Source organism: Aulostomus chinensis, chromosome 17 (genome assembly GCF_037954235.1).
Source record: "Aulostomus chinensis isolate RoL2024-O1b breed Wild chromosome 17, RoL_Achi_v1.0, whole genome shotgun sequence".
In the NCBI taxonomy this organism is placed as follows: domain Eukaryota; kingdom Metazoa; phylum Chordata; class Actinopteri; order Syngnathiformes; family Aulostomidae; genus Aulostomus; species Aulostomus chinensis.
Window position 1 is genome coordinate 13,969,105 of NC_141336.1, and position 72,089 is coordinate 14,041,193.

Sequence of the window (72,089 nt, forward strand, 5' to 3'; positions counted from 1 at the left end):
GAAAAATTCAACAGAGACCCGGTCTCTCAGAATGACACCAAGTCATTCTATCTGAAGATTCTCATTGAAATAAAATATGTTTTTATACCAATATTTGCAGATTTAGACTCAGCGAGGAATGACACGATACTCACCTTGGTCTCAATGCAGGAGACTTCTGCTCTGTTTTAATTAGCTGAACACACTATTCTCTCACTGGGTTACTTTATTTGTTTTTGTTTCTGTGTGGTTACAAAGTAAAGCTTTAGAATGTCATACGGACCGATATCCAGCATGAACGTGTGTGTGTGTTTGTGTGTGTGTGTGTGTGTGTGTGTGTGTGAGTGACTGTATTAGGAAACACTTGAGTGTATTTTTTGTGCAATACAGGTGGAAGCGCTTCGTGATTGAGTTCATTTACCATTTGTGTTATAGATCGTGAGCTTGAATCAGATCAGAGATTTTATATGAAAAATTCACTTAAGTTAAACTATGGTGGATGGCAGACATGTTTCCTGTTTTACACGAGAATGCTGTTGTTTTCTGTGTTTGAAAAGCTTTATTTTAAAAGGACACCTCCATTAGCGACTGTATAAAGACACCAAAATAGGGATATATGGAGAGGTAATGCCACGTTGACTTTAGCCAGTCAGCTGCATCATATAAAACTTTAAAATGTAACTGATTTCCGGCTTCCAAAATGTAACTTGGAGGGCTCTTCAAGATCACCTACCTCAGCTCGAACCGACTTTTTAAAAAGGTGGAAATTTCTAAACTGATCTCCAACAAGTTTTGTGGCCTTGTGTTTTTTGTATTACAGTATGTTACAGACAGACCAAGAAACAGCCACAAACCAGAATCAATAAGGTCAGAGTTACTTCCTGCTTTTTAAGGTCTTTGTGGGACTGTCGACTGCTTATAAGGCCTCATGTTATGGTATTTGCTCTAATTATAAAGAAAGCACTTTAACTTTCCGTTTTTCAATTATTTAGTTTGCTTCACTGAAACAGAGTTCTAAACATTTTTCTGCCTGAATCTCCTGAGTTTTTGGCCTGTTGGGGGCAGCAAAAACACCACACTGACATATTATCACTGTTAAATATAAAACATAAACTTAAGCAAAGAGTAAACTGTTTAAGTAGTTGAATCTTGCTAAAGCTGAGTTGAACTGCAGTTTCATCACTACGAACAGTTTCTCTGACTTTCCAGCTTGTATTTATATATTATTCACATGAAAAATACCATGAATAACTCCTTTAAAATGGTGAAATAAGTATCATATGTGTTCTTTTCTGTATTTTCTAGAACCCAGGTCACCAACGCTCACACAGCTCTGAAACCAAAACAAAAAAAGGCAGATTTCAGCTGAAGAGCTATGGCGTGCACCCACTCAAACAAGGCAATCCGAGTCAGGATCATCTTCCTTTGTTCCTCCGGAGGTTTACTGTCTATAAACACTTGACTTTTATGGTGGAAGGTCCAAATAAAAAGCTTTTTGAAGACTTCACCCGGTCAATTAGTTTAGCAGTGTCAATAGACATGCCGCATAATGACTCACCTGAAATTGCGTGCGAACGAGCACTTACAAGAGACTGAGTGGCACGTCACATAGGAATGACGAAACCCTCAATCTGGTTTTAAGGACTCATTCTGTAAGTGACCCCCTCCACCCGCTACCCACCCCCGCCCCACCTCCTTTCATGCACACTCTTGCATTCATCTATGTCCTTAGCATGGCTGGTGTCACGTTTGGAACTACTCCTCTAAAGCAGGCTGAAGTAAATGGGAGGCTCGCTGGGTGTGCTGAACTTAAATGAACGTCCCCCTTCATTGTTTTGGCCTTTTAATAAACATGCATACTCTCTTTGAGTAGAGTAGTGGGACCATGAACAGGCAGACAATTACCATAACTACCTGATGTTATCTCAACTTCAGGGGGAGATCAGTTAAAATGTTGCAATTGCACTTGTCAAGCGGCTTAAAAGACACACACACACACACACACACACACACACACACACACACACACACACACACAAACACACCTCCTTGTTCCTGAACACACACATGCATGTACCTCCCGCCCTTTTTCTTCTGCCTTCAGCCACTTCAAAATGAAATTCTTCTTCGCCTTCACTCGTCTCCTGCTTTTTTTTTGACACTGATATGCATGCATCAAAGAGACGCCCAGTGGCCACTGGACGACCCGAGGGTCTGCGCATGCTCTGGTCGGGAAAAACGAACAAACCTGACATGTCGTTTGAATAAATAACAGATGTCATTTCTAATTTATCTGAAAAAAAAACTTTCTAGATAAGATTGAACTGAATGTCCTGAGAAAATGTTTAAAATTTTGATTTAAAGCTATAAACATCATTAAAGAAACAATCTCAGGCAATGTACAGGCCCCTCTCTGCAGGACAATGCACAGACGCCAACAACGTCCCCCGACAGTTCAAAGGAGCTGCTCTCTCTAAACATTATCATATAATTTGGGCCAGCCGTCAGCTTGTAAATAAGTGATGTAGAAGCCTTTTGTGTGATGGGGCACAGGTTGGAGACAGGCGTCTTTGCTCTGCCGGCATGAGCCACTGAAGACAAAGGCAGGAGACAGAGCGTCTAACCTTTGATTCTTCTGAGGACTCAGCCGCCTTGTATCAGGGCAGGACACATCGCCCACAATCATGCCCCCAATGTGGGGACGTCAAGAACAATAGAATCACTCTCCCACAGCCAGGCTCAACTATCCGCCCCAGCTGCAATTGGATTAGCGAGTGTCCAACCACATGTTAGCCTAATTGACATAAAAGTGAAATTTGAGAACAATAGGTCCCTAAGCAAAGGCCTGCTATCTTGGAAATGGCACACACAGCAACTGCGATTGAAAAGAGGATGAAAACGGAGAACACGCAGAAGCAAAAGGAGACACACTTTGATGATGTGTGAATCTTTGAGGGCAAAAAAAATAAACCAAAATATTCTTTTATTTGGGGAAAGAGGGCATCAGAAAGATGCCTCTCCTGCTTTCTTTGAAGCGGTGTGGATTTAAACACTTTTTAAGTTCAACAAAAGAAGTATCATTATACTTAAAATCCATTTACACACCCCTGTGTGGTTGGCTTTACAAAAATATAAGAGATTTTTTTGTTTGAAGGGGCTTAATAGAGGTTAAATAACATCAGTGTACATGTCTGATTATTTCACTTGATTCATCATGACTGTGACAAACCCACACATTGCTCAAATTTATTCACCTTGTGATCTGCTTGAATGTCCTTTTTTGGGAAGCAATTCATGTTTTTATTTGTCTTGAAAAAAAAAAGTATATAAAATGAAAGCAATAAATATTACCAGTAAATAAACTTTTTAGTTTTTTACTATTTTCTCAATAAAAAAAAAAACCTTATACAATCTAATGTACAATATGAAAAGTTGTACAGCTTTTTATGTTTAAAATAAGGACTCATTTTATTTTTAATATGTAGATATAAATATATATATTTTGTCAAAATATATGATCATATTGTCAAAGAAAAAAAAAGTGAGACAAACATACACCTCAACATAAAAGTTATAAATAAGGGTCCAAGTGAACATTTTTGGGTGTAAAGACCTTCTGATTTTTTTTTAGAGTCTGAGAGTCTTTTTTTTCAAGTCACCAGTCCGAGTCTATGTTCTGGTTGGTTGGTGTGTGTGTGTGTGTGTGTGTGTGTGTGTGTGTGTGTGTGTGTGTGTGTGTGTGTGTGTGTGTGTGTGTATGTGTGTATGTATTTGTGTGTGCTAGCGGCAGCCGCAGCCCTCCACCACCATTTCCTGGTAGTTTTTTAGGACCACCTTGTCATGTTCGTCTAGGTAGAGCATGGAGATGGCGCTGAGCTCTGTCGGCACACAGCAGGCCTTGGGAATGTTGTTGTTCACAGAGTTCACCAGTGTCTGAACGATGGCGTGATTGGTTGAGTTCAGGTGGTCCGCCAGGGGGAAGGGGCATTCCCCATGGCAGTAATAGGCCTGGTAACCAGGGGGCGCCACTATCCAGTCATTCCACCCTACATCGCTGAAGTCTACATACAGTGCGTGGCGCCGGCAGTTACGGTTTCTCTTGCGGCCCCGCTGCTTGGGGCTACGCTTGGTCCGCCGGGTCAATGGATGACCCTTCCCGTCATGGCCAAAGGTAACCAGGAGGGGGCGTAGCTGCTCCCAGTCCTCACCAGGCTCCTGGTGTAGTGATCGGCTGATGCGGACGTGTTTGCCCTGGTGACGTGGCGTCTGGTTGAGGTGTAGTACCTCTATAGCCAGCCCATAATTAGGGAGGCGCTCACGAGTCCAACGCAGCACAGCAGGGCTGACGTCAAAACTCTCCCAGCGTGACATGTTGTGGTGCACAAGCCGTGTGTCCAGGAGTTGCGTGATTAGTTGCCCGGGCCGCGGGGACTTCAACACCTCATACACGTTTATCCGCTGAAGCCCCTGGTCATCAGCGACGGCCTCGTCGATTTGATGACGGTAGAGCCTCAGCTCGGCAGAAGAGAGCAGCTCGTCCTCTGGAATGCTGCTGAGGTTGAACAGGAAGCGAAGGGGTGTGGTTTCACCATCGTCCAGCTCATGCACCCTCTCCATGTGCTCTGAAAATAAACCAAAGGAGAATCGGGGGATGTAATATCAACCAACTGAATAATAAACTGACAACTTTGCTTTAGAAATACACCAAATAATCTCAAAGGATACAGAGAAGAAACATCAGTTTTATCTTGTTTCTCTCTTAATTCTTACACTCGCAGCAGAAACAATCAAAAACACTTATTCCCTCCACATTAATTGACACAAGGAGATACACACACACACACACACACACTTCAAGAACTCAGAAGCATTCAAGAATGTAAATACACCATTGTCTACACTTCCTTATCTATCTATAAGGATTATCTAGCACTTCTCTCAATGCCTTTCTCTGAGCACTTTGCTGAAACATGCATGACAAGGAGGGTGGTGATTAACGTACCACAGCTACAGTATAAACACAGTGGAGGCTCCCTGTTCCACGCTCAGTCTGCAGATTTCTGGCAAGATCACCATTGTTGGGGAAAGGAATGTTGTGTCTACTATTTTCCTGCTCAATCCACCCCTGTTATTTCACACCCAGGCCCTAATCTTACCCAGGTGGTTCTCATTATTAAAACCTGCTGTGTTTTTGATTAGCTCTACAGTTTGTTCACTTAAGATATTTATCATTTTCATCATGAATAATCATTAAGTTGTCAGACAACATGGTAGAATCTGGTTTACCGGGAGCCCATGGGAGAAGAGAGGGCTTCAAATGTTCAACCAAAGGTGATTTGAAATGTGAAAAGATAGCGCACGCACAGCCTCTTGTGTGATGTCCGCTTTGTAATTTGACGTGGAGCGTCATTTTATGAATGAATACCTGAAACACAGCTGATAAAGTATATATTTCCGGCTGAATTTACGATGAAAAGCAATGTGGTTCAGCTCCTCTCTTCCCCTCACTCCCATATCAGATGCAAATCTGAGTACGTCACCGTGTTTTGGACAGATCAGGCCGACTCCCACTCAAAAGAGCTCAAAGCACATTATTGACATTTTGGTGAAAAAAAAGAGCGAATGCTAACACACAAGCATGCACACACATTGCATCACAGAGGTTCTTCTTCCTGTGGCGGACATCTTTCTTCCCGACGAGTCTTGGTGGTGTGCCATAGTTGTGTGTTGGCGTGTGCTAGCGCTAGCGTGTTTGACAAGCTGCGTTAAGGCTGAATCATCCCTCCTTTCTCACTCCTCCTCCTCTGTAGCCCTATAACTTCCCAGTTTCCCTGTTCACCACATGATGACTTCCTCACTTGATTAGACTGGTGCCTCTTCTCTGTCTGTGTCTTCAAGTTCAACGCTTCTAGACTTTATTTTACATTTAGCAGGTGACTCCGCACGCAGGGTTTCCCTGAGATGAATGGAACACCCTGCCTTTGTCCCTAAAACTAAGCATACCCGAGTCACAATAAACAAAAAGTGTTCCAGTCCTTCTATCACACCGACCTCTGAGACTGTTTTTCCATCTCTCCAGAGAGCTGCAGCGTCTGCTCTCAGCACCCACATTGTTGGCAGCGGGGGCTTTATTTAGAACGCTGCAGAGTAGCATTAAAGATAATTGCACGTTGAGGAAGGTCCTTCTAAAAGAGCCCTCCATATAAACTGGAGACATAAGAGAGGAGCACGCTCCATTTCCAGGCCAACACTGGGCTTTTTTAGGCTGCTGGGTGGGGTGAGCGACATAAGTCAGTAATATGAAGGTATGCCTTTCCTCTAGCTGCTGAACAAACGTGCAGAGTTTTGTCAAGTGAAGATCTTGAGAGCTTGTCTAGCAGAATTTCTTGCCACTCTTACTTACTTACTAAGCAGTGTTTGATGACCACATCTCTTAGATTCTTTGGTTATAGGTGGAGCTGTCTTACAAGCATGAGAGGTGGAATTTTCCCCCCGTAGCAGTCTTTCCCCATGCAGATGAAACATTTTTATACACAACATCCTCTGTGTGTTCTTACCCTCATGGTGGAAGCCCCTCACAGTGTTGGCTCGGCTGGCTGACCTCTCCGGGTACTCAAAAGCAATGTCTGGTGCTCCGACCTCCTCAGCCTCCCCCGACTGTAGCCGATACAGATCCAGCAGGTAGCGAGGCACGGTGGCCGAGCGGCTGGGCCGAGGCCGCCTTTTGAGGCCGAACATGTGCAGCAGGGTGGCCTCGAAGTCCCGCAGCAATTCATGGCTCTGAGCGGCCGAACGACCCTGCAGGCCTGGGACTTTCTTTTTCCCCTCTTCAGGTATCAGACTAGCATGGTTGCTCTCTCCCAGCAGGACTTGGCATATTAAAATGACCATCAGCATTCGATTACCAGGAATCATGATGTCTCTGAGAGCGGGAGAAGACAGCACATGGATGAAAAATTAAAAATAGACTGAATGGAGCAGAGGGGGGAAAAAAATGACACAGGAGAAAATCTCAGATATGTCCCCTGCATCTGCCACAACACAACTGTATGCTTGGGGCCAATGCTAAATTGGTTGAATAGTTGAGTCTGTTTACAGTAAAGAAGTCCCCAATCAGATAGACCACTCACAGTTTATCTTTGGTGACATCCTCCAAAGGTAAACAGCTGTTTCAAGAACTTTTTTTTTAATGGAATCTGAGGACCGGTTTTCACTTCTTTCCTCCCTACCCCTGTGACTCCTCCCTCCTCCACTACGATTAGACAAATAAAAGAGGCAACCCCCGGGTCACAGCAAATTCTTAACTCAATAAAGAGCCACAATTCCTAACAGTGTGCTCCAACGGTCCATGAGATAAACCAGCGTGTCAATTCATGTGCCACACTTTTAATTTTGTATTACCCAGCTTCTCTAATGTGACTTCAAATCTGGATAAGAGCCACATAATTCAGTGATTAAATGGATGGACAGGAAAAACAGGAGGGAAAAAAAAGGGAGATGTGGCTTTGCATCACATGCCACAAATTGAAACGGCATGGTCCACTTAACTTACCGACAGAAAATAAAGCATGGGAAAACAGTCCATGTTTGTAGGGAGCAGGCGATGGACACGTTCTTCCAGGAAATGTTACGTGGTGTTGGGCGGCTGCAAGAGAACGTTGGAGTGACCCTGTTCCTGAAAGACACAAAAAGAAGGAAGTTATAAACTAAAAGCAGGGAATGATGTGGTATTTACTTCCAAAGCCGAATGTGTGTGTGTGTGTGTGTGTGTCTGTGTTTGCGTGTGTGTAAAATTGTGTGTGCTGAAGAGAGAGAGAGAGAGAGAGAGAGAAAGAGAGAGAGACAGCATCTCTGTAAGACTTATTATTTTGGCTCATGAGCTAAGCTAGCTATTTGCTGTAACTGGAATGTAAGAAGCCACAGATGGTGGATCCCTCATGCTTGACAGGAAACACACCTTATTGAGAATAACAGCTACTGCAGAAATTAGCCAGACCCCAATTCAAAAAGCAGCTTCTTATTATTTGCAGCAAGGGCCTAAACCATTTAATAAATCTGACATATTCACACGCACAAAGCTGATAAAGGGTTTTTAAAAGGGGATGGGGGGGTCAAATCATCAGATGAAATGACTCTAACTTAGTCCCCTTCTCTTGGTTCCCAGGGTTTTTGTGATGACAAGACTTCTGATCCGTCATCACTGTAAGAGTTCATGAGTTTCTGCTTTTTCTAGCAAGTATTTATCTCTAGCTCCTTTGCATACGCTCAAGAACATTAAATAAACTGAAATTTGCAAGTTATTGACGTTGCATCCTTCTCTAAAATTCTCCCCCTCAAAAAAGTCTCAATAGTATTGTTGGTAAAACAGAGCAGTGACATGTTGTGATCATATATGTCATTTAACATCCTTAATGTTGTTGAATCACATTTTTCTTCTTTTTCTACAGGATCACAAAACTAGCATCATGAGTTGGATCCGCTGAAGAGCACCTAAGTATTAGTACACAGCAGCAAGGATGCACATGAATAGGAACACTGTGTGTGTGTGTGTGTGTGTGTGTGTGTGTGTGTGTGTGTGTGTGTGTGTGTGGGTGTGTGTGTGTGTGTGTGTGTGCAACATACAGTTTGTGTTTTTTCCGGGTGTGTGATCACGTCTGGATTGTATCTGTACTATTATCTTAGCCCCTGCATGGCTCACTGTACAAGCAATCAAAGATCTTTTCCCTAATGGCATTAGACTTTGACCTCTGATTGACCCCTCTTTCTCGGTCATGACACTAGATCCAGTGGAAGAGAGGGCAATGTGCCGTGTGTGTGTGTGTGTGTGTGTGTGTGTGTGTGTGTGCGCGTGTGTGCATGAGCTAAACGGCGCACCAGAGTATGTACATGTGCACGCTTGTGTGCCATGTTCGTGAGAACTGTGGCAAAGAGAGAGAGAGGAAGGTTCAGAACATGATCAGCTCTATTACCCATGGGGTGGGGGGATAACGTATGTGTGTGTGTGAGTGTGTGTGTGTGTGTGTGTGTGTGTGTGTGTGTGTGTGTGTGCACATCTCTGACAACAAACGTTCATTGTACAGAGAGGGCCTCTCCCATGATTACAGGGATTCATAGCACTCAAAAACACTGACCATACAGAACATCTTGTAACTGTAACCAGCCACTAACAAAGCTGCAGGCTAAAGCAGACCGACTCTCAAAGTGGTGCGATGATGATGAAAGACGATGTAAGACGGACAGGGAGGAACTTTCAGCTCGGGAAGAAGTCACTGTACTCATGTTTGTTGGTTTATTTTCACCAGTGTCGAAACGAAATAAACTTCACACCAAGTGAATCTTTTCAAAGACGTTGCCCCACAGTGGTCTACTCCTCCGTGTGTCGGGATTACAAGATTATTAAATGTTTATGAGACTAGACAACATTTGATTTGGGCAACAGACACATTCTGCAGGAACAAACCAACACCAGGCTGCAATTAGGCCCGAGCAGTCAACTGCTCTTGGCTTTACTTGATCCCCTCTCTCTCTCTCTCTCTCTCTGTCTCTGTCTGTCTGTCTGTCTGTCTGTCTCTCTCTCTCTCTCTCTCTGACCAGAGATAATGTGATCAGACGATGCACATAGCTCTTCAGATGTGTTTCCTGAGGAATTTGACAGTGATTGTGGGAGGGAAGATGGGAAAGAGAGAGGGAGGGAAAAAGAAGGGCACCGGGTTGCTACGGGAACAGACGAATCTCAGGCCTGACTTTATCATATTATATGTCAGTAACTGGTCTTTCACTAGAAAGTCAAGAGCTCATACATTTTTAGTTTTTAAATTTATGATGGTATCATGCATTTATGACTGAAGTAGCGACTCTAAATAATGGCCTTTAAAGGTGTTTTTTTTTTTTATATCTTCGCCAAGAAAGTCCTGTTGTGTTCAACTGTTGCAAAAATACGCCAAAACTAAGATGCCGAATTCCACCAAACTTGATGGTGGAGTCCAGCATGAGCCCAAGGAAGCACCCATTCAAGTTTGGTTAGATCAAATCAACATAGTGAAAAATTGCATTTTTTTAACATTAAGTTTGGTTGCAGTTGATCTGGTGGAGGTATGCGCTCTGCTGTTGCAAAATTCAAACATGATCCATTTTAAGAAAGTAATTTCATGGTTTATTTGCCTTCTTTGCACCAAATGGAGTTCTGATTGAAGCCAGTGTGAGTTGAAATCATAAGTGTGGCCCAAAATCTATTTTATTTTGAAAGAAACAAAAGCCTTTTGTTGTTGAACGCTACACTATTTGGAATGTATTTGCTGCAAGAGAGCAGTTCAAGAACATTCACAGTCAGTGACATCACTAGAATCAGGTTAATGGTTTTAACTGTGAGTCTGATAACTGATAAACTGCATATTTTTCTTCTGTCTGTTCTGCTCTCTTTGACAAATTGCTGTCAGCTGATTATTTACACAACAGTTTGTAGAGAGAATCACACAAATGAAATTCAAGACCAAACACCAGGCAGGAAGAAAAAGACAGCACACGGCCAGTGTTCCTGAGATGAGCAAACACGTGATAAATAACTGAATATACAAAAGAAAAATAAAATATTTTTTTCTGCTTCCCGCGTTGAACAGGTCTGTTATTCCTGCAGAGACACTTGAGTTGCAAAGTAAAGGTGTGTGCCAGGGACGCCATGCGCCCGCAGATAGCAAAATGGTTTCTCTGCTGCAGCTTGACTGTATTAAATGACACAGATCCACTTTCTAATCATTTGTTACACAACAAGTGAACGCACCACTGAATCCGCGTATTTAGAATCCTGACCCTGGTCCTCTGTAACTTCGGAACACGTTCATTTGTTAACAGCCTTCTGGGTTGAAATGTGTCATTTAAACAGGTTCACGGATAATTCTTGGATGCCTGCAGGCTACATGAAACCGATATTAATTGTGTGAATGACTTTTTAAAGAATTAGAATTAAACCTATTTGTCTTGCTCTACATTCTACGATGTGTCACCTCCATCTTTCACTTTACGCACGAGAATATGGAGCGTTCGGCCAAATCTGTGCTAAAATCTGGGGGGAAATGCATAAAATGAGACTGATGTGAATATTTTAATCGTATTGAAGAAAGTCGGGCGCCTTGAAATTGGACGCTCTGTTGAGAAATGACCTCATATGCTGGTCAATCATCGGGCACAAAAGAGTTTAGACATCGATCGTGTTTCTCCAGGATTCATGCGCTTATGCACTTTTAATTCGGTTTATGTCCTTTACTGACCCAATGCGACACAAAACTTGCACCTTTAATGTGTTTCCACTTTTCAGTCATGAGGTCCAAACTCTCAATCAACTCGGCTCGCAAACAGCCAAGTCCAAAACCAGAAGTCACAAATGTATGTCTCTATATTTCTAAACTCGAGTGCGTCAGTGTCCGAGTGGCAGCGCTTACCATCAGTAGAGGTCCAGGTATCCTCAAATGAAGTGAATATCAAATGGAATGTAAGAGAGTCCAGGCGTAAAGCCGAAAAACGCCGAAATGAGCCTTAAAGGAGAAGCTGGGTGCCTTCTGGGCTCATTAATCCCTTCTTGTCGCGGCCGAGCTGGTTCGGAGGGAAGCTCGGCGATCAGCGACCTTTTCAATCCGTCTCTGGTTCAGTTCGTGCGGGCTGCAGGCGGTGCGTAAGACGGCCAGACTTTTTCCAAATGATCCAGCATCTATGGCCCCTTGCAGTTTTTATGTGTCCGCCCAATTTGCCCTCCCTGCCTCCTCCTCCTCCTCCTCCCTCCCTCCCCGACTCCCACCTCCCTCATCTGTCTCAAACACCTTGGATAACCCCCCTTCTCTCCTCCTCCGCCTTAAATAAAAGCAGCTCATTGCGCGCAGATTTTTTTTTTCTGCTTCATTATGTGAAACTTGGTGATTCTACTGTGAATAACAAATACTCGACTGAATCTACATTTGAATGCTGGGATGCTGCCAGTAAGCCGCTGGGAGACACCGAGCTACCTTAAATATGAACTACTGGGCCAAATATAATAAAAACGTGAAACTCAAATAAGAAAGTAAATAAACAAACATGACGTTATAACAATGGATCATATCGAAAAATTCCAGAAATCTGTTTTTTTTTAAAGTAAAATAAGAGTTGTTTAATATTTAGAATAAGAATCTATGCACTTTAGTGCCCAAAAAAAAAAGTCCCCTATTATTGTTTCTGCCCCACAAATAACCAGAATTAAACCCAAAATTGAAGTTTTGGATCAACTTTGGTCTATCAAATTATATCCAGTCAAGTTTTATTGCTGTTTTGAATAAAGACATAAAATTAGGTAGTAAAATGGCACCAGTAGGCCCTCTTAAAAAGGCACAAATAATCATAAAAAAGATGCAATAAAAGAGCAAGAAATGCAATAATAACAAATATAAGCCAACGTCACGTGCATAGAATATATGATACAAATGTACATCAGATTTAAAAAAAACAACAAAGACCCCCCAAAAAAATCATGGTCTGCTTAAGATGCAATACAATATAACTTCATGGACTATTATATGTAAAACATGGAAGAATAACGAGTTACTAAATAAGATACAGAGCCATTAGAAACCCTGCATTGTCGCTAAGAACATGTGTGTCTTGTTTTATTTTATTAGATTGATACTTTATTTTATTTTCTGTTTTATTTTGTTTGTTAGTTTGTTTGTTTTTAAAGCTTCATCGAAGGAAAATTTTATTTATCTATTCCAAACGTTGGAGCCGCCGCTTTAGTACTTTTAACCTTTCATTTTATTCCAAAGACAAAAGTGGTGACAGTTATTTGGATGTGTGGCTTTTATAGAGTCCACTTTGAGCTCGTCATGGATATGAAGAACGGGAGGGGGGGGGGGGGGGGGGAAGGCGTTTGCTGTGTTTTTGCGACTCGTTATTTTTACATGCTCATAGATTTTAGGGGCAGTAATAAACCAAAGAGTGGTTGCAAAACAAATAATTGGCCTTAAAAGAGGACATTGTCCTATTAAATCTCACTGGATCAGTTTATTTTAAACGCTATGACTTTAATTTGCCATTGTCTAATGGTCGTAGCTTCGAAAAGTCAAAGTCAAACTCAGTGTGTGTCTTACTGCTTGACTCACATTGTGGAACCTTGATTTCATTTGTCTGTTTACTACTCAGCAATAACATAAACACCTCATCATATCATGACCCCCCCCCCCAAAAAAAAATCATACACTTTATCATACATGTTCATCTTTAAGTTCGTATCTTGTTTGACTTTGCAAAAATCCGAACAGACTGATTGGATTACTGTTTCCCTAAACGCGGGTCAACAAATTTCTACTCCTTCTACTGAGCAGCAGGCCAAACTATAACACCAGAATTTCAGAATAACCATTTCAGCATTGCTTCTGTGCCATTATCACCAGAATGTCTTTGGACTTTGTCTGCTGTTTTACTCATCGCAGTCAAAATACCAGCAGCAAATATGTTATTCTTTAATCATGTCCCTGACAGTTAACTTGTGTTATAATAACACCCTCGGCATACAGCTTTTGAATTTTCTCTCTTTCAACAGAGACCACAACACCATCACTTTTGTACTCTTTAATAAACGTGTTTAGTTTATCCTGAAGTTTTACGAGAAAGTTCAGGCTCGACGTGGATCTCCCGACTGAGTTTAATGTGTAACCCGCACCTGGCGATGGGTAAAACGGCAAAACAAGGGCAACTTTTACCGAGCTTCCACGTTCTTGGTAACACTTGTGTTGAATCCCTGCAGATTCTGATCAATAAAAGTCTAGAAAAACAAGACAATGTATCTTTGGCCAGATTTGGCCGAAAAATTCCCCAGAATTCCAAACGTAAAAGGAACATTTACAGCATCAGTAGTGTTACACATATACAACTTGGCCCCAGTGACCTCTCAGTGCTTTAAAGCTGCTGCAGAGGCTGTATAAAAAGTGGCGTGAGATCATGTGGATTTGTTCTTTTTTAGATAATACCTTTGCTTTTGTGGTCAAACTCCTGTCTGGAATCAAACATTTCATTTCAATCATCATTTCTGAGCATCTCAGTCACCTTGAAAGTCTAGAGTTAGCATTCTGCTGCAAAGCCTTTTGCTCCATTTAGCGCTTGAACACTGGGCCTCCAGGCTAAATCCCCCGTGCAAAAAGTTATACAAAAGCTGCAGATAATTGGCATGGTATGGTTATCTGGGCATGTGTGTGTGTGTGTGTGTGTGTGTGTGTGTGTGTGTGTGTGTGTGTGTGTGTGTGTGTGTGTGTGGCTTATTGGGATGTTCTTTGTGACTCAGGCCAATTCACCTTCTAGCACATACCTTCTGCATGACTCGCGACGCCGGATTGCAAGCGATCGTCTCGTTTTAACACGGTTACTAAAACCATTTGTGTCTTGTCTCTTTGATGCGGGGCTTTGTCATGCACAATTGAGATCTGGTCAAACTCGAAGCCTTTTTTGTGGGATCTATGTACACCTTCAGGTTGCAATGACCAGGAATGATCATGCTGAGGATCTGATCATACACAAGTGTATTAAAAATATGTCTTTTTTTTAAATCAGTATCACTACATTATGTTGTCTCGTATGTTGTTTGAGACGTTTGTAATAGCTTGAGAGATCTTTAGATTACATAATGTGTTTATGTACCACTAATACATTTATCAACATTCAATGCTGAGTTGTTAGTATGACAAATACAAAGTTTTGAAAAGAATGTTCCTATACTGTATAGTTAGTCTATTACATGCGTGGTCAGCTATATTTGGATGATGGTACTAAGACATTACACTGTGAAAGCAAACATTACATATTAGAAACCAAAATGTTTAGTGTCCTGATTATTTTAGACTATTGAGTTAAGTTGATGGAACTTGAGAAGAGAGTTAACGTTGAAATGATTCAAAACCAACTTTTCTTACAAAATAATCTCATTTTGTCCTCTCAAATTGTATTCATTTGAAATTCTAAAGCAATCAGGACACTAACCTTAAAAAAAAAAAGTTTTTTGTGGTGTTTTTTCAGTGTATGACAGCCCAAATATGTTGGATAAATTCACTATGTTTTCAAATCTTTGCTATCACAAACATATTTTTTCAACCGGATGTGGCGTTAACAGGAAGTTTGAGATGATCGGATGTCATGCGCATTTTGAATGATGTTGATGCTTCAAAAGCAACCATCAAGAAAACACCAGCATGCCTTTAGACCACAAGATGGTGGAAAGACTCAGATAAGCCTCACAAACAGTTGAAAAAAAAACAAAAAAAAACAGGACTTCTGAACCGATAAGGGAAGAATCGACTTGAACGTGTAGTGTAGGGGGAAGGAAAGATGCAGCTCACGTCTACGTCACCCGTCAAATAGCGATGGTGATGGTTCGGCTCAGCCACGATGGAGGTGACTTCTACTTAGAAAAAAACTACTTTTGCAGAGGTATATGCTGATAACAATCCATATGCATTCTGATAAGACACTCATACAAACATTTGTAACATGTTTTTCCCCGAGTCTTTCAGAAAACACAAAAAACTGGAGACAAAACATCATAAGGAGATGATTCAGGCCCCCCAAAAAAAGGTTTGGTTTTGGGGGTTTTTTGGCTACTTATTTGTCTTGTCAGGAGGGTAACAAAAAACTACTGAAAACTGTTGTAGATGAAGCATGAGCTGAGGAAGAACCCATCCCACTCTGGATCAAATCTAGATAAAGAGGGTGCACCTTGATAGGTAAAACAGATGAAGAAACAGATCTTGGATGTTTTGTTGTTGTTTTTTTTTTGTTTTATTAAGGTTCTTCCACATGGCATGATAAGGCTTTTTTTTTTTTTTTTGGACATTAGGCTTGGCGTAGGTTTGTGCTCTGAGTTAAACAATATAATTATGCTGTTTTTATTCAAAGAATCTCTCCGAGTTCTACTTCTGGCTGATCCCTGCAAGACCTTCTTCCATCCAGAACGTTTAGAAGACTTTATAAGAAGATTCAGAGAGGCCTGAAGCAGCTCAGGTGGTATTTTACCAAAAAGGAGAGGAGGTGGATGTCCCTTCCTTGGTGTTGACCAGGCTTAGCCCCTCTGAGATCCCTCTGTTCTGAAGACGATTATCAACTGCGGGTGGCTGTGACCCGCAGGCTTCAATCAAATCATGCAGTCTGAGATTCAAAATCACTTCAAAACATTAAAAAAAGCAAATGTATCATGACTTGTAACCACACATCTAGCTCATTATTCATTTGCTGCAGTGTGTAATTTGTTTGAAAAGTGACTTGAAGAAGTTTTCTTTGAGTGAGATAGTAATAGAGCTCAATTATCTCCTGACATTTGCCTTCAGCCATGTAGGGGAGAGGTCAGCAGTGCTTTGCTGCTTTGACGCTAGCTGTGAGAATTGGGTGATTTCACCTCTGTGCCCGTGTCACTAAATCCTGCTCGGAGCCGCTCACCTGTTAACAGCGGCCCTTAATAAGCAGCAGCTCAAAGGTTCCCCCGGCCGCCTAGACCCCAAGCCCGATGTCATAACAGACCTTCATTTTCTCTTTCTTCTCTTTCAGATGCTCGGTGAAGTGTTCACTAGTGCAGACACGCGCCACAGCCATTGATCAACCCTTAGCTTTCACTAATGCACCAACTTCTCATTGGAACATTCTTCAACACAGCCGCCTTGTGTTTCTTTAGGTTGTAGCATGCTTGTCCAGTAATCCCCTAACCCAGCCCTGGGACCCGAAATCCTCTAAGTGGTGTGAGGGGTTAAGGGAGAGAAAAGGACAAGGGAAGCAGAGTTTGAGGATGGACTGGACAAACTATTTTAATCCCTGTAATGGAATTGTTATGTAAACTCATGAAGTTAGAAGTAAACAAAGAAAATGGAGAGGGGTGGATGTTGAGTTGGTCTGAGCCTTTCCGGGGGAGTTGTGTTGAAACTGCCCCCTCCAAATGCTTGCAATCCCCCGACCCTTCTCCATACCAAAGATAGGTTCAAATCTTTTCCGGCCCATCTCCTTCACCGGTTTAGATAAACACTATGAGTTTCCTTCCAGAAAGCATGTTGAGGTTTAAAGCTTTTATGTGGTTTTCTTTGCATGTTCTTCACAAGGGTGAGCTTGTGTTAGCTTTTGTTAGCTTGTGTTTAATCAATTTAAGTTTCTGGCAAAAATTTGGAAATGTCCCCAAAAAAAAAAAAAAGGAAATAAGACGTGTTTCCATTGACTGGTATAGAGAGTGGGGGTGGCATGGCTTGGTGGTAGTGTGGCTGTCTCGCAACCGAAGGGTCACTGGTTGAATCCTCACTTCCCCTGGTGACCATGTACAAGTGTCCTTAAGCAAGATACTGAGACCCTTTGCTCCTGATGGCCCTGCGATGGACTGGTGACCCGTCCAGGGTCGACCCCGCCTTTCACCCAATTTCAGCGGGGATAGGCTCCAGCAGCCCCGCCCTTTAACAAATAAGCTGTATAGAAAATGGATGGATGGATGGATGGATGGATGGATGGGTATTCGAGAGGATAAACTAGAGCACATAATGCATGTTTTCATCTGAGGATGACAGTGGATGCAAGGCTACATGTGGATGTAATAAACAGGAGATGAGGCTAGCTAGTTTTTAGCATTTTGCATGCTGTCAGTAGCATAGACAAAATTTGGAATTCTACATGTCATGTGAGTTACAGATTCGCCAAAAAGGAGCTTATTCAGATGATGTTTCCATTCCCCATTTTTGCACATCACACATTTTTGCACACATTTTGCAAAGGTAAAACCCATCTTTTTTGTGAATTCAAATCGCAGGTCATACTATTGTTATTAAGCTTTTTTTAAATGATATACATTGAAATTCACATCAAAATACATTGGTGGCTTCAATATTAAAGAGGGTGTCATCAGCATATAGTGTGTTCTGAATAAGAAGCAGCCATGTCTCGCCTTCAACTCCTGTGACACTCTTTCTGGGGAATATCATCAGACCCATTAGAAAGCGAGATCATCAGGGACACTCTTATGTATGCGACTGAGATTCGGTTGGTGAATGATGTGGAGCTGCCAGCTGCCAAGTGAGTGACGGTCCTTTAATGTCCCTCCATCTGCTTCTGTCACTGGTGCGAACCTGCCCCTGCCAGATGTTATCAAAGGCAGCTTGGTCAAGTGAGTGGTGGAGGGGGCCTTTTTTAGGTCCTCCTCTCCATCTCTCAGGGTGCAGGGAGACACACTCGGGTTTCAACACTGTCCAGACGCAGTCTGAGTGGGGCAACGCTTGATGCCAGGACTCTGGGGGTTACACCAGGAAACTTTCTCAATGGATTAAAAAGCTTTTTTATCACCATTTGGATTGACACTTGAAGATAGTGCTTTAATCTGAGGGAGGGAATTGACTTCGCCGACACCGCAGTCCCTAAGAGGCTGAGCTAAGAGGAAGCCAAATTTTCCAGTGGTGGTGCTGCATAGTGATAGAGAACCTCACAAGTGTTCTGTTCTGCTGCTCAAAAGAAAAAATAACCTTTGACTTAAATAGATGGAAATTGAGCGGATTAGGTCATAATTAGATCAAATGCGCTGCAGTAGACTCTCCAGACAGGTCCTGTGACTAGTGCCCCAAAATAGAGTATTTGGAATCATTTCGAGACCAATAATAGAATAGAGTCAAGATCAGGTTATGAAGTTAATTTCTGTTTCAGCAACATGCTGTTTCCACATTTAAGCTTCTTTTCCAAGCCACAATAAGGAAAAGGTGCTGTTTTCCAAAATGTTTCTAATCCAATTTTCAGAAGGTCTGTCAAAGCTAAACATGCACGACCTTAACTGACCCTGACTGAGAGCACAAATGTGTCAGAAATTACTAAAACACATCAAACTTCTTTTGTTTTAATTGTATCAATGGCAATGTGCTTAACCACATAAATCATCAACAGACTAGAGAGCAGCATTTGAAGAAACCAAAGTACAGAAAGTTTAGAGCGACTGCCCTAATTCCGAACATACCGCCTCTCTAAATTATATTTTCATTGCATCTCCATCACCCAAAACTGTCGTATCATTTAGGCTATCAAGAAGCTCTTCAACGTCTGAGCGTCAACAGTGTATTTTCAAACCGTGACATTTAATACAGCATGTAAATCACTCCAGGGACCTGTTATTCCTGCAAGAATGTAATTACATACTTTCAAATAAAACTTGAAAGGGACCAACAAGTTTTAAAACGCAGTGTGTACTCCAAAGGCGGCAGGAAGGAATTCCAAGCAGTTGGAATATGCTAACATCCCTGTGTGGGCGATCCATGGGCAAGGAGAGGAGTGTGTTGGAACATAAAAAAAGACCAAATCCTTGACTCATTTAAATGTTCACTTATAACACAAGTTAATTTCAACCTGAAGTACATTTTCATTTTGTTGTTTTTGTTCTCTCCTCAAGTTATTGATGACCTGTCAAAGTGCTTTCTGCTCATGTGTCCATATGTTCTAGACGATGTACACGGCTCTGTGTATCAGCAGAATCATACGGATGATTGACGTGGAAATGAGGAAGCACCCATCAAGGTGCATCCAGGAGATGAAGTGAGCGCAACCTTTTAAAATTGCATGTGTTGGTGTTTACATCACACAACAATGCCGAATGTAAATCATACCGGTATAAATCAGATACGGTGCTGTGGGAGATTTTCAGGCTGATGGTTTGAACCCAAGGCTGCACGGTGGTGCAGTGGTCAGCACTGTCGCCTCACAGCAAGAAGGTTCTGGGTTCGGGTCCTGGCTGGAGCACAGGATCTTTCTGTGTGGAGTCTCCATGTTCTCCCTGTTCCTGTGTGGGTTCTCTCTGGTACTCCAGCTTCCTCCCACAGTCCAAAGACATCAAGAGAGGACGAGGCTGATTGATACTCTAAATTGACCGTAGGTGTGGCTGTGAGTGTGAGTGGTTGTCTGTCTCTATGTGTTGGCCCTGTGATGGACTGGTGACCTGTCCAGGGTGAACCCCGCCTCTCGGCCATAGCCGCTGGGATAGGCTCCAGCCCCTGCGCGATCCTTAATAGGAATAAGCGGAAGACGATGGATGGATGGATGGATGGTTTGAACCCGCAGACATCGGTCCATTTAACACAAGATGGAAGTGTAAGGAATGCTGTACTGGCATTTAGCTCAAGCAACAATGTTTTCCTATCATCAAGTATTTTGTTTTTCCTAAAACTACCTCAACAGTTGGGGACTAAAGTCAAAGTCCCTTTTACATGAGTTTTATCAGCACTGTTTCTGGAGTGCTGGTGTGGGATTTCAACAAAGTTGTCACCGCCATGTAATGTGTCCCTATGAGGTTGGGGTCTGTGAGATGATTTTTAAATATATTTTCAAACAGTTTACACAAGAATTTAAATTTGACATTCAACTGTTAAGTTGAGCTGAATTGAAAAACGCGCTTTAAGCCTTTTCATTCAGATCCTTGGCCACATTGTTCACCTATTTAACAATAAATGCCGAAAAAAATCTTCTTTGTTTTTTTGGGAGATTTTTTATATTAAAATCACATCAGTTTTTCTTCGTGAATGTACCACGCAATTTCATCCAATAATGCTCACCTTTAGCCACAGCAAGTGTATATGTCACTGTTAGATACAGAAGTTATCTAGCTAGCAAATATGGTACACTGTGTGTCATTGGCTGTTTGCCACTGTAAACCCTGCTTTCTTTCCTCAAAACACTGTGGTTATGGGTCCGCTGGCTGGAATTTATTCATGTTGAAGAAAGTGGGAACTGTGACAGCTCCCCATTATGATCAAGGCATTTTCTCCCATCCACCCCGGGGCCTCCCCTATCATTATATTATGACACATTTTAAATTTCCAACCATTCTATCCTATTTGACTCAGAAATACATCAAAACTAACCGCTGTGTCCGCTAAATGTAACACCCAGGTATCTTCAACCAAATCCAGGTCTGACTTCTACACAGAAAAGAAAACACTGAATAGCGTTCGTAACCTCACGATGCAATGTAACTTAGTTTATGTGTCCGTAATGATAACTTGCTACTCTAGTTTGCATTAAACGTGAGCACTAAACTGACTTTTTCCTCCATTCCTTTCATTCACTTAGTTTTAGAAAGGCTATAAGAAAAAAATAAAGACAGCATGTGGACTGATTGACGACGTGGAAAAATCTAGTTTTACAGCTCTAAAGTGTGTTTGACTGAAGTTATGACTTGGCACTCACTGTCCAGGGGTGGAGTGTAGCAAACTGTCAATATCCATTAACTACAGAGCATCGTTCACAGGAAGAAAGGTTAGAGGCTCGCTTTTGTATGAATTTTCATTTTGCCCTCGTGGTTTGTTTTTTGGACGCAAGAGAGTGAAGGAGAATGTGGAGGAAAGACTTATCAGAATCGATCAGAAAATATTAAAAAAATGTAACATCTTTATCTCTTTTCCTGAATTAATTAAATGAATCACATGGCTACAGCATGCATGGAGCATGACTTAAATCATAATATATAAGCAATGCAGTGGAGCCAACTCTCTTTCTTATTATGCGCTTGATTTTTAAGTCAAAAAAACCAACATGAATTGATTTATAAGGACATACACAAATGTTTACTGAACTTGACATCTAAGTAGCTAAAGTCAACCATGGGTCAACAGCCGGGTGGAGAGGAGAAAGAAAGCATTTTTCACTGTGATTCATCAAAAAATGTCTTTGTTTGTTACTCTGCGATGACTTTGAGCCATTGCAATTCGATTTTGTTGTACTTTACTAATGCAAAAAAAAAAAAAAAAAATGAGGCCGTTAGATATTTCAATTATATAACATCTGTACCAGAATATTTTTAGGAAAAAAAAGGAATCTCCCATGTTTCTGCTTGTATTTACTGTCCCCATTAAATTGACTGCAACATAAAAAAATGAAGCTGCCAGAAACGACAAGTTTCCTTTCAGCGCCACAGTTTACTCATCGGATTAATCCGGTCTGAGTAAAGCTCCTGTGTTTGTGAGTATGTAAAGCTGCTCTAAGTATCCGATGACTCACCTCTGACGTAATATTTCATGGTGCACGGTCGGATGTTACTCTCAGGGGCGTCTGGCCTGCTGCTTGGGATTTGGCAGCGAGCGGTAGGTGGCCGGGCGATTAGGTCACCGCACTGCTCTGTGATCCAGGAATGCTGTAACCCAGGTTTTGGGATCCGCCATGCTTCCGATCTCCCTGTGGGAACCAGTATACTACATGCTTGTGCCATGGAAAATGCACTTATGTCGGAGCCTCCAGGTTCCACCCAGGGACCACATAATTAAACAAGGAGGGGGGATTTTGGAGGCTTTAAAGAGAGAACCTCTCCACTTTGCTTTTGGGGCACCAGAGTGTTTTTGCTGGAACGCTTGGTGCTTTAGGAGTGGTTGGAATATCCTGGCAGAACCGGCATCAACAAAGCTCTCAGTTTGGAAGCCGGTTGTGGTTGTTTGGGAGGAAATTCAAAAAAATACAGTATGACTGTGAAGGGATACAAACTCAACCTCCATGTCAGGACACATGGCATACAGTATGAACTTCTTTACATTCAAGAAGGAGGCCAGTTTACCCAAGAAATTCCTTTTGCAGATGTCCAGTAATCTTTGTGTCCGGATGGTGGAGTGAAACTGAACTGTTATGCCTGTAATTGAAGGTTATTTTGTTTCTTTTTTTCCCTTTTTTTTTTTTGTTGCAGTGCCTTGTTTACTGTTGAGGCCTTCGCATTAGCAGTGACCCCAGACTGACTTACATGAGTTTCAACTAGTTCTGATAGAAGGCGGGCGGGCCCACACACACACACACACACACACACACACATTGGGTGTGCACAGGTACACACTGTGCATCAGTTCTCATTAAATCGCCATCAAAATGATCTGAAGTACGATGTTCCTTTATCTTATAATAATATGTGGGATAAATACCACCAAAAATTGTACCATGGCAGAAAAAAAGTAAGTTTCTGTTCAAATAATACTCAAGCAAGAGTAGAGAAGTATTTAAGATTGAGTTCACCTAAGTATCAAAAGTAAAAATGTATACTCTCCATGATGTTTTTGTGTTCAGTACTTGGTGGCATTCACTCCTCAAACCACCGGCATTGCGAGGTCATGTTTAAGTCTTACGTGTTCCAGTTCAGCAGGTTTTCTAGTGTTGTCTATGTTGTGTTTTTCTCTTCAAAGTATCTAGAAACTGATTGGTTCAGATAAATGAAAGTACAAAAAAGTACAATATGTCACTTGAAATGTAATGAAGTAAAAGTACAAATCAAGTATCAGTCAAAGTAAAAGTCCCCTAAAATTTCTATCTGAAGGTAAAGTACAGATACTTTCACATTGTTCTGAAGCACAATACTTGACTAAAAGTCTGAGACAGATATATTTCCAATGATTTTTTTTCCCCCTTAATTCGAATCGCACAAAACAACCGTCAGTCTTTCAAATAAATATGGAAATGGTTCATCATTTTTGATTGAAAAAGGTTAGGATTCATTATTTACATAAATCAATGTGGTTGCAATAGTTATTCGTCCAAGACTGAGGTTTCGTAGTACAAATCCATTGTTGATGTTTTATTGGATTTAATCACAAAAATATTGTAACCCATCAAGAATGATCTTTTAATCGAATCCGTTCTTCCGCGGGTTTATGAATTCATCTGTGGGCTTACAGGAGTTGTTAAAGTCATGGTCTGCACTCCTGGTGGGCCAGTGCAGATCTGAAATCAGATAGTTGCGTGGCCGGACGTAACTCAATGTAACTGCTGGGAAGCTCATAAAAGAACGCTTAGTCATATTACCTGTAATTCCAAATCGAATTAAGCTTCTTGGTGAAAGCGCCGTCCAGAGAAGATCTGCGATGCCAGTGCAATAGGAAGGAGTTCATTAGTGTCATAAAAGACGCTCCGGTTCTCGACAAACAAACATTGTTTCAACAAAAATAAGAAGCTAAGGGGATTATGAACCAGCAGTCAGATTTATCTGCTGTAGTTTTAGAGAAATGGTAACAGATACAGTTAACTGGAGCCACATTTTTCTCCTCCCCGTACTTTTACCACTGGTCCCTGGGGCTGGTTGACATGACACAAATTTTCCGCTGACAATAAAATAAATAAATAAACAAAAGGTTGGTGGGTCCAAAAAAGAACATTAAGAGGGGTTTCATACTTGAGGGTTGCAGCTGGGGATCACACACAAACTTTTGGGGGGTGGTGGTGGTGGTGGTGGGGGGGGGGGGGGGGGGGGGCGACTTTGTTGGGTTTGAGCACCAAATGATACCACTAATGTGTTTGGATGTCTGCTGTCTTAAAGTTAAAAGGGTTTACTCATCATCTGATGATCTAATAAATCGTGTTACATAAGCGTCAATATTGCTTTGTCATTCAGGGAATAAAATCTGCGTAGATATAATATTTTATTCACCCACGTCAACTCATGGAGTAAAAGTTCATAGGTGCACCAACGTTTCATGATCAATGCATCCATCTTTAAATCTAACGGTTGTTTAAGTCCGTGTTTGGGGATATTCAGACGATGGAAAATAGGATAAATATATTATTCAGAATTAGATTTCAACTTAACAAGAACCAGTACATGTATAGACGCTCCCTGACACACACACACACACACACACACACACACACACACACACACACACACACACACACACACACACACGCACACGTGTCACACCTCACACTTCACTCTCTTCATCGTCTTTGTTCATGTAACCCACACCTTCCATCCCAAGCTGCTTCCTCTCCTCTTGAGATGTAGGAGCAAAACAAAAAAAGAAAAAAGAAAATAAAAAAAGAAGAAGAAATGAGTAGCCCGCTCCATGCCGCAAGGGCCAGCTGGTCACCATGGCAACTACTCAAACACACCAGTGGCTGTTGTTGGGTTAACTGCCAAATTTGTTGCGTTGTTGCATCCGCCTATTTCCCCTCCTGTACCTTACCACACCCACAGGGAGCCTGGGTCCCAGCAGGGGAGAGGAGGTGAGAGCACTGAGGAGAGAGAGAGAGAGAGAGAGAGAGAGAGAGAGAGAGAGAGAGGAGGAAAAGAGGGAAAAGAGGGCAACTCGGTTGTCACACTGTTTTCTATGGCTTCTCCTCTCTTCTAAGCAACAGTCAGTTTATTGGACAAGAGGACGAGAGCACGCATATGAAATCACATGGCAACGGAAGCAAGTTTGGCCATGTTTTTTAACCACATCTCTTTGATTCCGATCCATGTTGTACTTTCCCTAACTGCCACAGAAGGGTCAAGACAAAAAAAAAAAAAAAAAAAAAAGAGGAGTTGTTCAGCTTTTGCTTGCAACGTACACACCCTCATCTACTCTGGGCAATCGAGCTCACACAAACACACAGTTCTGGTGCTTTACGATATATATTTAATGCCCTGGACATTTTTTATTTGTTTGTTTTTTTTACCTTTTTAATTTGAATATTTCACTTAACTGCTCCATATTTTATTTTTTTATCGCACAACTTTTCTCCATACTGCCAGGAAAACATTTTTTTAATAGACTGCTTTTATTTATTTTCTGTTTTATGTATTGAGATTTTCATCCAAAGTTTCATATTTTGGAGCAAAAACATCTTACGAAATTGTTTTTAAAACACAACACGTGGCATCATATATATATATATATATATATATATATATATATATATATATATATATATATATATATATATATATATATATGAGACCTTTTCTCATCATTGCCTCGTTGCCATACCAACTGAGCCATTCACACCCCAAGGCCTTGTGTAAACCCGTCCGCTACTGTTCTACTCAAAGGCACCAGCGCTGAGGAGACGAGACGCTACAACACATTAACCCTTTATATTCCCACTAGTAAAGGCAGAACTACCGCTATTACACAGAGCTGGCCGAGGCTGTCAGATCCTGCTGTTCCAGGGTGACGCGTACATGTTTGCTCCTCAAGAGAGATTGTTGACAAAAGGACAACAAACATTTACAGAAGCTGCTGCACCCTCCTTGGCAGAACAAGCAGGAAATGACATCAGAAGGAGGGAAAATATGTTTACGTGATTTATTTTGAGGCTTGATTACGTGTAACTCCACAGCTTTTTTAAAGGCTTCAAGAACACGTCTAACCGTCGGGTTGTTATTATTGCCTGCATCTGTTGAAAACCAAATAATGGTGGGTGGTCACCTTTCATCATGGAATGATGGGAATGGGCTCTGTAAGGTGAAACCATACAACGCATGCATGGCTGTGACATCATTGCTTTTAATTTTGTTTTCTGTCCGTTCGGCAGCGGTGACAGGAACCATCTGGGCTGGTCGAAGAAGGCTGGAAGATCAAGGAAGCTCCAGTGTGTGTGTGTGTGTGTGTGTATAATGTGTTTGTTCATTCCACTTTTGGGTTTCACACTTGGTTCTCAAGATGTGACAAAGCAGTTTTTTTTTTAAGTCAACCTTTGCAGGAATGTTCTTGGAGATCCACCTTAAAAACATGATCTTGTCCTCTCGCGGATGCTATTTGTGCTGCCCTGGCTGCACTAAATACACAACGGCACCCATACAAATAACCACGCACGCACGCACGCACACACACATGCACGCACACACACACACACACACACACACACACACACACACACACACAAAGCTACCCACTACCGCCATGCTGCCCACACTCTATTTCAGTCTGGATGTTACCCTTGCAGAGACCACATGGCCCACCACATAGAGAGGACGGTGTTGGGCTCCCTTACCCCAGTCAGAACAAGCTATTCCGTGGTGATGGGGAAGTGGGAGAGGGGAGGGGAGGATTGAGGGAGGGAGGTTGTAGCGCTATCTCGCAGCTGTTTTAGTAAGGACGGTGAGGTCTCTCAGCATAAATTTCACTGATATCACCTCCATCAGAGGCCCATAAAGCTGATTTATTATAAATACAGCTCTCGTGTGTTTACTGCACACATTCTTGAGCCTGCAACATCTTTCAAAGTGAGCACTTGCAGGTGCTCTGGCTCAGTCTCTGTGGGGCAGACTGGAGGAAATCAAGGAAAAAGAAGAGGGGAGGGGGTGGACAACAACTGCAAAACCAAAAAGGAGAGGGATGATAAACATGGAGGAAGACAGAGAGAGAGAGAGAAGAGGATGAAGGTGATGAGCTAGGACGACATGGTAGCAATTACAGCGGTGATTTAACGGAGGTGGTAAGGATAAAGTGTGAAAGTATGGAGTTACTCACGGCCACCTTACTTTCATCTCTCGTACGATAAATCTGCTTGTGAGACTCCAGCTGATCGCTCCGCTGCAGATGAGACATTCCTCAATTAGCTGAGAGAAAGATCTAACGGAGCTGTGAAGACATGATGATGGTACAAAAAGATTCAGGAGCAACTGATAAAAATTACTAGTGAAAGAGAAGGAAAAAAAGAATGCTGATTTCTTGAAACAACTCAGTGCCCCGAAGCTAACTGGTTAGCTTCTCCCAGCAGCAATCAGTGACGGTCGTTGGAAATTATAGAATTTAAACGACCTCCATGCTGAAGAATGTAGGTTAAAGGGATATTTCACCCAAAACTGAAAATTCAGTCATTATCTCACCCTCGTGTTGATCAAAGGTTGCGGGAAGTTTTAACCTTAAATAAACATATGTAATTACTCACACTTTTCCATTACGACATATTTTTGGCATACGGCTCAGCCTGATCAGCTGAGTATCAGCTGATCCACGCCAGCTCGCGTCAGCTGACAGCGGGTTTTAACCATCTTGACTCAGCTGATTGTTGGTAAGTAGCATCCGAGGTCTCGCATACGTTTCTTGCTTCCTCTACACGCCCTCTTAAAACCTGCTTCTACCCGACCTCTCCTTCACATGCCGTATCCGACTTGATCAATGGAACTTCTGTTGTCATCATTTCGCACCTCGATCTGGACACCTATGGGGGTCTTTGCTGCTGCTGTCCCTGCCTTCCTATACATGCAGATACAAGAGCGGGGGATGCCACCAGATGATTGTAACTTCCCACAAAAACTTAAGTTTTCCTCTCACTGAATTAGCATTTTCAGCATTTACTCTCTTTCAAAAGAAAAGGCAAAAACCACCACAAGAAAACATTATAACTTTTTTACAAAATTTTGTTGTTGTTTTTTTATACGAATTATCATTAATGTAACACTTCCAATAACAATTTCTTATGTGATACAGTTTTGCCACATTGGACTTTTTCCCAGATGTCAGTTCTTACTTTGCTGATTGGTGATGCGGTAAGAAGTATGACACAATTAGATAAATATCTCCAAATATTAAATGGCTTCAAATACTTAAACACCATCCAAACCTTTGTGAAATCCATCCATCCATCCATCCATCCATCCATCCATCCATTTTCTTCCACTTATCCTGTTAAGGGTCATGGGGGGGGTGGAGCCTATTCCAGCAGCCTTTGGGTGAGAGGTGAGGTTCACCCTGGACGGGTCGCCAGTCCATCACAGGGCCAACACATAGAGACAGACAACCATTCACACTCACAGTCACACCTACGGTCAATTTAGAGTATCAATCAGCCTCGTCCCCTCTTGATGTCTTTGGACTGTGGGAGGAAGCTGGAGTACCAGAGAGAACCCACACAGGAACAGGGAGAACATGGAGACTCCACACAGAAAGATCCTGTGATGGAGCCGGGACTAGAACCTGGAACCTTCTTGCTGTGAGGCGACAGTGCTGACCACTGCACCAACGTGCCGCCCTCTATGAAATCATTAAAGTATATTTGTTTTCCAACTTTCCAACATGTAAAACGTAAGAAACAAACATTATTTAAACAAAATAAACATGTAACCAAGCACTGATGATAATGGGTAACTTATTCAAGAGGATTCCTTTTACCAACACTTCCCTATGTATCTCAATTAACTAACCGCTTCTGTTCTCAGACAAGCGGATGGGATGGAATCTCATCCCTCTCTGGTCTCTGGATGTGAATCCGTTGTTGTATATCAGAGGGCATGGGAAAAACATGTTTCAGTGATGACATCAAGTTGTGTTTGTGAAATAAAGGCTTGGCCCCGCTGATGATGGCGTTGAGAAAATTAACGGTTCTCATCTTACAACTGCTGTTTATTTTAAAACAGTTTGATCCACGCATGCAACAGGGTTTGTTCTCCTTAATCTCGCTACTTTATTGTTTGATTGCAAAGCTGTATGAGAAACAGATAAAGATCTAAAGGAAACAAAATGGAGTCCAGATGACGAGGAGGGTGTATCCTTCACCACAGCTCAGGGGATTTGCTCTCGCTTGATCTCACCTCAGTTTCCGACAGTGACACTGCAGACAGGACAAGTTGGGAGGGAGGAGGGGAGAGGAGAGGCTCTCATCTGGAAGTGTAGAGATCAGCAATAATTCAAAAAGGAGTGTAATATCGAGGAGAACTGCAAGAAAGCTGCTTGCCTTGTGGATAGAAGCGAAGAAAGCAAGCACAGTGAACCGTGAACACACCACGGAGCTGCATCACTGAGCCCATGTGACCTCACACACACACACACACACACACACTTGATTCTTGTAAGAAAACATGTCTGATGCAACGATGATGCTGAGAGTGAAAGAAATTAAACTTCAGACATTTTGACTAAGGAAACATAATCATCCACTCAACACAACATCGGTAAAAAACTAGGACGTCCCTGTTAAATAATGAGTGTCACTTTTCTGTATTCTGACAGCCGTGCACAGAGACAAATGCGCTCTCTTAGGCTAAGTCATTCAAAATGATCAAATTTCTCATAACCCATCACACCATTGAGTCATCAGCACCGTTAATTCGCAGTGCTTTTATGGCTCCCTGTTGTTTTTTAACTGCGACAATATGTCTTCTCAATAAAATGCATAATAGATTTCAAATTCACGAGTGCATTCAGGCAGATGGCCATTTGAAAAGTTCTTCTTTAGAAATATCTCAGGACTTGCTTGACCTGAGCAATAGTCATGTTTCCATTTACTTATTGAGAATTTTTTAAGCAAACAAAAAAAAAAGATCTAAGAATGTCCACATCATCAAGGTTTTGTCATAAGAGGGTGGTATACTGCAGCAGTGTTGCGCATGGCTGTAACGATGAGTACAAGAAACGTTGGTTGGCTACAACCGTTGATCGACGAAAAATGATGAAGCGTATTGAGGAATTATTTCTTGCTAGGAAAGATTGTTTATATCGGATGACCCTCCCTCCGGGAACCAGGGCCAGGATTATGGAGGGCAGTTGTAACCAACGGCTATCAGGTCCAAGATATCCTTGGTCTGTACAGCAACTTGAGACATTTGCAGGAAGTTGAAAGACAATGAATGTGAGTGGATTGAAAAAAATAGCCGATTTATGATCACGTAACGGTTTAAAACCACTCCAGCAGCTTTGTTAAGTCATCAGACTACAGCCATTTCTCATACCTCATACTTCAGTCAGTGTGTTTTCTCTCTTCTGCATCCACACACTATTCATGCGGACACAGCCAAGGCCCAATCAAACGTGACCGGTCAAAGCTGCTCCAACAGAAACCAGAAGCTTTTGTATCCTGACATTTTCTCACTTGCCTGCAGGTTCTGTATTCATATGCAGAGTGCGCTTACAGAGATCGAGACTGATGTAGCTGCTGTTTGATGCCAGCTATTAGATTAGCTATTAGTGTTTCATGCTGTTCGGGGAGGAAGAGAAAGTTGGTGAATATCCAGGAAGACGTGAGCAGCAGAAACCCTTGAGTTAAATATTCTCGAAATCAGAGCTTTTTCTTCATTCTTTCAAAAAAGAAACACTCAAAGTGAATGTAAAAACAATGCAAATTCTGTTGCTGCGCATCAACGTCATGACATGGTTCTAGGTCAAAATTTGAAGGTTAAGACTTAAGCCTGTGTGAAAAAAAAGAGACTAAAAGGCAGTTCTAATTGATATCACATGAATATTATCATGAAATCTTTCCTTTTGATGGAAGCCGGCTCACAAACCTGTCAGCGATTAATGTTCAATCCACCCCTGGTCTTCACTTCCTCTCCATCGCTCTTTTATTTGTTAAACACTTCAGAGGGGGCTTTAGTAAACAGTAACATTATAAGCTACCATTGTTTAAGAAGCACCTGCTATTGCAATGGAGAGTGGTTAGGCTTGGTATTTATTTGCAAAAGGCGCACACGCACTCACACACACACACACACACACACACACACACACACACACACACACACACACACACACACACACAGTAACATGTAAACAAATACCCACAATCGTCCTACCACTAGTCCACAATCTGGCTTGTGTTTGCTTTCTGGAATTTTTTTTACAGGGTGGAAATATTTAGCCCTGATGAAACATGCATTTATCTAGCTTTTTTTTTTTTTTTTCCTCCCCAACCACAACCTCGAAAATCAAATAAACCAAGGAGCTCCATTCTTCTTCTTTTTTTTTTTCTCCATAAAACCCATCAAGAGGAATGCTGGTAATCCATGTCTACTCCTCCATCGTGCCTTGTTCCTCTCATTACCAGCCATGTTGTTCCCATTACGCCTCAACATCCTCTACTCCTATCAAGATAGATGCACTGAAATATCATTTCATGTTTCCTCGTTTTGCTTATTGCCTGCCCAAACACAGGTCCACTTCACTGAACCAATTTGCTGAATGATTGTGGTGTGGGAGTTTCTCTCTCTCTCTCTCTCTCTATCTCTCTCTCTGTCTCTCTCTCTCTATGAAAGCTTTTCCACTGACTTTTCCTGCTACTTGGCTCTTTTTTTTTTGTCTCTTTAACATAAGGAGTTGTTTACAATGATGGAACACAAGCCTCAGATACTTGGATCAATTAAAGTTATGGAGAGAAAGAATGGCAACAACATTGTACGTGACAGATATCCATAACATGGAAGATGGTCAGTGTGTACAAAGGAGCTTTAAATAAGATTTGACAGGTTCCACATCACAAGAGTATCTGGGGATTTTCAGAAACCATATTGTGAAACTCCCTGTTGTTTACAGTTACATCTGCATTTCCATTCCACACCTCACGATTTATGTTCAATGCCAACTGTCAAAGGGGAAACCCTGTGCCATAAAATAAGGCACATGCATAACACACACACACGCACATACACACACACACACAGATAGAGAGGGAGAGAGAGAGAGAGAAAGAAACTTTTCTCCGTCTCGCCCTTTGCACTGATATTTGATCCTGCAGTGTATTTAATTAGCATGAAGTGATTTGCAAGCATTGGTGTGGCAAACACATTTAATACATGCATTTATGAAAACAGGGCGGCTGCACGTCCTTAGAAGTCCTTTCGGGCTCTTTTCATAAAAGGCCTACAAATGTATATTGCACATCCATAACAGGTAGCAGGGAGAGTATGCATGGAGTACTTACAAATTTGGAAAGTGTATATTTTCACTTTCTCCTTCTGGTGCAGTCCATAAGAGTAAGAGAGACTCAGACTTGACCAGCCCTCCACTGATCAGACCAACGCAAATCCAGCTCAACATGTTCATCAGCAGCATTTGTAGCATGAACTACAGTGAGAGAAGGAGTGGCGCTCCTGACCCACTGAGATACCGTCTGCTGGTTCCCCCATCGTGTCTTGACCTGGTTGCAATCGTGAATGACAACCAGCGCCAGAAGGTGGTTCCTCGCCGTGCAGCCTTTTGACGAGATTAGAAAATCTCCTTTTTTTTCCAGTGATTTTATGTGAAATAATTGACAGTGGTCTCATAAGTTGGTGGAGCTCATCCTGTAAAAGGGAGAAAGCTGGTGAGACTTGAGGCTCCAGAGAGAAAGAGACACATCTACAGACAGTTTAGGATTTTCTTTGAGCATTTCCCTGTATATCTCCTGATTCTTCATCCAATGTAGCCGACCCTCACTCTAACAACTGGTGCAAAAGCAAGGAAAAGTTTGTTCTCTAAAGTGGAAGGCAAGGGTGTAGAGATCAGAGTCATGAATAGGCACGTCTAACTTTCATGCAGCAGCCTGGAGTTCATGTCTGGTTAAAAACCTGTAATTAAGGGTATACCATGATCTTTCCCCTAACCTGACCAATTCTGTATTTGCCAAGTTCAAATATTGTGTAGACAGCAACAGCCTTGGCAACTTAACCAGGGATTTTGAAGAGGAGTACAATCTTTTTCTCTTACAAAATAATTTTAAAAAAATGCTAGAAAGGTTTTTCAGTGTCTTCACATGTACTCAAGTCAGGAAAACCAGGGGAGGAGAACTTCTGACACCACTAGCATAAATGCTGGTCCTTTATAACACCCAAGTTAAATGTGAATCTGAATCGACAGACCATTATCCATTATTGTGTGATAGCCCACATCCTCTTTAAGAGTCATTTCATCAGCATTTTAACTACAGCCTTGAGAAAACTGAAAAACTTTCACCCAAGTCCACCTACTTTTTGACAACACCATTGTGCAGCGATGGTCTGCAGGGCGCTGCTTGCTGCACGGGTACAACAGTTTGACCAGCTTGTATATCATTAATCTATATCGCTGTCTCCTCTCTCTCTTTCAGGCACACACACACACACACACACACACACACACACACACACACACACACACACCTCTTTTATAACCATATCAGATGCATATACTGATGCTGAACATGACAGAAGTTAGAGGTTTTATGTCTGTTTCCTCATTCTGGAACTCTGAAAAGTGTGGTTTTTACTTCATTTCTCTATGTTGTCATCTTCTATCATGACTTTTCTCTCCTCTCAGACTGCAAAGGTGCAAAAAAAAGGACAAGAGATAGATAGAGACTGAGAGGCTTGCAAGGAGCGCAAGAAAGAAAGAGAGGGAGGGAGTATGGACAAGAACAATTAGCCAGTGTGTGAACAAGTGCTTGTTTATTGACTTTCAGGGGGAAACTTTATTAACCTGCCCAGTCTTGAATGGAAGACACCTGCTGTTGGCACTTAGGCTGTCATTACTGCTGTAGAGAGCGGCAGGGAGGGCCCTCGCCATGTCCAGCACTGCCTGCTGTTCCATTGTCCAACACCCCATCATCCAGCAATTGAGTGCTACAACGTTTACAATGAGATTGCCCTTTGTTGGGTATCGTTGCTAAGCTGACAGACCTTTTTCCCCCTCACTTGTCAGCAATCAAATTATGGTGGACAAACCAACTGACTCCGGTTAGGTTCCCTTTGTCTGTCGGTAAAAATAGGCACTGCTTTAATTGACTTTTTTTTGCAGAGGTTGCCATTGGTGAAGAGGGTGGTTGCAAAAGAATTAAATTCACTACAATGCTAACAAAAACACAACCAGTTTAGATGGATAAAGAGCCCAGATGGGAGACACTGAGTCATTGTCGGCTATAAGTGGGTCAGGGTGGACACCGCAGATAAGACTAGGCATTCTGATTTGACACACTTCACTGTCAAAAAGGAATTCAAGCTCACTACACTTCCTGTCATTTACAGTTGTTCAGTTGAAAGCAGCTGTATGGAACTTAAAGGACTAGCGCTGTTCTAAAGTGAGCCCGTTGCAGCTTTCTCAAGAACCGCCCGCCCAAGCAACCACACACCTGCCGTTTGTCAAGCAGCAGTGCTAAAGTCTTCATTATTTGGGTGCAAAAGCACACAAAAGGCCTTGCTGAGGACACCATTGAAAAACTGTTGAGGAAGCATAAACAGAAAATAAGAGTTTTAGCCAAACTATGAGGACCACTTATCCAAATGGCTTCACACTTAACAGTGCGATTTATTAGGAACCCTGCAATACATCCGCCAAGATTGGCAGAACATTTTTCAAGAAGGGCAAAGTACACAAACAGGGAACTGTTCTCATTAACTAATTAACCGGTCACGCTGCTGGCATTTGTGGCACTCCAACTGAAAACAATAAAAAGACACGTCGGTTGAGGGAAAAAAGCTTCAGTGTACACAGGAAACTAAACAAGTTATTTTTGTCCCCTAAATCCAACCAAACCTTAACCAGCCTGGCCAAAACTATCTGAAAACATTCCATTTTCCTTTTGAGATGACATGGATTCTTGAGCAATTTGTTTGTTCTATCAGCAGGGGGTTAATGCAGGTTTAACTCAGGGTATGAGCTCAAACCCATGGCCACAGTTTGAGAAGTGGATGCACTGTAAGGGCATCAAAAACCCCTGTGTGCTAGTATCTGCTAGTATGTCTTTTAACGTGTTGGGGACTCCACACTTGAAGTAAACCTCACTTGTTTACTCTGCACAATCACCGGCACATGAACTGATCAGTCTTTGTTGCTGCACATTTCGAGAATTCCCCAAAGTATTGTGTAGAACTTTTCATGAGATAATACACAAAAAAGGTTTCTTGAGAAAATGTCAGAGACAGACACGCACTCCATTTAAATGAGATAATTCCAGCAATGTTTTATTGGATAATTCCAGCATTATTTTTGTAGTTTAGGCAGACATGATAATAAGGAAGAAATTTCCTGGGTCTGGGAACGCATCAACAATGCTACATCAGCGGTTGGACCACCAGACAGGTTGTAAATAAGCCAACAGTTTGGAGCGAATGTCAAAAACCGAAAGTGCTTGGATTTAGCATTGAATATGGAAAATCAATTTAATAACAGAAAGATGAGTGTTTGCAGCAGACAGTTCAGTTAATACGTTTACTGTTCTTCCTCCTCGTTCCATTTCACTGATGTTTGATTGATCTAAGGTTTGCGTAGGATCTGTACAACCATCTGTTGCATATGTTTCTCAGATTTCTTTTTAACAATGTCACGAGATCCAAGATCTCAACTCGTAACTTTATGAGCGCACTGGTATTTATTACCGATAGAAATGCCAGCCAGAACTACAACAGACTTCTATTTATTATCTGTTGGAAAAAACAGGAAAGTCGAGTTATTGATCTATTCCAGGAATTCTTAATCCAGTTTGACACATAATCTGTCAGAATATTGTAATGACAGTGATGAATTTAATAACCATAATATCATTTTTCTTCCTCTTTATATATACTTGCAGGAAAAATGCGATTCCAGTCTTGCTCCAGAAAGTGGAACTGTCAGTGAGGAGATGAGAGGATGGATGGATCCTCCTACTGAGTGATACATCCTCTAAAGTGCATAGTGTCAATGGCTGACTTTCAGCAGAGCAGATAAAACTTAGCTAGCCTGGCTTTTATCGCCCTTCCTGGGCACAGGGAGCACTGATACCACCCATTACAAGGACAGCACTGAGGCGAGCCTGGATGCGTGGGCTTCGGTATGTCTGCAGCTAAATGGAGTATCTGTGTGTGTGTGTGTGTGTGTGTGTGTGTGTGTGTGTGTGTGTGTGTGTGTGTGTGTGCGTGTGCGCATGCTTGTCCACACACTGATGTGTGTCCACAAAAAAGAAGTGTGGAGGAGCTGGGGAGGGGGGGTGGGGGTTATGGTGATAAAACCAGACTGTGCTTAGCTGTGTAAAGTCTCTTTATGCAAGTGTATATTTATTTATTTGTTCTCATTCAGGAAATTAGGTAACTGGAAACCAAGAGCAGTTTACAACCAAATATCTACAAATATACAAGCTGTGCACATCCAACTTTTAACCTTACCAGGGCCAACATATACTCTGTGGCCCCCTCAGGCAAACATTATGTTGATGATCAGAGTTCAACAAAAATAATGTCAGCTATTGGCTTGTCCTTCCGTCCTCCAAGTGCCCAGCAACAAACTAGTCATTTATTTACACAATGTTGCAAGAAAATGTGTTAGCAGACACTGGATTTCCTGCTTTTACTACTTTATGTGCAACTTTTACTCTCATTCCTGTCAAACTGGCCCAGAGTTCTGAGCATGTATGAGAGCATGGGGGTGATTAGCTGCAGTGAATTCCCAAGGATTACCAGTCAACTAACAGATACAGGTCAGCCCTGCTGCCTGCCCGCCTGCCTGCCTGCCTGCCTGTCTGCCTGCCTGCCTGCCTGTAGAAATACCAAACTGTAAACAAGTCAAAGCATGACATAAGCACATGTTTTGGTCCAACTTGCATTCTACTGTATCCTCAAACAAACCCTTATATCTTATTAAAAAAAAAATAGCATATGGCTGAAATAAGGTATGTGAGGAGTGATGGGAGAATTAATTAGATGTGGAATGATGACCTTTGCCTGGCCTAAAGGGAACTTTATTCATAGCAGCCCAGGAAAGATTAATAGGTATTGCTGGGCAACATGAACAAGTGGTCTGCAAATTCTGTGTCAAGTCATTAAAAACACTTAATTTGGTCATGCTCACACCAAAACTACAGTCAGGGTTAAGATGAGGACTGTATGACTTAACGTATATATAAATAGTCTCAATGAATTTTATTAATGACAGAAAAGTTGCAAAGCTACAGGCAAAATAGATGTCACATTAACAGAATTATACAATTTTTTTCTGGTGAAATCATGAAACTAGGGTGGGACTTATAGGGCATATTGATTGGCATTTTTCAATAACCCTGAATGTGCATAAAACCCCTGCACAATCAAAAGTTTGTGAAGGCGTCTTACCCAAAAGTGTATGAATAGCATGTAATTTTTTAAGTCATTTGGTGTACAATCATGACTCATTTTGTGCTTTCCTCGTGCCATTATTACAGATTTATTTTCATTCAAACCCAAACCCTGATCTTTTCCCTAACTCTAAAAAAGTGTTTCTTTTGTGCCTGAACCTAACCAGACCTTAAAACACTGCGCTGCCAAAGTGATGATAAGTTATTGGATTTTCCTTTGAAATGAAAGGGAATCTGCAACACTGCTGTGATTTTTCAGCTCTGACCACCGACCTGGCCTCATAGTCATGATCACAACGTTGGAGACACACATGCTAACCAGTAGCAAAAACCACCCTCTGCTGTCACATGTCGCCAGTAGGTATCTTGTGGTCCAGTCGATATCAAAACGAACGAAATGTGTCTGGTTTGTGAGACTTTTGTCAATTAATGAAACTGTTCAAATATGAATGAAGATTCTGTTACTGCATGGTCTGCAGTAAATGTCTCATTTTGGTGTACCATTTGGTTGTAAAATGAGGTTGTTTGTTTGTACTTTGCCACCATGTTGGAGACATCATCATCAATGAAGTCACTGCTCACCATCTCTTCACACAGCGGATGTCTATGGGCCGTTAAGTGACACGAAGAAAACCAAGAATGTATCGTCGTGACATGCGAGTTGTCCTTAAAAGCGGTGCGTTATTTACAATCCCATGAGATTGGCTTTAACCAACACCTTCACCTGCGCATTTTAATGACACGTCAGACAGATGAAACAGAGGAGGAGGAAGATGAAGTTGGAGTGAGTTCATATATGTTTCAGCCCTTAGCCAGAGTTCTATATGGAGCTGATGCATCCCAGTGGCTTGTGTCTTTATTGAACTCAAAGGCGCCCACCTCTAAGTGCAGCATGAGTCATCAACCATTACTTCTTTTTTTTCACAGGAGTAAAAAAATAGGGACTTTGATGTAGAGATGTAGAAATACTCAGATACTTAATGGAATCTGAGTATTAAAACTGTTTAAACTGTTTCTTTTAATTTAAGGGGAACTTTAAAACTTTTGTTTATTCTTTTCTCTCTTAGCCTCATGCTAACAATAACATATATCCTCAAAGCAGAAGCTGTGTTAGACCGATTGATGTCTGTATAAATATAAAAGTACTGTCGTCCATGAAAGGCATTCATTTCGTGACTCTCCAAACCTCCCTTCCACCATTCCAGCCTTCATCTGCTGCATGTTGGCCCGGCTCTGCAAACCAGCCCGCTCTAGAGAAGCAAGGAAGTTTATGCGGTGGGGAGACCTGTATAAATAGATATTGTAACATAAAGGCACCACCACTTGCGCTCTCTCTCTCTCTCTCTCTCTCTCTCTCTCACTCTCTCTCTCTCACTCTCTCTCGCTCTGTCACTTTCTCTCTCTCCCTCTCTCTCCCTCTCTCGCTGTATCTTCATCTCTGTCTCAAGCCATTCTATCTGCTCCCTTATGTGTTTGCGCCCTGCCAAAGCCACTTTTGTGGTGCTTTTCAAGAGAGGAACCCCTTTGAGAGGCAGCTCCTTGGGGACTGGGGACAGGCAGTCAGCCAGCTTCCAGAGTAAACATATAATCATCCCTCGGACAGCTATAATTATATCTGGGATGTGAAGGAAGAAAAGCAAGCGAGAGCCAAGTAGATACACAGTAGCAGAGGTAGAGCAGAAAGCAGCGCGCTTAATATCTGTTTTCTGACATTAAATAAAGCTCAGATTGTGCAAACTCAAGCAGAGAGGTGATGCGATAGCAGGTCATCTCACAGCCTGCTGCTGTGTGAGGGTTTTGCATAGATTTTTTAATCTCAAGACACACACACACAGCACACACACCTTGAATGCGTATCTCCACCCACATACATATCAACCACATAAGAAACGGGATGGTTTGAGGACCCGGAGCTCCCCTAAGGCCCGTTCTTTAATCCAGCTTCCCTCAACAGAGCAACTTTAATGCGGTTAACTAACGAGTAGGCTTTGAGGTCAACTACCTTTTCACTGAGCCAAGCTTGCCTGACTGGAAAAAAAAAGGTTTCAAGTGAGTTTTTTTTCTGTAATTAAAAATGAATTTGTCAGTGCCAAGCAGCCGAAATGACACTTACGCACAAATACCTGTTTACCTTTGCACTACCTGACTCAGTTTGAAACCAGCCAAGCCTTTGTCTTTTATGTGAAAGTTCCCCTCTAATTTTCCTTGTCTATGTGCCCCAAGGCAGGTTGGATGGGGGTGGGGAAGGGTGACATCACACCATTTAGGCAAATTCCATATGAAAAAAAAGGAACAGCTGAAGCTATTATTTATAAAACAGTGGAAACACTATAAAGTTATAGGAAGTGATTTGCTGATAATTAAGCAACTCATACAACCCCCCCCCCCCCCACCACCACCACCATTCTCACACATCATTACTGCCACCAAACATACAAAGAAGTGCACATGTGCGAACAAACACACACACGCAAGCACGCACGGCGGAGAGCTGAGAGAGGTTGTCTCTAGGGCTGCGGGTTCAGGCATCGGGAGCAGCAGGGACTGATGAGGGAGGGCTGAGGGAACAGGCTGCAGCTGGGGTCACGAGAAGGCACGTTAATCTTCGCTATCCTGTCAACAACAAAGAGTGGGCCTCACCCAAATGCTCCACTCAGTAGCCATAATAACACCACACAGGTATCACTGTGAGTCACTAGAGAACTGAGAAGAAGGAAGTGAAGACACGGTGTGATGACGCAATTACACGAGTTAAACAGAAGAGGGAAGGAACAGAGAATAGAACCGAAAATTATCTCAAGTGGTTTGTGCTTTTGTAACTAAATCATCTACAGGGCTTTTTTTTTTTTTTTTTTGGAGAGAGATCCCACACACCCGCTCACCCTCCAATGAAAACGCTGTAAATCATCATCACTGGCTGGTGTCTGACATGACTTATTGCTTTTATGCCCCACCCATCCCCGTAAACACAGCTACTCTTTTCATCCTCACTACTCTCATATGGGGGCTGAACTTGGAAACATGGACTATTAGATTTTCTTTGTTTTCTGCACACTAAACATCCTGAATTAGACATCATCTTGTGTTGGGATTGAAAGACAAGCTTCTCCTACGGTGACCAGGCTGCAACCCCACGCTGGGTCACATTACTGAGCAACGGGCATGTTTGGATTTTTCACTCCTAAAGAAAACATCATTAGGATCATGAGCGGGTGTTTCACTTTTCCCTCATGTCCACAATTTAGAGGTAATGGCAACCCCCCCTTTTTACAAGACCCATGGCCTTAGACCTGACCTTCAACCTACTGGTCACCCACACACTCACACATGCAAACACACAAAGGCTACACATTACTGAATTTCAAACAGCATCTTACACAAGTGCAAACTGTCTGCAATTTTTTTTCTCCTCTTCTTCCATCTGGAGTTTCTCTGCTCCAGCAGTTGTCTGATCTGACACTCAGCCTGATAATAGGGTCGGGCCCAAGCGAAACCAGAAACAATTTGTTTTGGTCTGAGCTATCATTCCATTTCCCATAAGCCATGCCTCTCCCTTCTCTCCACTCAGCCCCTCTTTGTATTTCTTGCCAAGAATTAAAAGGCATGACTTTAGACACAGTTACAAAAAGCAGCTGCTGAGTAACTTTCCTCTTAGGATCATACTAAAGGCCATTCCAGATTTACATATCTTATTCCAAATCACAAAGTGCATGCCTTTTAGAGAGCCCCAAGGCTGCAACAAGGCCCTCTGCTCGCTCAGATGGAGCAGCGTTTCAGAGCCCTCCTCTGGAATGAATAAGGGAGGAAGTGGAGAGGCCACGCTCACCCTAAGGCAGGAAGTGACATACGCTCAATGACGCTAGACAGCAGTTGTTTTGAATATTCTGAGACAAAAAGAGAGTCCTTAAGAGCAATGACAGAGTGAAGGAGAAAGAAGGAGGTGGAGGAGGAAAGGAAAAAGTAATTTGATTAAAGTCGTTGCCTACAGCGGCATTTCCAATTCTAAACACGTCTGTCCTAAAGCCGCTGATGTAAACACAGCGTGCTCTCTGACCTTTGTGGTAAACATCTGTTCAGGGATAGGCTTTCACCTTCATCCCAACACTGCCTGACATGACATTGATAAATACACTTTTAATCACCAAAAGCAACACATAAAATGAATCTTCATTATCTACTTAAGCAACAAAGTAAACATGGCTGTCTTCTGAGCACCCGGGCTACAAGTAAAGCTGTAAGAGAAACAAATGAAACGGAAGTTTCTGCTTGTGATTAGTTTGCTGTGAAGTCTGTAATCCATGTAGGTTTACACAAAGTTTTAAATATCAGATTCTTTGGGGTCAAATGTGTCAGATTGTATCCTTATTTATTTCAGGACCAATTGCTCTTCATTACCTTAAACCACATCAGAAATGATCTGGTAAATAAATATCTCAGGCTATGCTTCACATGTTGGTACAACTCCATTGGTGTCCCCTGAAAAACAAGTGGACTGCCTCAGGATACAGAGGGGGTCTAGCCTTGGGAGAGATGGAAGACCCTTGAAAGGGTGAGCAGCAGCCGGTGGGTCCGGGGCCTGGGCCTCGTAAAAGAACTGCAGCCGGCTAGGCCAAGGGGAGGAAGGAGGCAATTAAAAGACACGCAAGTGGCCGCTGCATTGGGCACCAGCTGACTTTTATCGTGTCATGAAATAACTAGATGCAGGGGCAGTGAGAGCATGAGAGAGACGGAAAGGGACAGACAGGTAGAAGGGTAAAATGACTGTATGCTGGATTGAGGCCGGGGCTGGCCCAGACCACCGCTGAGAAAAGGGGCAGGCTATCAAGACAGACGACTTCCTACTGGAGTCTGATTATTCCCTGGAGGCCCCGGGAGAGCCCTATAAAAGCCTCCTCATTAAGACCAGACCATTTATAGACAGCTTAATGAGTCTAGGCCACTACAAGAAGAGAGGGAACAGGGGACTGATAAAGTGAGTGTCCACTTACTACTTTGGGGTTCCTGTCTCAGCACCTCCCTGCCCTCAGAGGTCCAGCCGGAGAGGACACAGCACACACACCTCCATAGGTAAAAATAAGTCACAGTCTGCAGCTACAGTCTAGTGTTATTTTTTCCTCAGGTATGCTGTAACTCTTAAATGTACACAAAATGAAGACACCCTCTGCACGTAGAAACAGACTTGCATGAATATGAGTGTGCGGACGTATCTGGCATGCTTACATCAGTGTATGCTGGAATGTGCCCAAGCCCTTCCATGACCTTTAATACGATTAGGAAGCAGGATAAACATGCTACTTGGATAACACCGGCCCCTGATCGCAAAGTCATATCCAGACCACTGATTGATCTTGATTGGTTTGTTTCTTGAAGTCCAGAAGAAACTGCATTTTGAGTGTCTGTAATGGGACTTATAGCGCAACAGGATATGAAGGTGAGAAATAGTGTTGGGAACAAATTGATTAGGTGTATTGAGAGTGTGTCATCACATAACCTTAGAGGAGACCCCGAAGGTAGCACTGTCAGTCAGGGGGAGAGAGATTAAAGTCCTCTTGTACTCCATGTAGAAGCATACTTTGTAAAAATGCATTATGCATAATCAGGAGCTGCCAAACATCCTACTCTCCTAAACATGTACTAATCCAAGCCAGCAGAACCCTAACCACAGCCAAGGACACATGAACCTACCATTTTTGATAGCTAATTTGTATCTTGCAATTAGACATATACACTGCTTAACGCTGAATATTTAAATCAGTTGTATATGTTAAGCACATAATACAGGAATTCTTTTACAGGAAAATAAGACAATGAATTTTTGTATAAACATGCAAAAACATAATTTTTTCGGTCATTTTTTGCATAGACTGTTGAATAGGTAAACAATTTGGCCAAGGATCGCAACTAAAAGGGTTAAAAAAGACCTTCTTTTCAGCTCGACAGGTTCTTCAATTTTCACATCGTCACCCTTTATTTTGAATGAATCATTCTCCATATAACAACTTTTTTGTCTCACAGGCACAAACTTAACTCCAGTCAAATGACTGGATGAGCCTTCAGCATCTGATAAGTTTCTCAGTACAAACAGAGCAATAAGCTCCTACGGGTCATTCATTATACCACTCCCCCTCAAGCTCAATGCATCCTGGTCACTGCCCCCCAACGCTGATAGCCCACACTGATCCTATCAGTCCCTCTGCGAACAACAAACATTACATCTTTACACAAGCTTTTCACAATCATGCATGTCCATATGGATGCATACACACCTGCATCTGAGTTTGTACAAGCATCTAGATGGAAAAAAACAAAACAAAAAAAACATTTGCAGACTATAATTCTAATTAGAACCAAATGTTCCTTATAGTGGGAAGTTTTGAGAATAATTTGACTTTAACATTAACAAGTAGAGAAAAATAACAGTAAAGCCTTCCTCATTTATACTTTAGCCAACAACATACTTGCAACCACATACTAAAATCCCTGCTAGACTAATCATGCAATTCTTCTAATAATCCAATGCCCATACGAGGTGCAGTAAAAGTGCTGGCAGTAGTCCTGGAATCCTTTCTAATGACTGAATTGGTTTTTTACCTCATCACTTGCTCTGTTATTCTCCCGCTCTGAAAATAAAGAGCCATTTTGTTTGGTCAGACGGTGGTATCAGTGCGCCACTTTGTGCCAAGGCGGAGAAAAGGAAAGTCTGAGAGAACAGAGACTTAAAAGCTGGAGGAATACAGTGAAGTGGATTTTAAATACTGCAAACAGAGGGAAGATAGAAGGATCCAGGGATGAGACGCCAAAATACAACCGTCTGATTAGAATCTTACTCATTTAATCAGACAGTTTCCTTCTTGCAGATCCTTTAGCATCTAAACAGTGTAATGCTGTGATACCCCAGTATAAAAGGGATGTCATAAAGACAAATGGTGGCAGACAATTAAAAAAAAAAACCAAAGGAACTTTTTTTCTTTCAGCCAAAACTTTTGAAGCACCTTGGACCATGAAATGTGGCTTCAATTGTTTATGTGCATGTATCCACCCATAGCACTACAGAAGGGTTATTGGCAAGCAGGAGGAGGGGAGTTTTGGGAGGGGATGCTGAGCTGAGAATGCCAGGAATGTCCAGCCCTGTTTACAGCCCGGGCTGGTTCACACCTGCAGGTCAGGCCGCTATCACCAGCCCCGGCCCCTCTTCTCCCTTCTGCCCCCCTCATTACAAGAGGGTCAAGCTCGGAGGTGACCTAATTAGAAGCTCATTACATCACGGACAATCTTCATTAGCATGCCAAGCTGGCCTGTTAATCCATTAGCACCACAGAGGCCCCCAGTCCAGTCCTTTACATTCCTACGCCTGTGGCCCTCACTCAGGGCCCCTACCACACACAACATCAGTCCCCCCCACACACACCTATACCGATATTCTGATTAAAGACAGCAAAACGTTTCATGTATGAACACAGTCATTGATGCAAATGTTGAGGACAGAAAAAAACCTCATCAACAGGTAAAACAACTTAGTAGTTTTACTATGACTAGTACTTAGTGCCAGCTTCATTCATTATTTTGTTTACTAGATAATCATTTTTTTAATACGAATTAGATTTGGTTGCATATTTCATTGACAAATTTAAAGATGGGATCGAACGTTTTCATCTTTTCTCTCCTCGACAAGCACTAAACTTTTTGATGGAAAAAAGATCTCAGTCAGTCATTAACATATCCTGTTACTGGTGCCATGACAGCTTACACTGACAAAGAGATTTAAATGAGGATGTCAGTGCATTTACAGGGTTTTAGAAGAACAATATACTCAGGCATTCATAGGCTTCAATCAGCCCCTAATGATGTCAGTATTCAGTAGGTCCAACTACATTTAACCCAAGAGTGGAACAGCACAATCAAGTGATATCATTATGATGGGTGCTAGGGTGAAAAAACATACATTTCTAAACAGACGAGGGGAAATTTTCACCGCTTGAAAGTTGCCCATTTAAAATTTTTGAAATCATTGAGTTTGTCGTTTGACAGGGATGTTGTTTGCTTTATTCCATCCATTTTCCATACCGTTTATCCGTTAAGGGTCCTGAGGGGCTGGAGCCTATCCCAGCTGACATTGGGCGAGAGGCGGGGTTCACTCTGGACGGGTCACCAGTCTGTCGCAGGGCAACTAGGAACAATTAAGGGCTCAGTATCTTGCTCAAGGATACTTCGACATGGTCACTGGGGCAAAGTGAGGCATCAAACCAGCGACACTTCAGTTGCTAGACAGCCACTCTACCTTTAAGCCGTTTTTTTAATGTTTGGTAAATTAATTTTTCCATTGTCTTGTACCTCAGAAAAAAAACAACAATATATACCTGGATTGTAGCTGTGCATGTTAAGCTAATGAGTGATGTCCTGACACTCCGGCACAGTGGGACAGGCACCGGACGGAGGATGCGTTTGCTACTTCTGGGCTTCAATATGACTGCAGCCCCTGAGCCAGGATTTTGACTGGAATAAATGCTGGAGTATGAGTAGCCACAAGATAAATCCAACCCCACCCCCCACCCCTAAAACCGTTGAAAAAAATTGGGAAAAAAGCAAGTATGATACTGAAAGTCATACATATTAGCATGCTGTTATTTGGCTCTGAAGCTGCAGAGTTGCAGCCCTCTGGATACTTGTGCGCATTTGTCCAAGATCTGCTTGTTTTTAATCTACCAGCTGAAGTTTTATGAAGTTAAACATCTATAGATCCTTTCACTGCAAAGTGCAGAGTTGGAGTCAAGCATGTGTCAACAAATTTCCCTGCTCCATTTCCACTGTTTACCTCCATAAACGAACTCCTCTTGCTGTGTCTTTGTTGGATGAGGCCTCTAAAGTGCTTAGTGCAGCTGTGGGGTTTTGGCCCAGTAAAAGGGACTGAAAGAGCAAGTATCTATCTCCTCACTGGGGACCTGGGAGACACTGAGCCCCACTGCCTTCCCTTTGAAACCTCTCCCCTCTGGTGACTGGCAGACCATACAACGCTCAGAGCTTTGTAAGTGACTCCATTGTCGGGGGCAGATTGAGAGGAAAAAGGGGGCTAGCCCTAGGGATAGAAGAGCAAGGTGAAACAAAAAGGTCTGGCTCTGTGGTCTGAAGAGGGCAGGAATGGATCAAAGGGCTGCGTGCTGACCTGCGGCCTTTGTCCGTCAGACAGCCCTGGCTTCATTTAACCTCTCTCTGGAGGCCGGCAAAGCCCGCTGGGATATCAAGCTACACAGAAGCCATGCCCTATGGGGACATCTCACTGCCTCCTCTGCAAACCCTCCACCTATCCTTCTGTCTCCTCCTCCACCCCTCCACCTGGGACAATATCACAGGTGAAAGTGGGATGGGAGGGATTCGTCTGTGCATCGCCCTGACCTGTCAGGTATCCACCACAAAGGCAGCTGAGCCCTCTCTCCGGATGCCCGGCGGCCAAGTCTTACCTTACTACAACCCATTCAAATGGCCTTGCTGTCTCCCTTCCCTGGCTCCACCGGGAGAACCACAGCGTGGAGGGAATCAGAACAGAGAGGAGCTCTCAGTCGCTCACCTGGGGATGGTAAACCTCAGCTATGTGGCAGACAAAGGTGAACTTAGTGGATCTCTGCTGCATTGTTTAGTTCTGGAAACTTAAATCTTTTAGCCTTAATGAACTGTTGAATAGAGAGGATTTTCTAAGGTTCAAGCGGGTATGTGTGACTTTTAAAAACCTGTCCATCACCCTTTCAATAGGAGCAGACCTAACAAACAGGCTGTACATTCTGGGACAGTAGCATTTTCACTCGTTTTTTTTTTTACCATGTAAATTAATATTTAGTATGTTGTGCACACAGCGACACACAATGTACATCATGGAAAGGTTTTCACTGTTGTCTGCCGAATAGTTTGTTCGCTTGTTTGCAGAACTGAACAACCACTGGCCCACGTGTAGCACGGAAGTAGCAAAAAAAACGCAGCAAAGAACTTGCTTTAGCGGAGGTCTGCACCTGCTGGGTTCTAATTTAAAATGAAATGCAAATTAATTAATTTAATAGAGTATCTCCAGAATATTTGCCAAACAAAAGTAATTTTCAGGACTAGCATGTTGCTTTACTCCATAAAGGAACAGGGGGTCAAGGTGTGGATGAGGAAAGAGGAAGAAGGAGTCAAACGGGAGCAGAGGGAGTACCAGCACTGTGATGGGGATGGGGGAATCTAACTATGTTGGGAATGAAAGCGGCCAAATTGTCCGGCTTTCATTAGTACGCTGAGTGAAGCCTGTACCTAAGCCTCGATTCCCAAGACTCTCAGATAACAAGTGGCTTCCCACACTGAGCCTTTCTGTTTTCTGTTTCCTCCCCAATAAAACCAGACAGAGAGAGGGATAGAGAGAGACAGACAGGATAGCAAGAGTGATAGACGGGTGGGGAAAGGAGAGAGGGGACCCCCATGGTCTGCTGTTATCTGTCTAACTCAGTCATTTGAGGGAAGGGGCGGGTTAGGTTTATTTTCCCCAAGCCCAATGAATGGCTGCCGACAAGGCATTTCTGATGGCGGTGATAAGATATCCCACCCCTGATGTCCAACCCCTCTAGCCCAGCTCTGGCCTTTCAAGTAGCCAGGTTAACCGTCTGTCTAAGAGCTGGTAGTGAAAGACAAAGTAAGGTGGTCTTGAGGTGCAAACGTAGCAGGCTAAGTGAAAGCGGAAGGCAACGAGTGGAGGTCACTTAACTGACCTCCCACGCTCAGTAATTCACAGACCAAGACAAAAGCATTCCATAGGCAATGCCAGTCATCCTGTTGGTGATAGACTCGAGATAGGGTCAATATGAGGCTCAGCTGGCCGGTGTATGCAGAGAATGTTGTGCTTGTCTGAGGCCCAGTCAAAGTTGTATGGATGCAAACATTCTGGATGCACAGAGGTCAGGCCCGTTCAGTGTTTAGCCAGCTGCCAGCTGTTATCAATTGCTCTGTACATCCAACAGGAATGGTAACAATAAAAGCATGAGGAAAAGTTGCTTTTGCATTAGGGGTTTGTTTTACATAAATGACAGGAGATTCCTGAAAATAAGTATTTCCAGCAATACTTCACTCAAAAACTGTATTTTGCCCTGCAAGTATATTCACAAATATGTGTCTGGAGGTTAGAATATTGGTCTGTTTAGCTCAAATCAAAGTGTAATAAATCACTGAGCATACAGCTGGATAAAGGAGATGTAGATTATACCGCATGATGCACTTGAGAGTTTGTAAACAGACATTTTGGACACAAATCACAAGAAAGGATTAGCTTTAAAGTAACGATTTGTGACTACTTAAAAAAGCAACAAAAAAAAAAACCCTTGAAAAACAACATTTTGGGTGAAGTATTGCTTAAACGGGGCAGCACAGTGATGCAGTGGTCAGCACTGTCGCCTCACAGCAAGAAGGTTTTGGGTTCGAGCCCCAACTCGGGCACGGGATCTTTCTGTGTGGAGTCTCCATGTTCTCCCTGTGTCTGCGTGGGTTCTCTCTGGTACTCCGGCTTCCTCCCACAGTCCAAAGACATCAAGTGGGGACGAGGCTCATTGGATGCTCTAAATCAGGGGTCTGCAACCTGCAGCTCCGGAGCCGCATGTGGCTCTTTCATCCCTCTGCTGCGGCTCCCTGCAGTTTTGGAAAGTAAATGAGTATTTGATTTTGAATTGATTTTATTTTAATTCATCAGGTTTTTTTTTTAAGGTAAATCAGAATTTGAAGATTATGGTGATCTTGGGGCATCAAAATAAAACATTTTCAATTTCTCAAAGTTCAAAATACTCGTTACTTTTGCGGATGTGCAACGCCCACCGGCACGCAGTTTATTGAACTTTTCGATCCCCAGTAGCCCAACCATGGATAAATCCAAGAAAAAGAGAAGTTTCTGAAGAAATGTTTTTGATTTGTTTTGTCCGTAGCAGTTCAGCGATTTCATAAAGGTAACAAAAGGATATTTGCGGGGTTATCTTGATGATTATCTTTGAGATGTCAAAAGAGTTTTGTGGTTCCCGATGTTTTCTTTCCTATGGTCATCAGGTCCAAATGGCTCCTTGAGCGTTTAAGGTTGCCGAACCCTGCTCTAAATTGACCGTAGGCGTGGCTGTGAGTGTGAATGGCGACCCGTACAGGGTGAACCCCGCCTCTCGCTGCTGGGATAGGCTCTCCAGCCCCCCCCCCACACACACACACACACACACACACACCCACACAGCTCTTAACAGATAAGCGGTAGAACATGGATGGATGAATGGATAGATTGCTTTTAAGTCCCTGAAAATTTTAGGGATTGTTAAAAGTGTCACAAAATTTGAGATTAATGTCAGTGTTTATGCCTGGTTAATATGCTCTCAACTCATTGTCCCTCTGTGTCAGGTAAAGGGAAAATTATAAACCTTTAAATAATCTTTTTTTTTAATGTATGTATTGCTCTACCTTTCAGACCAGAGGCCACTATCTCTTTAAAAAGGATTGCACGTGCACATAATTTTGGTTTATTGATTTTAGTTTAAATATTTACTGAACAGTTGGGTAAATGCAAGTAATTTGGAAAGAAACCAAAGGTCTCAATACTTTTTATTCTATTCATTGTTAATATTTGCTACAGCAGCTGAGAAATGAAAGTTGAAGTGGATGTTGACAATCCTATAGCTATATAGATTCTATTTATTCTAGAGTTTTTCAGAAAATCCTCTGGTTTAAAGGGATTGTTTACTAGGCATTTTTAGGTTACAGGTGGCATCACCTGAGCGCTGTCTCATGGAGGGACTGTCTCCTCAGCTCTGTAGAAGGAGCCTGTTTAACGCCACATTAAAAATAAGTTAGGAGGAGGCCAGTAGGGGGAAAAAAAATCCAGTGAGGGTTGCTTTATTACTTCCTGTCATTTACCCAATCATCCTTCTTCCTCACAGATTGTATGAGAGGAACAATTTCACACAGAAATGTGCACTCGATGAATTTATGTTCAAATAAACAAACACATGCACACAATCAAACCACATGACAACATTAAAGGGCTGAAAACAAGAACATGTAATAGTTTCTTGTCATCACCGAGAACACAGAAGAAGAGATCCAAACTGAAACATCTTGAGATGAGAAGCTGCACAGGCACAGAAGCTAAACACATGTACACTGATGCACACAAACACAGAGACACAGCATACTGAAACAACCTGCTTCTCATTTAGAAGTTCCATTACAGAGCGCTCACACACGCACACCACCAAATGGTCCTAATCGAACCTCCCTGCGTTGCCCTCGCTGCTCACCTCTACTGATAGCAACTGGAGGACACTCAGCCAACAGGCTGGTCCGAGGGTGAGGGGTGGAGGGAGGGATGGAGAGGAGAGCGAGTGGGTGTTTGTGTCAGAGAGGTAGGGTGGCAGGGTTGATAAACTGTGACCTTCTGCTCAAACTGCAATGTGGCTAATGGCTGCTCTGAGTGCTCCAGCTCAAGGTGTTTGAGCCTCTAAATGGGGGTGTATTTTTAATCTGCACGCACACGCGCACACACAGACACAAACACACACACACAAACACATACACACACACACATACACACACACACTGAGATATTAAACACAGTGAATGGTGTGTAGAGCCAGCTGACATCCGGGTGCACCACAGGGTGAGCAAGGGCTGGTGAGTTGGCACGCAGCGCTGGCAGTACTCAAGTTCCTGATAGCTTTCAGGGGCCTTTGATGTTCTTTGCATCCCCCAGCCTCCTCACCGCTCCACCCCCCTGGCCTCCCCCTTGCAGGAAATTGCATTCTGTCCTCTGCCACAGCAGATAAATGAGGCAGGAGAGGGGCTGCACACTGTCACCAGCCGACCTGGCCTGTCTCACACTGCAACCTGCAGTGTGTTAGCCACGTGTGCTCCTATCTGGCACCCACGGCTGGACTCAGAGAGAGAGAGAGAGAAAGAGAGAGCGCAAGAGAGAGAGAGTGCACAGACGCACAAAGGTGGACGGGCACATACACACAGAGTGTAGACAAACATGCTCTGTTAGCTTAAACATGAATGAACAAAACTACAGACCCTTACACAATTTCACAGAGGAAGCACAGACCAGCTCTCAAAAAACAGTGAAAATATACTTCCAAAACTTCACAGTCACTGTCTGATATTAGCTTTAGCTTCAGACAAGGATAACAACACTTCACGCTTGCAGCTAGCGTGTCACATCTGATTACATCATGCGAGATTCCTACAATCCCTCCATAGACATTGTCTGGGAATGTCGAGAAATAACACTGCTAAAAAGGACTGCTCACGCCACGGGGACCCCAGTGGTACTTATGGGCATGGAAGCGACTTATGGGAAGTTGCCTATGAGCGTGTATGTAGGTGCATGTGTGAGATCATGTTTTGTATTGTATAAGATTCTGTTTAAGTGTGCACATGTGTGACTATATACATGTCTGAGGTCATGGGCTTATATGCAAGTGACTAGCCTCAGCCAACACGTATGTTTGATTAGTCCGCTGCAGCAAAATGAGTTACAGCTACAAGGTGATGTCAGTCCTACTGGAACCCGGTTGTACGACCCCACCCTCAAGAATAGAGGCTTGGAGCCCTTATACTAGGGGGCCACTATGTCAGTATGCTACACGCTGAAGTGGTGCTTTCAGCTGTGTATGCATAATATAGTCCAAGTCATGATATATGCTTGTTGACCTTGACACTCATCTAGTTTTAGATATTTACTCCCTTATTCTCTAGTGGCCCCACATTTTATGTTGGGTATGACTCATGGAGGACAAGAGCGTGTTTATTACATGGAACATTTATTAGTCTAAAGCAGCTATAATCGCTATTTTCGATAACAACAACGGATCAAATGACAAAGTGTAATGTCAGAGGCATCACTCACAGTGAATTATCACCCGGCTTTGCAGCTCCCTTCGGCTTTACAGAGCTTTCAGCTCCTTGTTTAATTGTCTGGCCTGCAACTTCACTGTTTCAGTTCTCCTCTTCCATAACGTCATTTTTAGCTGTAGTAGGCAGCTGTTTAAAAAAAAAAAAAAAAAAAAAAAGAGCTTGTAGCAGGTTAACACTCAGGTTTTCCCTTAAGGTCAAAAACCAAACTCCATGGATTAAACAGGGCAATCTGCTCCATGTTTTGAGCTATGAATGGGCCAAATCATCAAAAGATGCACGAGTTTAGGGGTCTCTTTTCTCCTCAAAACTATACAATAAGGAAGAAATTTGAAAATCGATGGTCTTCCCCAGTGTGGTGCATGAGACCTGTCCCTATATTCATTAGTCATGAGCACTCAGCTGTGTCCACACAGTGAACTGGTTACATAGCCTTCAAATCACTTCTGTCCCCAAACAGTCTTCCTTCTCAATAAAATGAATAATGGCTCTGCAGCCAAGTCTAACAGGTGTGAAATGATGCTCAGGAGGTCAGTCTCAACTAATTTGTGTCAGTGTATGTTGGGTCATAACGCTACATTGGCTCCACAAATACCAGCTACATGACAAAGACGTCACAATCACCTGCGCTAATGAGAAAGACATAAATTGACACTTATTTAGACTTGGAGCGAGTACATTTCTCACCTTTCACAATAAAGTTAAAGAATCAAACCTACTTTTCTGTTTCCTTGTGGGTTGTAGTTGGACAGCTGTTCAGTGTGAACTCTAACCTGAGAAGTTGGAATTTTCCCACCACCCAGATGTTCATGAACACAGTGTAGCATAAATATTCATTGTCTAGCTAACATTTGACCAGCTGTTATTTTAGCTATGAGGATGTTTTCCTTGCATCAACAATACCACCTCGGTACAGACATACATAGCTCAACAATTAGCAAAACCGTTATCTTACATTTTATCCTGTGGGTGGCTGCAGAAGAAACAACAGTGGTATTTGCTCTCATTACGCTGGACCAATAGAAGTGCTCATAAGACAAAAGAATCAACAACAAAGCTTCAAACTCTTACTTTTCATCATTAAAATGAAAACAGGGCCATAGTATTCCAAAGATCTCTCTGATTGTTGTCCTGTAGGTTGTCCTCTTGTCTGTCGAACTGGATTTGTGCACATCTACCTAATATTCAAATTCAATTAGCCAAGTATGCTAAAGATGCTAATTAGCTAACAAAAAAGACGGTTCATTTCAAGTCAACACCAAGTCAAGTCAAGCAAGCTTCAAGTGCGCAAACTTGCAACTCTAATTATTGTTAGAATACATTAATGCATTAAAAAACAATAAAAACACAATCAATGTTATTGTGGATGATGATTTAATAGTGGGTGGCACGGTGGTGCAGTGGTCAGCACTGTTGCCTCACAGCAAGAAGGTTCCAGTTTCGAGTCAAGGCTCCAGCACGGAATCTTTCTGTGTGGAGTCTGCATGTTCTCCCTGTTCCTGTGTGGGTTCTCTCTGGTTCTCCAGCTTCCTCCCACAGTCCAAAGACATCAAGAGAGGACGAGGCTGATTGATACTCTAAATTGACTGTAGGTGTGACTGTGAGTGTGAATGGTTGTTTGTCTCTATGTGTTGGGCCTGTGATGGACTGGCCACCCGTCCAGGGTGAACCCCGCCTCACGCCCGAAAGCTGCTGGTATGGGCTCCAGCCGCCCCGTGACCCTGAACAGGATAAGTGGAAGAAATGGATGGATGGATGGATTTATTAGTAAAATAAGTTTATGTCAGCTATGTTTCTGGTAGAGTTGCAGGTTACAGAATGTGGGTCTCCTGACATTGTCACGTATTGAGGAAAAGCTTAATTTCCCCATCGTGTTTTCATCATTTTTTGAAAAAGCTCAAGTGTAGAATTTTAAAAACAAAGTGTGCTGATTGAAAAAGATGCATTTTCATCTATATCACCCCTAATCCCCTCCTCTACAACCAGCGACGTTCCCTGTGCAGCAGCACTCTCCTGTTGATCAGAGTGATCCTGCATGTGGTGAGTGAGGAGTACAAGGACATCATGTGGTTTTCTCCCATGTAACACACAGCAGATGCACATACACACATTTCTGTACACACACCGACCCCATTACCCACCGCCACCACCTCCTCAACTGCCCCACATGACCCTTCATCCTCTCCTGAGCTGTAGCAGAGACCCCATACACATCAATGGGCTTCTGATTGACAGGCCGTGAAGATACACCAACATGGTCTCCATTTAGCTCAAGTACCACACCACCATCATCTCAGACCACCCCCCCCCCCCCACACCACCACCACCACCTCTACATGTCCCTGGAGAAAACACACTTGAGCCAAAGTGTTTCAGAGCAGGATGTTTCCTGGGGAGAAAAGGTTTCGTCTCGGGTCACCGTGCACTGCTGTGATGGAAGGGTGCTTTTTCACGAGGGTGTGGGAGGGGCGGTGAACGTATGGTGAGAGGATTGAGAAGAAAAGAAGGGCTAGTGAGAAATGGAAACAAGGCGTGTGGATGTTTGATGAAGCGAACCGTGGCATAGGTAGGGTAGCCAGAGTGTGTGTGGGGTGGGAAGTAGGAACTGGGTGAGTGGGTGGTGAGGAATTGGGGTGTTGGAGAGTTTGGAGAGGTGAGGCAGCGGAGGGGGTACTAAGGGTGTTTAGTCCTGAGAGGAAACATTAGCAAAGCGAGGAGGAAAAGCTGCCAAATTAACTTCTCACCCTTTCAATCACACCCCTGAGAGTTCCTGCTCCACTTTACTTCTGCCGATCTGACTCCACTATTTGTTTCTTTTTTTTAATCCTTTTTTTTCCTTTTTTGAGGAGGGAGGTCACTGTAAAGAAACTCAATCACACCAACCCAAGCACAACCTTCTGACCCTCTACACCCCTCCCATTATATCATATCCTTCACACAGTTTCATCTACTGGCCAAAATCAACTCTTTCACAGCCAAACAACTTCCAGGATCGACCTCTGTTTCAGATTCCGTAGCAACAGAAAAGCTTCAAACATCAAAAATAAGACTGATGCAAAGATGTAACTCATACCTTGTTAAGTGCACTATATCTAGTCTGAATGAATTGAGCCCAAGAGAAAAGGGAGAAAATCTCTCAGTGTATCACATCATTCCAAGACGGAAGAAAAACTGTACTAATGTGGGTTTAAAAGATCACCAGAGGAGCAGAGCAGATGGTCTTTCATGACTGGTGCTTTTGTAAAGCCATCCATCTGCATTCAGCTCAGCCCGCTCCAGCTTGAGCAGCATGGTCTGGAGTTTGGTAATACAGATCAGACTACTCTGTTTTGCTCCCTCCCACCCTCCCTGAGATTCCTACACAGGCCCATTCTGGCCTAATTTGTTTGTGTTTGTGCATTTTTCCATCTTTTTCTTATTTTTGCAATGCCTTCTGTCTTTTCTCACTCCCTCTCTGTATCATACCAGATTAGGTGGTGGGTTCCTCCTCTTTAGGTCCCTTCTAATCTAAAATAGATGATTAGAGTCACTCTGCAAGACAAATGTAACTTTTCTGGACGCTCTAAATCTGTTTAGGCACATTTAATAGTGTCAATTATTGTGGGGCCAGACGGGGGACTTGGGCCTTTCTGTAGTCAGGACCCTTAATAACATTGGCTACAATGAGAAGCAGATGCTGACCCGCTTGGTCCCTTTGAAAAAAGACATTTGAGTAGCTCTGCTTCTAATTTATGAGCCCCCCTTCACATCTGGAATTCTTTATAATTAAAACATAAACCCCAAAGTTCTACTTCCACCTGTCAAACGTTGAGAAGATGAACATAGTAATGGGCTTCCCCTGCATTTGTGGAGAGATGGAGAGACTGGTTTTGCTTGTTCTTTTTTCAGGAAAGTAGATGGGGTAAACGAGTGTGTGTGTCCATGTGCATGTATGTGTCCATGTGCATGTGTGTGTGTGTGTGTGTGTGTGTGTGTGTGCGCACGCGTGCGTGCGTGTGTGTAGGGGGGTGCAAACAGAGGCCTACAAACCAAAACTACAGTCCCTTAACAAATGTGGGATAAAACTGCACATTTTGATTGTTTAAGTGAACAAATTCACATTAATGTTATGTTTACTTGGCTCACGCAGACATTAGACAGTAAACCAGATATCATTTCAGTGGATAGGAGCAGAATGGGATAATTAGATGAGGCAGGAAGGGAATACCAATAATGACCGTCATTGTCCAAAGTTTGAATATTTTAGCTGTTTGCCATCCTCCACTATGGAATTTACGATGTAACTTCTTCACACAAGTGACAACAAGCAGTTAATTGTATTGCAACAACACCCAGTTTTATAGACTGGAGATAAAGAGGGTTGAAACACCAAATGTGCTCAGAACAGAGCCAGGTGGAATGCCAAGTGGGTAAAATGTTTATTAGAAGTTTGCTGTGTATACATTATATAGGGCTAGGCAAGCTAATCTTTTCTGGCTAGCTATGACATCACAATACCATAGTTTTATTTCACCATCTTGCTCAATAATGTTTATGGCTATGTCCACGAGTTTCCGTCTACTGTCTGCTTTAATCCATGTGAATGCGGTATTAAAGTCAAATTCTCTTGAGGTCACTTATTGGTAAGAAAAAAAGAACAAATGTTGAGCCATTTCCCCTTTGAAGTTTTTTTCCCCCCTAAGAATCAGCTTCAAAGTGATGTGAGAGAAAAGCATTAAAGCAAGACGGAAATAAAGATTTCCAATCTCACACTCAATGCGAACAGGAAGCATCACGCGCAAGCTTAATAGATTTCCTTTCCACGTATTAGTTAGTAATCAAAGCAAAGAAATGGATTTGCCATGGCTCGTGAATAACATAATTGCCCATAATAGGGTTTGTTCCAACAGATCAATAGGACCCACATGAGTCGGTGTGTGTGTGTGTGTCAGTCTACAAAGGTGTGTGTGAGCAAAGCCATTCAAGGTTCCTTCATTAAATCTAATTAAGATCTTGCACCCAGCAGATTAATTTTCTTTGTCTTTTTCTTCTTCTTTCTTGTGGAGGTTGCTGAGTGGAGCTCGTGGAGCTAATCCGGCTGTGAGTATGGCCATGAGGACAACATTCCTTCCATTTTCTCTGTTATTACCAGATCACCATAAGTGTTCACAAGTCTCGAACAGTCTTAGGAGGTGATTTCCACTGGCTTCCTGTGGCTACCGCTAGAGATCCGGAGGTGAGATTTTACATGCTGTTTGTGGAAAGACAAAGGTGTTTTGGAACATTCCCAAATGTTCACTTGCAACACCTGTTATAAGATGAATGGACATATGAGCCTGCATGGTTGAACACACGCTAGGCCAGACGCATATTTTTTATTCCCAAAGTGAACGTCAAAATCCATACTTCTGAGTGGGTCTTCACAAATCTTACAGAAGACAACTACCCTCTGTTCTTACTGTTAACTCAAACCGTCATCTGTGATGAAGAGAGGTAACAATGTCTGCAGGTGTGAGGTAGTTAAAACCAGACCAAAGTAGTTCCCAACACTGACATAAAATGCACCACCTCCAAGGAGATGTAGGAGTGTGTTTTTAAAAGGAAGAAGGTTACTCTGTTGTCCTGGGGAAGAGAAATGCGACAGGTCTGGGAAAAGGGAAGAGCTGAGCAAGGTGGACGGAAAAAAACAGAGCTCACAAAGGAGGGACATTGGGTGAGATTCTGGGTGAGAGAAAGGGAATGGGAGAACAAGAGAGGCGAGGGTAAGCTACTACACAGGGAGGTGAAGGGAGAGGGAGTGAGAGAGAGGAGGGCCTCTTTGTGGATCATTGGCAGATAATGGGCTCATTAGGCCAAACGTAGCTTAAAAAGGCTCTGGCTCTCTAAACAAACAGAACGGGCGCTGAGGAGACAGATTTAAGGGCCCGACATGGAGAGGGATATAATGAGGCCCTCTGCCCCAATCCTGCAGGGCAAAGGGAAGCCTACCAACTGGCTGCCCACTCAAACTCCTGAACCGTCCAGCTTCAAGCACCATTACCCTCAGCTCCGACACAAATTAACCTCCTGATGGAGTTTTTCTACTTTTATGTCAATTTCTCACTTTTGACTTCTTGAATGTAAAGCAGTCCAAATTTGCAAATGTGTTCTTTCTATTCCATTTCGACCCTCCATGCACAGTCCTCCAAGTCTTTATGCCTCAGCCAAAATCAGTGACCTGTAGGTATCGTCTTTTCACTATCCATCAGTCCCTGTCTCATCCGAGTAGTGCCACAGTAAGGTCTGGATTTCTTTAGATTTGGTAAAAGTATTCAGTTGAACTCAAAGATAAACTAAAAATACCATTGCTGCTAGCTAGCTATCTTGTATTGTACCTCATGGACATATAGATACACTTAAAGCTGACAGTTGATTGACGGGTGGATGTCACGGTTTGAGGTCTGCACTACATACAGAATACTATATGAGTCTGGACAAATATGGTTGTAAACTGCAACAGCGCACTCTCACCCCTTTTCGTCAAAGACTGACATTTGGTCAACTCCCCCTGATGTCCACAGCCGACGATGAGGGTACACCCTCTGCGTCGCTTGACAACGTAGAGGGCGATAGATTTGAATGCAAATCCCTCGTTCTTGGATTTTGACGAAAGGGGATTAGCCATCCAGGCAACACGGTCTCCACCCTATTCCCTAACCCTAACACTAACTACACCAGGAATATTAGATAAGTAAGCAAATTGGACCAGACAAGTGACAGAATTGTAGGACAGAGTCCTGTGTTGCTGGTTGAAATGAGAACATTAGAGACACAACCATGCAACGCAGAGGGGGTACTGTATGTGCTGTGGACTTTAGGGGGAGTTGACCAAATGTCAGTCCTTGACGCATAGAAGTGAGACCATGTTAACTGCAACTGAACAGTTTGGTGTAGGCATACTCTGTGTTTTGTTTGTCAAATTCAAAAGAAGAGAAAGAAGAACTGATTTCAAGTTTAAATTTATCGAACACAAACTCACACACACACAGCTACAAACCCCAGTGCCCCCCCTCACTTACTGTCACCACCTGCATTTGTTGACATTTGAGTGATTCTCATTTTGACTGTCAAGCAATAGATTTGTCACCAACACAACACTGTATAAAACTTAGTCACCACCAGACTGTATATTAGGCTGTATTTTTCACTCATTAGCTTTAACAACATAGCACTATCCTCATGCTCAGTTCTCCCAGAGGAGCAATATGGCAGAGGAAAACCCTCAAGTGGTGCAAATAAAATGTTACATAGAGGGCAGAAGAAATGTGAGATGCTGTGTTTAATGCTTGTGGTAAAAGGATGTTGTTCCAACAGAGACGTTTGTGGGAAACTTGAAATTCCCATTAAGCAATTGGGATGTGGGTTGCTAGTCGAGGATTGGGCTTCGATTGTGTTCACTTAGATGACACTTACTTTGGTGAAAAACAAGTTGATATTGCATGCGATTGAAGTGCAGAATAACATACTATTAGATACCACGTGAAGAGATGTGAGCAATAACAGAGCAGCTCACCTTGAACTCCTTTTGTAATCGCATACATTAAAACAAGCCACTGGAACTGCCATGAGATTTATAGTGAAAAGAAGTAAAGAGATTGCCGTCTGGTTCTCAAGGAAACCAAAATATCTTCCTCCCTTCTCCTATTACCAAATGTTTGCCTTTGTTTCCCTTTATTAATACCAATATATTACACTGGGGAAAGCAGGAGAGCATTAGTTGGAAGGACAGAAGTGGGAATAAAAAATGGAGGTATTGTAAGGGGGGCCGGGGCGGTTTTTGTTCATCTCCAGCTGCTTCCCTGCTCATCACGCTGAGAACTAACATGAAACACACTCACGCTACGGCCTCCTCTCACACACATCTGACATCCATTAAGGATACTGATGGAGGACCAAGCCTCTGAGGGGACTTGCGGTCCCATCTCTCAGCTCCTCTCCTATAAAAGAAAGGAAGGGAAGGGAGGGGACGAAAGAGATTAAAAGAAGGGGATATTTCTGACAAGTGGAAATTAGTGCACACAGATACAATACATGCTTCTTCTCTTCTAGATGGGCACCCAACCACATCTTAGTAAAATTTCAAGAAACATGTGTATGAACCTTATCCGTAAAACACATGTCCAATCTAGCAGGCACTTCCTGTGAAAAGCACCTTGTTTTACTGAGTGCATATATACACAGTATTTTCATCACATCTGACACCTAATGAGCTGTTAACTGATGTTCGATAAAAAAACAAAAAGACGATAGGTAGTTGAAATTATGAAAGTTGGAGCACTAACTTAGTATAACTTAAGGTTTCTGTAGTGTGTATCTCTGCTTTTCCTACCATCATTGCATGAAGTATCACTTAGAGAGCCCTAATTTCTCGAGAATATCGAGCAATGCAACTAAAAAAGACAATCCAAATGTATTTATTATAAGACAGAACCACGTGCACAGCAAAGCAGTGTTACCAAGAGAAAAAAAAAATCAATGTATACAATAGAAACACCAAAAACCATTCAAATCAATCAGGACACGGGAACGCATTCATAAAGGAACAAAAGAAAATCAGTTAAAAGCAACAATTAAAAGATATGCAGCATTGCAGCGATTAACCCTGGGAACACGCCAAATAGGTGAAAAGACAAAAACTAGTACCTATTAAACCGGTCGTAACCACAAAAATGACGACAAAGCAATTGACAAAAAAGGGGAAAAAAATAAAAAGGGTTTAAGCTCTGGTTACCACAGCAGCAGCCTGGATCGTACCCATCTTTAAAGGTTCCCCAGGCTATTCTGTAAAAACATTCCAAAACTGTCTGTGGGATGTGTCTATTCCCCGGGAACTTTTCCCCACTCAGATAAGTCAACCCTGACAGTGTGAAACATCATCTAAAAACAGTGAGCATCGGCCCAACACATGTAGGTCTCCATGCTGGGCCACAGAGGTCCTGAGGGCAGAACACTCCTTGTAAATGACAGGCGGATCTAAACGAGAAAATTTACTCGCGTACGATGTATAATACATCACCTCTTAGCTGTACATGAGATAGTATCTTTTCTTCAAGGGAAGATAAAAGGCAGTTGGTCTGAAAGCAGCGCAGTAGGTAGACTGAAAGAAGCAAGAAGAAAAAAACACTTAACTGTTTCACGCTTGCTCAGCTCAGACATGCGTACAATTTGACTTTGTATAAAAAAAAAATTTTTTTTTTGCTTTCTCTTTGAGAGTTGAGCCCTTTTTCCTCTGGATTAAAAAAAAACAACAACTTTCAAACGCCCGTTAACGCCTGACTTTCCTCTGCCATGGGAAAGAGTTTAATTGAAATTCAGTTCCATCACGATCCAGCAGTAGACGCTGGAACAAAGGGAATGAACTAGAATAAAAATAGTCCTGAGAGAAACTCCGGTGTTTTTTTTCCTATGTTCTATGTACAACAGATTTTTATTAGCAGGTGTAAGCGGTGATAAAGGGATATAAGCTTTATCAGTCCAAAATGCCAAGCATTTTACCTGTCAGTGCTGCAACAAGGCGACAAATTAGCTTTCATTTCTTGTCAATGTAAGTTCCTTGAGGGGAATCCATTTGCTAGGGCTCTTATTGGCATTGATGTAGAGACAAAACACGGGCGGTGCAATGTTTCTGGGCTCACTTCTGATAAGATGCTGTAACATCTGCATTGTGTGTGGAAAACCAAAGCAGAAGATATAAAATAGGAACCACTGAAATATCATCACTGTTTGTTTTGCAGTGCATTTGTGGCATCAAACATGAGGCACCAGGGGGAAAAAAATCAGAGAGGCAAGTTGCTTTCCAATGGGAAAGGGGTCAATCAGGTTTTTTAGGGGGTTTACCAAAGTTTAAAAAAACAAACCTCCATGTGTGCAGGTATGTGCAGTGGCAAAAGGGAACTATTTCTTGGCGGTGTAATGGTAGCAACCTCACTAAAATATCAAGAATCCACTGCACCCTGCCAACAATTAATCCTGCATCCAATACTCTGATAAATGGTAGCTGTTTACTTCTGTTGCTTATCGTCATACAACAGTTTACGCTGCTGGTCAAATGTAACAAACACTCAAGAAAAAGAATAACTGTATTCCACAGGATATCGACGTATTCCTTTGACGTGTGTTTAAAAAAAGGGGGGGGGGATGACAGCTAAGTGTTTAGATTGATTGATTAAGAGTTTTGCATTGAGAGAAAATGAGCTGGAGACAGTGTTTGTCTAAACAAGGTAACACTAGCCTCCGGTTTGATGTGTATAAAGCCAAGTGAGAGGAACATCACCCTGCTGTGTCCTCTACGTGTTTACTTCAGCGTGTTACCCCACATGGACCCCCACACACATCGACCCACAGCCCGCACAGGCAAACAGAGGGATAAAGACAAGGATGGTGTGAACGAGAGGAAAGACACCTCATTAATCTTCCTGGCACTTTCCACTCCGGCTGTCTGTTTCACCAGCTAGTTTACTTTTGCTTGGAGGTGAAAGTGACTGATATCCCTTTAAATGCAAAATGTTTAACATCAGCAACAAGTCATAATTTACACAGTTTGTAATTTAAATTCCAGCCTAGTTTTCTGAGCTGTGCCTGTTGCGTTGTTTTCCATTTAGAACTCTTACAACGCAAACGTTCTCTTCTCTAAGTTGGCACGTTGACGACCAGAGGTATTTTGACTCGCAGAAGATTAAAAAAATGCTTTTTTTTTCAAACGAATGTCATTTTCTGGAGAGGATGATGCACTCGGACTCATTTATGGTAAGTTAATTTAAGTGAAACGGTTCTGTCTACAGGCACAAAGCAGGCAGGCAGACTCGTCCACCTCATTAAAAGGTGCAGTGAGTACTCTGTCATGCAGCAGTGCAGTTAGATCCTCGAAGCACCAGGAAATAGTCTGATACCACCAATAAAAAGGTATCACTTAGAATTACGTGTTTTATCTTTATTATAGATCATATCTTGCCGGAGTAACGGATGTATAGGGATATTTGCACAGGTGGGCGTATACATCAAAGTGAATATGTTGGATTTTTTTAAAAGGTTTTTCCACACCAAGTATCTCAAATGTTACTTTGAACCACATGAATGAACAAACCTAGCAAGGTTAAATTGTTATTTACATTTATAGTTACATGATGGTCAATTATTTATATTTTTCTTCCCGTGTCCCTGTTTATGAGTATACAGCGTGAAATTAGGGTAAGTGAGCCACAATAAAATAATCTATCTACCGTAAAGCAACCTAAAAGGAAGAAAAGCAACTTATAACAAATAATTTAACAAATGGATGTAAAAGCAGGAGAAATAAGACATCAGAGGGTCATAGTGTGAATAAGGCCACGAATAGGTGGGAGGGGGTAAAAAGGACAAAGTGGGGGGTGAACAGCCCCATCAGAACCAAAAGACTTATATTTAGGTTGAAAAAATACAGTACTTTTTTTTTTTTTAGATTCTCAATACCACAAAGCAAAATGATATATTTATGTGTAATATTTATATTTCATTTATGCAGTATTGATGATGAGAACAAGTGAGAAACACAAGAAAAGAGAAATAAATGGATCCCAAAAAAAGGCATAACGCCTGCTTTGATATTTTTTAACAAACACTTTTTTCATTGAATTGTCAGCAGGAAAGCACGTTAAGTGTACTCGTGACCTTGTGTGGCTGTAAATGAAAATCACTCCATTGAATTAAAAAAAAAATTTTTTTATTCAAATGCACAGTAACCCAGACACAAAAGCAAACAACAGAGTTCATTATTAGTTCTCCCCTATAAGAACACATTGTAATTAAAATACCACCGCACGTAAAAGTTTATTATTCCTCTCATATACAAATGCAGTGACAGCAGTCATCCCAGACCAGGCTCCAGAGCTGATGGACAGCAGACTTGTGAATTGTAGCACGGAGACTGAATGACAATGAGTCTGGGAGCCCTGAAGGAGGAGATCATTATGGGCAATGGAACCAGTCATCGGCTGCAGTGTGCTGGAGTCAACAGCCCCAATCACCCACCTGGCACCTGGAGACCAGACAGCCAAGGTAGGGGGGTGGGGGTGGGGGGGCTCTTACTTGACCACGTCTACAGGCTGCAGGGATGGCCCAGACGGATCAGCTACGTCTCAGCTTAAGGGTCCGCCCCCTTGATGACCAGCATGTCTTCTTCTCTTGCACCAAAAACCAGGCTTGTATTGACCTCAGCAGCTCCTCCTCTTCAAGACCACACCGCTTATCCCCAACTAAAACTGCTGTTCTCCACTTTAATCACCTCTGGATATGGGTGGAGGAAAATGTGGGCTTTGTGGGTGGGGGTCGGGGTGGGGGTTGGCAAAACCACACATTACATCATGTATTTACTTATCCAGGCTAGCTAACTGGTGACAAGGTGAGTGCAGCTAGGGGTGAAAGGTGAAGGATTCAGGAGTAAATGAGTCATGACCAAAACCAAAGGATTGTGGGGACAAGGTTGCTTGAACACTAAGAGGTACATGACACCTCCACAAAGACACTCAAATATCATGAAATCATTTCACCCAGACTAGTGTAACTATTGCAGACCAAGTTTTTCTTCTTCAGCTAATCCTCAGAGACTCACCAGATGTACATGTCTTTAACATAACACTATAATGTTTCCCAGAATACTGAGTAAGCACTTTGGGATTATTTGCTATTAATGAAAACAATTAGGGGCTCAGGGGTTTGGTAGCCTGCCAACTACTGTTTCAAAATTTTTCCTTCCTTGTAAGTGGAATTTGAACTCTAAATTGCTTCCTTTTAGTAACAATGCAGTAAACACCCTCCAATCCCGTCTCAGACATCTGCCCATGGTCAGCATCACCCTAGTAACTGTGAGTGACATCTACCTTGTTGCATATTCCAACCATCCCCCATTTTTAGTGAGGTGGTGCAGCTCGGCGACCAAATGAGGTCAGCCTGCTCCATTTAGCGTTTCTGGATGGTGGGATTCTCCAGTATGAGAAAGTGGGTTAGCTAAGAAAGGATGAGAAAAAGAAGAGAAAGTCAACAGGACAAGAGCAGAGACGGACGGATGGAGTTCCACTCATTCATCTCCCGTGTCCCGGTGGCTCTGGCCTGTCTGTTAGTGTGGCAGTGGCCCGAGCGGAGACATCAAGCACATTCCAAGAGTCGGCCCAATTACGGGCAGATGAAGGGCAGTTCTCTTTGTTTAAGAACAAAGCCAAAAGTGACACAACTGGTCTTTAAAGGGAGCTCTCACAGCCGTGGCTGAGAAGAGGGGGGCCCAGTGAGTGGGGGAGGTGACCAGCTGGTTATAAATATCTATTTGGTCAGTTACTGGAAAGAAAATTTGCAGTTTGTTTGTCATCCACTCATCCAGGTGGTGGGCCTGGTGGTTGCAAAACATCACAGAGAGAGACAGAGAGAGAGAGAGAGAGAGAGAGAGAGAGAGAGAGAGAGAGAGAGGCCAACCTGCTGGAGTCTGACTGCCAGAAATGAGGAATTTGACTAATTCTTATATGAAAGCCACATGTCATCCTCTTGTGTGCAGTGAGAGAAAGCTCTTGGCGAGGTCTCATTGCATATTTAACCCAGTAATTATTCTGGTCATACACATTAGATTTTACTGCTATGTGAAATAGACTTGCACTCAGATAATTACACAATGTTAAAACAATCTTTAATGACTATCATCTGGAAAATAGCAATATTACAACATTCAACTTGAGTTGACTGGGGTTGCAGAGCATTCCCTCTACAGCCACTAATAACTAATCAAGAACAATGGAACAATTGTATATTTAAATATTCACAAAGCTATGAACTTGGACAACATATTTGAAAGGACTGTTGGTGTGATATAATTTGTCCTGCTTTACATCAACTGGTTGAGTATCAGTAGCTGGGCCAATGGTCTGGAATGGTGGCTTTAAAGAGTTTCTCTTCTTGGCTGATGTCAAACTAAATTTGTAAAAGATTCAAACGCAAACTTTTCACAGTGGAAAAAAGAAAACATCAAAACAACCACATAAATTGCTTGAACTACTTGTGCAGGGAAGACAACACACTACCCTGCAGCATGGTGCTCCCCTGGAAGTTGTGTTGTCCTGGAAGATTACTGGGGGTGAAAATGTGATTCTAAAACGACAGATTTTGGGTGGAGTAACACTTTAATAAAGCACATTGTGCAAGTGTTTGTTGATGGTCAGAAGAATTGGACTTCAGAGGGGCGGGACAAGTCTAAAGTTTAATTCCCACTCTGCAGTAAATTAGAACACAGCAGGGTAATGTCTGTTTATTCCAAAGACAGCTGCCTGGGCCTCTTTACTACTATCCCCCCCACCACCCCCCAACCCCAGGATGGCCCCAGGATCACCTGGACCACAAGTACACACTCAGATACACAAAACACACATTATCCAAACACATGTGCTTGTATTAAAAAAGAGCACATGCACTCAGTGTCTCTTACTCGCAGGAATTTAGGCACACTGCAGTTCGGTGATAACCATGACTTTTAACACTGATTCTTGATAGAAGAGGACATGAAACATGATTGCATTTTTCATCATTTGCGCTTATTGTTCCTTTTTTAACCAGAAAACTACATTTCAAGACTACTGACTCAGTTATTATGACATACACTCACTGCAAGGTACTGTACGTATGTCGCATTGTGATGGGTGTGAGTGGTGATAGACAACCAGATGATGTCTCTGCCAAAATTACTGAGATGAGAGTCAGGTATCAGTGGTCTCTGAAATCATCTTGGTGTCAAAGAAATCAATCTTTGAGTCAGATCAAAGGTTAGAGATCAAAGTCAGAGATTGAAGTAGGAACCCCAAGATCAAAGTCATATCTTGTGAAACCAAAGTCCGAGACAAGACAGAGTTTTGTTTGTTTTTTATTTCACACAACATATAAACCCCAATATCCACTGAACTTGGAATAAATTGCCATCAGGCAGTAGCTCTGTCTTCTCTGCAGCACCAGGTGACACGGGGCCCTACGTCATCATTCATTCTCACATTAATCTCAGGGGGTTGTTGAGGGGTTGTTTTTTTTGGGGTTCATTTTCGTCTTTTTCTTTCACTTTTTTGCTTTTATTGCAAGTCTTTTTTGTTGTCTCCTCTCTTTATTATCCTATGTTACCATTGCTACTATTGCTAAAAAATATCCCTTTTCCGTCCTGTTCATATAATCTGTTGTTCTTGTCTTTGCCCACATTTTAATCATTATTGTTAATAACAGTGTTTCATTTTATCCTTACCCCATTCCACTGCTTTGTGTTAAATTGATGTCAGTCTGGGATGGTCTGTTGCGTTGTAGACCCCCATGACAGGTTGATAGGGGTAGGGTGGGAAGTAGAGGGAGATGTTTGTAGAGCAAAGAAACCTTTTAGAATACAGAGAAAATATTTAAACTATATGCTGAGTATCCTGCATTTGCACTTCAATGATCAAAGGATCAAAATTTGAACTGAGACATTTCTGACACTTTTAATTCTGACAGCATGTAAATTTTGGGGCCCATTATCACAAAGTCAAGTAGCACCGTGTCTGATAAGTAGGTCTTTGCTGCGCTCTAGTGGAGGAAAGGGGTACTGAATGTTGGCCCATTTAATAACGATGTATTGTTTTTTGTCTCCATCTACTGCTGAACAAGAGGAACGCATTGCAAGGGAAGTAAAATCCGAATGTTCGCGCATTGTCTACGTGCGCGCTCACGAGCATATCCTGTGATCTAAGCGTCAGCTGTCAAGCCATTACACGCGCACAGTACTGTCGCTATGCCAGACTTGTTTGGACAACGGATGAATTTGAAATTCAGCAGAGACTCGGAACACTCAAAGTAAGGTGGCTGGAGATGTCAAGTGAAAGCTGGATTAGAACGACTCAGCGACAAGAAAGTCGTTTGACACTCGTATTAGTTAGAGAAGAAAGGCGAATAGGTTTCCGGTTTTGACGTTGCAGCCTCGCTAGCCGCGGAGTTCTCTCCAACCGGCTTCGTTAGCTGTAGCTAGCTTGTTTGCTAACGTTAGCTGATGTTGCGGCATTTCTGTGAAATGAAGAAGAAGCGAATTTGTAGTTTTTTAATTTAGAGGAACTCTTAATTCCAGCTCAGCAGAACATGATATCTTGTGATCGGGAAGTAGTAGGCAGGGTTTGATGTCAGTGACGGATGAGGCGGTAGTGAGGTCGGGTTGCTCTTAACAGTTATGAGCGACATATCGACGGAAACCTCCACACTCAGCTCTTCCTCTGTGAGCACGGAAAGTAAAGGTTCACTTATCGGCGTGAAGACCACCAATAACAACAAGGAGTGGGGCTTAGGACGCGATGTCTTTAAAGGCTGTCACGAGATGACCCCGCTCGGCGAAGAGGTGCAGGCAGATATGTCCTCAGTCCAGCCCGGACTGGACGGACACTTACCGCTCCTCCAGGGCGGACACCTCACTCCCCAGGACGGGTTGGTGTTGGACCTGAGTTCCCCATCGGCTTATCTCGACAGAAGCTCTCCAGAGTACAGTGATAACGATGGGAACAACGTGGGGCCGTTGTACGAGAGGAGAAAGAGGTCGAGGTCGGTCAGCTCCAGACACCGTTACAGCGAAGTGGTCACGGAGCTTGGTCCCGAAGAGGTGCGCTGGTTCTATAAAGAGGACAAGAAAACTTGGAAGCCCTTTGTCGGGCATGACTCACTAAACATTGAGCTCATGTTTCGTAAATACTGTGAGCTGAACCCTGGTGCAGCAGGCTCCCAGGTCAGCTATGGGGAGGACGAGTGCGTGGAGAGCCCGGGGGTGAACGGAGAGGTACCCGGGGAGACCGGGACCGGCAGTATGCGTGAAGGCCGTGGGTCTCTGGACTCATCCACCATATACTCTGACGAAAGGGACCCTGACAACATTGAAATCAACGTAGAGCCTGTGTGTGTCCGGGGAGGGCTCTATGAGGTGGATGTCAAAGAGAGGGAATGCTCTCCTGTTTACTGGAAGCGTAAGTATCTTTAAGGGAGAAGTCTAAAACATGCATCAACTTCTGCTGTGCACTTGTACTTCACTTTACATCTGCTGAATAATGTCTATCACACCTCTCCTTTCACTCTCCTGTCAAAGATTTTCCTGCTTCCCTTTAGTTATATGTCAACAACACTGTTTTGCTGTTTTGTGTGTCTCTTCCACTACTCAGCTGCTAAGTAATTACTTACATTGGGGTACTGTAAGCAGCCCTGGATGTCTGTCAATTTGGCTAAGCCATGTCAACTAATTTCCAGGAAAGAGCTGGGAACAAATGAATGGAAGCCTGACCTAAATTGAAACCTTCATGGGTATTTGGCTCTTGTGAAAGTTAGGGGACATTTACTTGAATAGAATCTGTTTGGAGATGGAAACTAATGCAAAAAAATAAACCAACAGGATACTACGTTGGGGGAGAAAGAATAGCTCATGTTACAAGGGAGCCAGATGAGCAGGTTTTTTGTTTTATTTTTTAAATCTTAAAGTGAAAATCTAGTCCAAGAATGATACCATCCAGATATCTTGATAAGAAAAGTTAGAGAGACCTTTCATGCAGACAGTTATTTAGAGTGTGTCCTTACTTCAGCTCATACATGGAAACTTGAAACATTTTATATACACAAAGTTATCTTTTCTGACCTGACATGAACCACCTTAACGAATGAGTGAGGAGTGTGTCTATTTTATTGTTGTGTTGGACCTGTCCATGATAGTCTGGACCCATGTGCCATTGTTCTTATGCTAATCTATGTGTTCAAGGCTGATACGATTTTTAGTAATCAAAGAGACTGGTTGATATTTATAACATGTATACATTTGCTGTGAAAATGAAAATCTTTTCACAAAATATAACACAAAACAAAATTCTTTTAAAACTGGTTTAATTACAAGAAAACTATCCAACATTTGAACTTGTTCATATTCACCAAACAAAAAATAAGCTGGACTGCTCTGATTCTTCTCTTGATTAATCATGTTTTCAAAAAAATTAAAAGAATTTAGGAAAAAAGATATTCATCCAACAAACCAAAAACCAAAGACTCAACATGTTCCTTCATAAATGATGAAAAAAAAGCACACACCCCTAAAGTTTAATCGTCTGGATCCCATATTTTGCCGTTGAAAGATTGAAACAAATTGTCCATTATCACAATAGTTAGTGACTCAATTTTGATTAGATGTAGCAGCTCTAAAGCAATCTAACAAGATACGCATTCAAAGGTGAAGGTCTCTGCAAAAGTTGCCTCATTCACTTCAGCCTACATTCTTATTTGCCACCAGAGAATCTTTAGTTAAGTGTCAGTGAAGACTGTAATTAGAACTGGCCTTGCTCTATATACACCTCCGAGACTTGGCCCTCCTGGATTTGCCAGACTCGTTGAGCTAAATCACAGTTCAGTTTACGTCATCCAACACATTTCTGAAAGGATGAACAATTTTACACAGTTAGCTTGGAAGTATTTCACCGTGACATCTGCCAGAAGAAATGATTTCATTCTGGAATACATTCCACTGCAGCTCTACAGAGGATTTTGACCTGAAAGACCTGCTCCCATCGTTCCCTGCTGCCACTCAATCATTCTAACTATGCTGTTTTACTATCTTACAGAACAAGACCATATTCCAGTGATGAGAGGCCAGTGGTTCATTGATGGTACCTGGCTCCCTTTAGAGGAAGATGAGAGCGACCTCATTGAGCAGGAACACCTGAGTCATTTCCGTGGGCACCAGATGCAGGACTCCTTTGAGACAGATGTGGTCGTCAGAACCGTTGATAGCAAAGATGGTGAGCAACTGGTAGAGGAATGATAGTGGATCATTTTTGGAACGTGCACTAGTCTCTAGAATCAGAAAAACAGAGGGTTCATTCATTAAGGTATCACTAAGTAGTTATCACTGAATTCTGACTAGATTTGATTATTAATGTAGTCACTGAACCTGTTTGTTTTGCTTTCCAATAACATAAGTGGAAATGCTCTCGTGGTCATTATTAGCTATACATTCTTTTAAAAAGTCAAGTCATCATCACACTAAAACCAGGAAGGCATCATGAGTCATCAATAGTGAGAGATGCAACTGCCAGGTGGAGGCTGGCACTTCCTCTCATCCTCCCAGTGAAAAAACAGGTGCAGCTCATACATTCTTGCAGAGTCCTGCTCAAGCAAAATGTAACAGGCTTTAGCTGTGAGAGGGAAAAAGAAAGAAGCTCTTTGATTCAGCGGTCTGTGAAGGCAGCCGGATCTACAGGACCTTTGGGGACGATGACTGTGTGGGCGTGAGAAAGTGGTAGATAACTGTTGACAAGCGAGAAAATGTTTAGTGTGAGGAAAAACATCCCTCGGATAGAGGATACGTCTGCCAAGCACGTTGGAGAGCTTTAGAAAAAAAAAGATATCTTCTGTAAAGCGGCTGTATTGAGCTTTAAATTTTGGTGGCTGATCTGAGCAAAATACCACTGTGCATAATGAGCACCACCATTTGTGTAATGTCTCAGAGAAGTTGAACTTCTAGTTCCTTATCTTCTAGTTACGAGTAAGATACATTAGCTTATCACAATGCATCATGCAAAATAAATAGCCTTGTGACCTTTGTCTTTGCAGTCTATTCTCCACGGTGGCACTAGCTGTCCTTTGTTGGAGGCTTTCTGAGCATTTTTAATTGGAGTCTGACAATGAGAGGAAACCAAAAAAATTAGCTGGTTGGATTCAGTGAAGGGCGGTGGAGTGAAGGGTGG

At 42.5% G+C, this 72,089-nt stretch overlaps 2 protein-coding genes across 3 annotated transcripts in view; one reads left to right on the forward strand and one right to left on the reverse strand.

Annotated features, from left to right (window-relative positions):
• Positions 1-3,663: 3,663 nt before the first annotated feature.
• Positions 3,664-11,449, reverse strand: bmp4 (bone morphogenetic protein 4). Its single transcript, XM_086182614.1, has 4 exons — positions 11,415-11,449; positions 7,532-7,654; positions 6,537-6,901; positions 3,664-4,601 (listed from the first exon to the last, which is right to left on the reverse strand). Exons 3-4 carry the CDS (start codon positions 6,892-6,894, stop codon positions 3,760-3,762), a joined length of 1,200 nt encoding a protein of 399 aa, XP_086038740.1. The 5' UTR covers positions 6,895-6,901; positions 7,532-7,654; positions 11,415-11,449; the 3' UTR covers positions 3,664-3,759.
• Positions 11,450-68,063: 56,614 nt separating this feature from the next.
• The window catches only part of ddhd1a (DDHD domain containing 1a), a 28,142-nt gene continuing 24,116 nt past the window's right edge, over positions 68,064-72,089 (forward strand). Inside the window, exons 1-2 of one of the 2 annotated variants that reach the window (XM_086182162.1) lie at positions 68,064-69,335; positions 70,965-71,141. In XM_086182162.1, the coding sequence (XP_086038288.1) occupies positions 68,555-69,335; positions 70,965-71,141 (958 nt within the window). In that variant the 5' untranslated portion in view covers positions 68,064-68,554. The remainder of the gene's footprint in view (positions 69,336-70,964; positions 71,142-72,089) is intronic. The other variant, XM_086182163.1, reaches the window with a different exon arrangement.

What these genes read in the sequence shown, in the direction of transcription:
- bmp4 (XM_086182614.1), bottom strand. Translation starts at nt 6,894, where the DNA reads ATGATTCCTGGTAATCGAATGCTGATGGTCATTTTAATATGCCAAGTC. An exon ending in GAGGGGCTTCCACCATGAGG is followed by an intron (nt 4,602 to 6,536) that starts GTAAGAACACAC and finishes GTTTATTTTCAG; the next exon opens with AGCACATGGAGAGGGTGCAT.